The sequence below is a fragment of the Molothrus aeneus genome, chromosome 11, assembly GCF_037042795.1.
Source record: "Molothrus aeneus isolate 106 chromosome 11, BPBGC_Maene_1.0, whole genome shotgun sequence".
NCBI classification, from domain to species: domain Eukaryota; kingdom Metazoa; phylum Chordata; class Aves; order Passeriformes; family Icteridae; genus Molothrus; species Molothrus aeneus.
In genome coordinates, this window is record NC_089656.1 from 12,279,134 (window position 1) to 12,351,222 (window position 72,089).

At 37.8% G+C, this 72,089-nt stretch overlaps 2 protein-coding genes across 2 annotated transcripts; one reads left to right on the top strand and one right to left on the bottom strand.

The window, feature by feature from the left end:
* Nucleotides 1-2,907: 2,907 nt before the first annotated feature.
* On the bottom strand, nucleotides 2,908-4,250 carry LOC136561344 (leukotriene B4 receptor 1-like). The gene has a single exon (XM_066557617.1). The coding sequence runs from the start codon at nucleotides 4,150-4,152 to the stop codon at nucleotides 3,142-3,144; it is 1,011 nt and encodes a 336-aa protein (XP_066413714.1). The 5' UTR covers nucleotides 4,153-4,250; the 3' UTR covers nucleotides 2,908-3,141.
* Nucleotides 4,251-18,449: 14,199 nt separating this feature from the next.
* On the top strand, nucleotides 18,450-37,012 carry PLA2G15 (phospholipase A2 group XV). Its single transcript, XM_066557465.1, has 6 exons — nucleotides 18,450-18,645; nucleotides 26,179-26,335; nucleotides 27,723-27,841; nucleotides 29,319-29,417; nucleotides 29,834-30,058; nucleotides 32,820-37,012. Exons 1-6 carry the CDS (start codon nucleotides 18,504-18,506, stop codon nucleotides 33,329-33,331), a joined length of 1,254 nt encoding a protein of 417 aa, XP_066413562.1. The 5' UTR covers nucleotides 18,450-18,503; the 3' UTR covers nucleotides 33,332-37,012.
* Nucleotides 37,013-72,089: the final 35,077 nt, after the last annotated feature.

A 72,089-nucleotide genomic window follows, 5' to 3' on the forward strand; every position in this document is an offset into this window, starting at 1 on the left:
GCAGCCTTACCTGTCTTTAAAATGTGTCTTTTGCTCTACTTCTTCCTAGAAACTGTTCTGGAGGTTTAAACATTTTTTTTCTCTAATATAATGCAATTGCCCTGTTTCTTCTTGCAAATAAGGATCTCTGATTTCCCTTGTGCTACTCCTTAAATTGTGAGTTGCTTGTAAATATTCACAAAGCTTCATTGTTTTAATCCAAGTATAACTCTTTTACCGTGATGCTTACAGAAACATTTTGATGTCAACAGGCAACAAATAGTGTAAGGCTGATGCTTTTTCTTTATGTCCTATTCTATCCTTCTTGTATATTGGCTGCATGAGCTAAAAATTCCTCAGGCTTTCCTTCAATCCATTTAATACAACATGAATCCACTTTAAGCAGCATGATCCTACTACAGTAAATGTGAAAAAATCCTGATGCAAACCCATGGAATGTCGACAGCAAGTTTCAGGCTGGGAAATACTGAAATGTTAAGAGATAATTGTTAGAAGATGATTAATTTTTACAAATGTGAGACATTCAAAGTATCTGGTCACCTCCTAGTACTCAGTGTTCTAAGCAGTGTTGCACTGACTCCACATGATGTTCCCTCCACTTCAGGTAACTGAAGTGGCTCTCTCTTAGCTCAGCCTTCTGCCTTGCTGTGTCATGAGAAATAACTGGACACTGAAAACACACAGCAGACCTCATAAACAAGGGTAGAAGGGAAAGAAAGGAAAGAAAGGAAAGAAAGGAAAGAAAGAAAGAAAGAAAGAAAGAAAGAAAGAAAGAAAGAAAGAAAGAAAGAAAGAAAGAAAGAAAGAAAGAAAGAAAGAAAGAAAGAAAGAAAGAAAGAAAGAAAGAAAGAAAGAAAGAAAGAAAGAAAGAAAGAAAGAAAGAAAGAAAGAAAAAGAAAGAAGAGCAACTCAAATGACATGAAGCCTCTATTTTCCCAGGAGAATCTGAGTGTGTCTCAAGTTAATAGGAGGTCACTATTTTGATCTAGCTTGAGCAACAGATAGAGGTGAGAGCATGTTAGCACTGATGAAGTGCAAAGTCTGGCTGCATTGCTAGGCCTGATGTGTACCTGCTCAAGGAAGCAGCAGACGACCAAGTCATCTGCTTGTACTTTTAGGTGGACTCTTATGGTCCCAGTTACATGACTGTTGTGCTGACAAAAATATTAAATCAGTGAGGATTTTAACTGTGCATACCAACTGCAAGAATTAACTCTATCTACTCTACATAAAAATGAAATTAGTTAATGTTGCTGTTTTAATATGTTCTAATACTTCTCAAACAGCCTTCAAAAGAAACACAGTTCTTAGAGATGACTGTCTGACTGTTTACTGGACATAGAACCAAGGCCATTAATGAGAAATTAAGAGGGACAGCTCTAGCCCCTTGATGGACCTCCTGATGGACAAGGACTTCAGTACTGTGAATAAAAAGCAATGGAGAAAATGTGAAAAATTAATATTGAGGCAGAAAATTCAGGCATGGACTGATAGAAAAGAAAATATTGGTCAGGCAGCTTATAGTAAAGTTTGCCTGCGTGTTTTCTCACACTCTGAGTTGAGAAATACTTGACTCTTTGTGGCCTAGAAGTTCAGTTGCAGTGCTCATGTCCTTATCCGATAGCAAATCTCCTGGTCTGTTCTGTGTTGTTGAATAGTGAGTGATTCCTATCTCAAGAACATATTGGGAAATACAGCTTCACTTTTTTATGAGTAAATAACTGAAACTGCTGCTTTTTTGTGAGATAATGTCACATTGCTATATTGAATGCCCTATAGCAATTAAAAGCCATTAGAGGGGTGAAAAATAGTGGTAGGTAAAGGCTGGGGTCAAGTCTAAAGTGTTTCATCTGTTGTTTACTTTTTGTTGCAAACAAGATCTTGCAAAATTTTTTTTTAATTGCAGTGAAGGAGTCCTGTTGAAGGAAAACCCTCTGTGCTGTGGACTTCTATTCAGGAGAAAAAATACTTTTTGATAAGAAGCAGGAATAACAAATACATATGCAAAGTTTAGAGAAGTATTCTTCCATTAGTAGCTAAGGATTTAACCTCCCTGTGTTTATTTCAGTTTACAAGCTAAATTAATACAACTCAAATATCCTTCACTTCAAAATTCAAAATTATTCAAAATTTCAAAAATTAATGGCTGGTTAGTATTTGTAATTTCTTTGTAAAGATGAGTAATGTGGCTATTTAGCAACTGTCCAGAACAAGGAATATGAAATTACAATATGCTTCAGTAGTGATCTTGATCTTATTACAAATACTTGACTTAAAAATTTACAAAGCAAGTGTAAAAAATGTTAAGCACAACTGAAATAAATAAAACTTCAAAATCCAACACTTGATGCTGTGCAATTTTTCACAGTGAGTTTACACACATTCACAAAACTAAAGCCCTTGCAAACACTAATTTTATTGGTTTCCTATGGTAAAATTTCCAGAAGTATGCAATGTGTTTGCCATCAGATCCAGCATGCAGTCTGCAGTGATGTTTGCCATACAATACAGTTCTCATATCCACGTTTGACTTCTTCAAACCTATTACCCCAAGATAATGCAGTAAATGAGCTTGACTGTGTAAACAACCCTTATTACTTTCAAACCTAAATATAGCAATGAATAAAAAATAGCTTTCAATTTTCCATCAACCCAGAAGAGTTTTGTGTCATGAGTACAGTTTAAAACCATTCTTAGCCATATAAAGAATTTAACTTCTTAAAACTTTAGATTGTATAAGGATTTTTGAACATGTAACAACTTTTTTTTTCTGAAAAAAAACTTCATTTCATTAGTTTCAAGCTTTCAAAGTCTCTCTTTTCCACATGCAGTTCTTTTCTGTTTTCTGCACACAGACTTTCTAGAAATTAGAAATAATTTTAATGGAAAGTAACAATGCTGTATTCCTCACAATTTTAGCTTTTAGCCACCTTGTTGAGGTTCTCAGCAACAGTGAAATAGTGCTCATTTCACGACGTGAATAATAATTTATGAACTGAACAATGTTGTTAATGCCAATTCTTATAAAACACACAAGAAAAAAAACCAAAAAGCTTTTCTTTCTCTACAGCTTTCCCTGGACTGCTCAGTAAATGAGAATGAGTAGAAAGGACTGCTGAAGAAATGACACAGAGTTCCTTGTTAGAGATTTTCTGTGCCCACCAAAGGAACTTCATGTTTGGCTACAACCAGATTTCTTTTCTTGTCCTCCTCTGTCACAGTCTGACTGATCTGTTCAAACAGCTTTGAAATCTTGGCAAACCTCAGGTGGTTCTGAAACTTTCGTGCAGCAAAAGCATAAAGCAGAGGGTTAATACAGCTACTGATGAATACAAGTGCTCCAGAGATGTACGCTCCTTTGTCTACAATTTCTTCCAGTGCCAAAGACATCTCCTCATTAGAGAGCTCTATTTCAACAGAAATGACATCCAGGATGTTAAAGATGTGGTGAGGGAACCAGCACAGAATGAAAGCCACCACGACACTGGCAATGAGACATTCTGATCGCTGCTTGGATTGGTAAGTCATTCTGCTTATTCTTCTTGCAACACACACATAACAAGTGCAAATAATTAAGAAAGGGATTACAAAACCTGCAAGGGTCTCCAGCAGAAGATAGGACACTTTCTGTCTATTAGAAGAATAGTTGCGACACGTGCACAGAAGTCGACCGTTCATTTCTTCTGTCTCTTGAAATGGAATGACAGAAATGCCAAAGGCAACAGACAGGAACCAAATGAGGAACAGAATCAAAGAAATTTTTTCTTTTCTTCTGTATGTTTGAATTGTGAAAGGGTAAAACACAGCCAGTAGCCGCTCCAAGCTGAGTGCTGTAATCAGAAATATGCTGGCATACATGCTGCAGTAAATAATGAAAACCAGCATTTTGCAGAAGATGACTCCAAAAACCCATGAGTCAACAAAAGAGTAAATCCAGATTGGTAAAGTGATCAGTACAAGGACATCAGCAATGGCCAGGTTCAAGATCAGCAGGACTGAAAGAGATACTTTCTTCATTTTTGTACAAACAGTCCAGATGACAATGCAGTTCCCAGGGGTGCCAATTATAAATGACAAGGCCAGTATTATGCAGACTACTGACCTCACAATATTCCATGTTGAGTTGCCACTGCTTTCCTCAGCTTGACTCATTCTGGAAATTCTTCTGTTCTTGGTTGCTCTGTGCTCTGCTTTTATTCTGCAGGTGTTGGTGAACTACATGAACGTTCTCCTCTAACTGATGTTCTGAAAGCTAATGCAGACTATGAGCTCACATCCTCATGTTTACTCTTACAGATATCTGACCACATATGGCAGATGGCCACATATGGCAGTTCCTGTTGTTTAGGAGGATGGGTATTTTTGCATACAAAGCAAAAGTAAAAATACAATGCAGGACCTGACTTTACTGTTAGTTATACATTCATTGTGCTTCAGCAAATTTTACAGCATGTTGGTGGCCTTTCTCAAGTGTCCCTATTTAAAGAAACGTGCTAATGTTTTGATGTTACTGATCTAGCCAATGGCCGTGAGGAGAAAGAAACCCTTTTTATGCTATTCTATTCTTGCTTCTATGAACAACTTGGCACTTTATATTATAAAAACAAAAAACAGAGGGGTGGCAGGTAAACTACATATGGGCATTATATGTTTGGCATGAATTTTAAAGCACAAAAAATTGTGCTTACTACCTTCATGTCATCTTTTTTAATTCAGCAGAAAACAGTTAATCATATTTATAAATACCCTGGCATAAAGGAAATCAACTGTTTGTACTGTACTGGTACAACAAAGTGGGTAGGAGTTGTATTTCTAATTCTCTCGGAAATTGCAGTTTTTTACCAAACAATAACCATCAGAGTATTCTGTCTGGATGTAGACTTATAGGAGGAAATGCTCCATGTCAGAGAGAAAAGATATGACTACATTATTGTCCTGCTGTGCCAGCAATGGGCTATGACTTTTATGATTTTTCCTAGGGAACTTGGTAGTCAGTGTAGTACTCAAATCCTAAATGAATCATAAGTTCTTCAGAGCCTGGCCAAAGAGTGTGAAACTATTTTGTTATCCTGATTTCAAAACATTTTTTGAAGTTCATTTCTAAAATGTTAAAGGAGGAACTAGAACAGCAGAGCCAACAGAAATATTCAAGAAGTGGAACTGGAAGGGTATTTACCACTAAAAAAAGTTCACAGAAACAAAGGAGTTATTTATAGCTTTCTTAAATTTAAGAATGTGATGCAGATTATTTCCCTAATTTTACAAACCTGGCAAATGTAGTGCACAGTATTAAGTTTAAAAGTATTTTTCACCATGGAAAAAGGATTGTAACATCAGCACCCCCAAAGCAGCTTAGCTGGTTTTGCTCTTGTAAGAGTATAATGAGATCAAAAGCAAATCCAGAATAACACCACTGAAGTCAAGTATTATATCTTCAAAATACTATTTGTGTAATACAGATTTTAATTGGGATTTAATCTGATACATGATTCCAGTTCCTCTCATTTTGAACCGCATTTAATGAATATCGGGTAGGGGAAAAAACGAAAGAAGCTGTTTGTATTCTGAAGGGAATTTCTGAAAACCACATGTGAAAATTAACTAATGGGAGGAAGTGCTGGGCAGGATCTCTTCTTCCAATGAAATCACCTTTACACACATTATTTCTCCAGAAATATCTTCACAGACTATTTTAGTTTATTGCCAGTGGCATATCTAGATTGAACTAAGTTGCAGATTTTTATTGGAAAAAGACAATCAAGGAGAGATGTCCAGTACCTCTTGTCACTCAGTGCTGCAGGGATTGGCAGGTTCTTTAAGTAAAGGCAATCTAGATTATGATTGTTGTGTCATACACTGATTATCAAGACTTTAACCTGAATTGCAGAGGACTCAGGTGACTAAAAGCCTACATAACCAAAGACTTTAGATAGTAAAGAAAGCTACACTGATTACTAGAAACTCTGCTTAACTGAAAGCTGGGATAATTGCTAGAAGTCCTGTGTAGCAGTAAGATACACAAACTGCTAGAAATTGTAGATAACAATACGGTATGCTCTTAAGTAAATTTTTATGTCATAAGAAGTACTCTGAGTGTAGCTACAATCTTGTGGCCAGCCCTCAATCTACCAAGGATCCCTAAAAGGACTTGTATGTTCTGTACCATTGTGTGACACCTCTGTAGGATTTTTTTTGTATAACTTTATTTTTGGTGGAAAAGAGCACTTGTCTGAACAACCATTGGTATAAGTATAGTTCTAATCCAGTAGTGTATGGATGTGGTTGAACTTCTGAAGCATCTGGCCTTACATTTTCCAGAAACACCTTTCTCTACTTGAGTTGAAGTTTGCATGCCAAATGGCCTCTGCCTTTCACTGTGTCTTTCATTTAAGTAAGAAAACAAATTAATCTCTCAATTGCAGCCACAGTCTGGAATTTCTGTTTCAGAAAAATTCCAAAGAAGTGTTGGACTGATAAGATTTCCTTGAGTAAGACTCTGAAGCTAGGTTATTAGACTAAATATCTCAGACATTAGAATTAACATTAGCTCAGGAGCATGCTCCTGAACAGCTCTATGTGACTCCTGGATCACTAAGAAAACTTCAGATGGTAAGCTGTCTTTAATATTCTCTAAAAGTGTCTGTTATTTATCAAATTTAAATTAGTAGAACACAAACTTTATAGGCAATTTAGCAAATATTTTCATTATTAGGGGGAGCAATATAGTGTAGTCAATAACTGCTAAAAACAACAGTGGCTAAACAATTCAGTATCTTACTCACTCTAGTGGCCACATGTGGGTGGGCTTTAATGTATGAATGCATTTGGACTTTGAATCACAGAAGCTCTGGTCCACTTCATCACAGCAGTGAAATTAAGCTGCATCTGTATGTTTAAAAAACACAGTTTAAGTTTTTTGTGTACATGCATATTATAAGTAGTGCAATAAGTCAGTCATCAATCCAGGAAACTTTCTGTAAGTCTGTTACTTTTAGATGGGCAAATAACTTCTGAAAACTTTCCAAGCTCAAAAAGTCCATGCTACTGCTATGAAACAATTAAAATAGAATTTGCTTTGCCTTAAATATCAGGTGTGTGTTTCTCTCATCCTTCAAATTATTTATTTCACTCTGAATGAATGCATGAGCTTCTCTCTGGTGGATGTTCTGTAATTTACACTACCACTGAGCATTTTCAAACAGCTGTGTTTGCATCCCTACATGTAAATTGTAATCAATATTTCTACCTCTTGCAAATTTATTCTGAGAAACAGAGTTTCTCTTCAAAATGCTGAGAGACTTTGGGCTAAAAGTCTCTGCTCAAAGTGTATCCATCCTTCCATGCTGTAAGAGACTCCCTTGTAAGGACTTACAGAGTAGCTAATACATGGCAAATAGCAAATCCACAATGTGGAACTTGTATTCAGAACTCTACCAAGAGGACTTTTAAAATCAGAAGGATCCCCTGGATGTTTTTCTAGTAAGTTATTGCAGAATAATGATTATCAAGTATCATGGATCTACTGAGATGTTGCAAATTGATGTTATAACCTCATTTATTTTTAATGTGAAAAAGAAGTAATTAGCCTGAACCTCTCAGTTCTTCAGCCACTGCATCAATGTGTATTTGCAGGATTTGTACAAATGTCTTATAACAAACTCAAGTCCATGTGCTACTGAGGGCAGTGTGAAAGTGCCACCCTTTGCCTTGATCAGAGAACTATGGGCTACTTCACAGCTGATCTAATTATTGCTTTCTTGATTGCAGGAGGGGCTCCTGTGTAAGTGGGATTTCAGGGGCATGTGCAGTAACTAAAAATCTCTCTGCTCTGCAATTACTGCAAAGGGAAGTGCAGTGTAAGAAAAGACAAACACCAGATATTTCTATGGTCTTGCAGTGTTTGTGGCAGCAGCCCATGGGGCAGCAAGTACAAATAAGAACACTCCCAGGGCTGCTTCATCAGAGAGTAAATAACTTAAGGAAGAACTTGGGATCAGTTCCAGAATGTAATAAAAGATGTGTACTTTGCACTATAAAGTTTGAAATATTCTGTGCTGTGTGTACTGTTGTTAAACAGTACCCTAACATTATTAAAAATTTGTATGAGAAAAGGTTTCCTGTTTGTTCTGTTCAGTTTTTTGGCTGGCTAGAGATATGGCTGGCTAGAGAAAAGATTTCCTGCTTGTTATGTTCAGGGAAAACTGCTTTAGGATTTGTGACAGGGAAGTGCTTCCAAGGCACCTGTTGTGTGTGCATCAGACATGCTTACATATTGGCACCTTTCTTGCCCTAACAGACTGATCACTGACAATCAGAACATGTTTCCATGGTGAAAACCACAGAGAAATATTTTCCTTGTACAGACATACCAGGTGCATTAGATTAGAGGTGTTAATTAAGATAGTGGAGAATTGTATTCATAATTCTGACTACAAGCAGGAATATGAATAACAATTATGCAGAGATTATGGAAAAACTTATAGACACCTTTTCTTGACATTATGAATGTATACAGTTTTAGTGCCCTCTTACAGTACAAGCTTTTGAACAGTAAATGTATAAATTTGTTACAATTAAAGGCAAGGCTGGCCCATTCTGAATCAGCTACTACTAAGTAGCTACTTGTACACAAACTGTTGCTATCCAAAACCCTTAAGGATATAAGCATATCTGGCACCATGGTTGCTACTAAGTAAATCAAATGCGCAGTTTATATGCTCTTACTTTCGAGTAACAACTTACAGATGACAAATACTGCTTGGATGATTTGCTGCCAAACAGGATTTGATTTTTTTTTAAATTGTTTAGTCAAACCTACTGGCATTTCTACCTTGTTTACTGGGATTGCATGTAAATATTATTTTGCTATATGATCGATGTCTCTTTTTGTTATTCAGCAGCGATAAAAGAAAGTGTTTAGCAGAGCATGTCTTAGTGAAGGACCTGTGATTAAAAACCCTGCAGTGCCTGAGCAGCAGCACCAGCTCTTCTGCCCACATGGAAGGGGCTGTCCGTGCACTTCTGTGTTTGCAACACAGGGCGGCACTGGGGAACCATCCCTTGGTTTTCGGCTGAGCCTGCAGGCCGGGAGGTGCTGCCTTTCTCTGCACTGCGTGCACGGCGTTCAAGGCCACGGCTCTCCACAGAACTGATTCTTTCTCATTAGAAGGTTACGGGATTGTAACTAAAACTTCCATAAACTCACGGGGGAATATCACATTGTCTTTTTTTGTCTTGTACATCACATTATTTTCTAAATATTCATATTTCTAGCTCTCTCGGTTCTGTTTTGATACATGCCCATTTCTGTTTTAACTGATCTGGTAAGGACAACTCCCTCTGCAACTAGAAAAAACATTATTTTAATAAATAAATTTTATTTTCTATGCCTCTGAAGGAACAAAGTTTGGAAGGTTTGGTAATTATATTAACATGTGGTCCTTCAGTGTAGCTTCCATTTGTGTGTTCTCTTTGAAAAGCAGATTAAATTGTGATCTCTTGGGTTGTGAAACAACCCTGTCCAGCAGATTTGAGCACTTTTGAAGACTTGTTTAACTCCTTTATTACACATGACTTAACCTTGCTTCCAGTGTGACATGAAGTTTTGATTTTGTGGCCTTATGTCAGGAGGCTGGTTAATTGTGCTGCAATTAGCAGACTGCACTGATTTTATGGGGAACACAAAGATCTTTCTTCTGCTCTGTAGCAGCCACCACGTGTGTGTAAGGAATGCCTGTGTGCTCATCCCTCAGTAATTAGCATACCTGACATTCTGTTCTGCATAGCCAGAGAAACCAGCACCCTGTGTCAAGCTGCCCTTCAGAAGCGTCTTGTCCAAGCATTCATAATCTGAAACAAAAAGTAGTCAGGATTCATTCTGAGATGCTACACAGAGCCACACTAACAATTATTTAGCAAACACACACATAATATACTGTGTAGAAAAAGTGCAAGATATGCAAGCTTCAGGCACAGATAATGTTTTATCATTCTGTAATGTGAGCTGTTGTTTCTGTAGAATTTCTATATAATATTAGAAATGACTGTGAGTAATGATAACTTCTCCACTAAATGAAGTGTTTTCACTGGCAGAAAGTGGTAGCACCATTTTCTTAGTTAAAACATATATCTATTTATGAAATTTAATAGAATGTACAGCTAATAGACTCTAAAATAATCTGATGTCTTACTTTTCCTATATTTGACTCTCGAGCCTAATAATATGATCTGGTTTTAGGCAGACTTATTTTCTATGTTCTAGTGTTGAGTCAGATCAAAAAGTACTTTTAGCCTGGTATCTTGTCTCTGGTAGCAGCCACAAGCAGGTGTTTAGAGAAGAATGTAAAAACAAGCCATGTGTGTCTGTACTTGTCCTATACATCCTCTGGCATTCAGTCAATCACAGCTGAGGAGTTGCTTGGATCAGGGATGATTTCTGTGTGTTTAATAAAAGTTTGTGGACATTTATTCTGTAGACTTCCTATCCTTGAACTCCAGTGAACTTGTAGCACTGCAGCTTTGATCCATGCTGTGTGAAGAACCATCTCCTTTTGTTTCTTTGCTGCTCTTCTGTTGGCTCCAGCTGGCTCCCCACAGTTCATCTGTTGGAAAAACAGTGAACAGCACACCTCTGTTCATGCTTTCCACAGCCCTTCCTTGATTAAAGCCTACATCTGCCAGTCATTGCTTAGCTGCAGACTGAAGGTATGAATATACCTACAGTATATTATACTGTATAATATACTGTAGGTATGAATATACCTACACACCTTCTTATACCCCGTAAAGAAATCCTCTCATGCTTTTTATCATCCCTTCATTCTTCTCATTGTCTCTTCATTCAGGTCTTTTATGTTTCATTCAGACAGAGGAACAGACTAGTTCTGAAATTCAATAGTTCAATTAAACCACAGTGTGCTGATGAGGGAAAATTAAAGAAATCAAGACACACAGAGGTAAAAATTTCCTCATCTCCAGTCTGTTTGTCTCACCCCGCTGCAGTGTAACAGAGCTGGCCATACTGCACTCAAACATGTCCCTTTATTGTCTGATTGGAGATTAGTTTAGTTTACATTCAAAGCATAAAAATAATAATTAGCTTTTGTCTTTCTCAATGCCAGTCTGTGCTCTAAGATTTAGAAGACTTTGTTCCAAAGGTCACTGTGTCATTCTTCTTTCATTTACTCCAGATGCTTCACAATCATAGAAATCCTCATGTGATGCAATGACCTTGTAATCCTTAAACCACAGGTTATCCCCTGACTGGTAGAGCTATGTATCTCTGCTGTGTGTCCTATTCTGTGTTTAAACCACTAGAAGTCAAGTATAATCTAAAATTGCCATTATTTGGAATTATTCATTCATTGCTGTATGAAAGGCAGCTTTAATTGCACCTGTTACCTTTTCCTAGGTAGCTTTGTGTCTTGTGATGTCTGGCTGTGTGGGAAGCATTTAATCCTCTGTGGTATTGAACGGTACCTCTTTAACACCTCCTCTTTTCTGACACAGCAAATGTGTGACTTCTCTTTTGCTCATGATTGTTGTTTTCCTGTCTTTTGAGTGTGTTCACCAAGGCCTGTGGTATCTGAGCATGGTGTCACTGAAGCTCTCACTGCAGCTCTGCTGCCCCGGGTCCCCTCAGGGTTAGCTGCAGGTACCTCACGTGGTCAGCAAAGCGTTTGCTGTGTGCAATACACTCTGGTACACAGGGCTGGTTTTTGGCACATTTTGGGGTCTGTTTGTTAGTGAGTGAAAAACAGACAACATAGTACAGAAAATATGGCTAAGGCTCCTGGTAGACACTGCTGATGAGTATCCATCAATCAAATTACTAGGGATACCCCTTGGCATGACAAATCACAGACCCAGTCACAAACTTTATCCATTGATTGAGGTTTTGAACAGTGTCAGGTTCAATTTATAATTTATAAATTATACATCTCTTATTTTATAAGAGATTTGCTAGGTTGTTGTCATCATGTCCTACTAACTTCTATAAAAGTTTATACAGATATCAAGAAGACAACTGTAATGGATATAAAACCAGATTTTACCCACACATTTATAAAGAACTCATATTTTAAACACTATTAGTCTTTCTGTGTTATCTGAGAACATCTTGTGTAAACACTAGAGAAAAACATCAGTACTGTCTAGCAGATTCCCAAAATGAGGAAATATCCAATAAAACAGAATAAGAGAGCAGCTGTGAGAGGACTGCTCTCTGAAGCTAATCAATGCATCTTTGCAGCACACAAACACAGCAGAACTGTTTTCACATGTTAGAATGAGGTCCAAGTAGAAGAGCTGAAATTGCCTCACAGTGGTATAACCTTTTACAGGAACACTCATGTATTCCTTGCTTTCAGCAGAAATTTTGTTTTCATGTCACACGATAGCAGTACCCATTTTTTACTGCTTCTTTGGCTTGTAATCTGAGCAGCTTCACATCCAGCTGCCAAGCACTAATAGCCAAATTAATTTCACCATACCATGAAGAAACTCTTATGAGTGTTAGTCTATTGTCAGTGTAGCATGGCAATAATATTTACAACATCTCAAGCTGCCTTTAGCATACTAATTAAAAAAAATTATTTTCCAATAAATCCATCTTCTCAAACTACAATGCCCAGATCCAGATAGCCTTTGGCAAGCTTCCTCTTTCTAATATATCCACAATTGTCTCTAAATTGTCATTATGCAGGTTAAAACATGACAGGTCAGTTCACTGCTACCTGTTTAAAATGTCCTTTATTCAGTGTTATTACCAGGAATGTGTTAAAGGAAATGGTGGAATTTTATTAGAATTTGCACTTTATATTCACTTATCTGCCCAACAGAACTATCAAAATAATTGTCCTGATCCAAATTTGATCATAGATATGATTTGAACATGAGGATTAAAATAATGACCTTCAATAGTCCCTTCCAACCTTAATTTCTGTAACTGTATTTTTGCACTGACATGCTTGACAGAGTCTCACACGATGCTACTCATGATGCTGCTGATTCAGGCATTTCCCCATGATTAACTGTTCCCAGCTGCCTGTGTCCCTGGCTAGAAGGGAACTGTGTCCTTACAGGAATCATCAAGCAATACTTTTCAACTTAATCTGGATGGGACAGAAAGTGCCTGTGCATTCATAGCCTATCTATGCCTTACTTTAGAACATGGTACCAGCCAAACAGTAAATCAGGCAGTTCATTTTGCACTCAGTGGCAGTTAAAACCCACATCTCAACAACTAGTTTTGTTAATTTTGTTTGTTTTTAATGTTAATCAAGAAACTTTGGTAAAATGTGGGTCTGTCCTATTCAGTTCTTAAGTGTAGTCAGTTTTCCTGTTTATATCTAGTTTTTAATATGGTACTCTGGATTTAAAGGATAGAAAATAAATGTTTTGTCTACAAAGACATTACATCTTCATATCTAAGATGACATTTGCTTTACAGATGCATCGGTTAGTGGGACTGCATAAGCATTTCAGAGCCAGAGACATAACTGAAGAAAAAATCTTTACATATCCTTTAAACTCAGGTGAACTCTCATTTTTAATGCACCAGTGAAAGAGGAACTCTCAGATTTGTTTCTTACAGGCTGAAGGGAAGTCTCTCAACATATATGATTAGGGCCAGATGGTTTTCCATCCCTCAGTGTTGGAAAAATTTAGCACTGAAAATGAGTGAGTGAAACCTTGTGGAGACTAGACAAAGACCAACATCCCCTCTGATACAAGACTAAATTACTGACAGCAGTTTCAGTTCTTCTGGACACACTTGTGTTTCCAGAGATGGATTCACTTTTTCCACTAATCTGTTGGATTCAGTAGCAGCAGAATTGTGTCTCTTCAGAAGTATTCTGAGCTAGCAGATTTCCTAAGGCCTGTATTTCCCTGTGACTTCCCTGACACTGTGTCCAGCTGTTTGGGATACCAAACAGGTGTGACACTGGATGAAACACTGAAATCCTTATTAAGCTCTTGCCTTTTCATTACATGTGGGCTAGAATTCTGAAATGCTGCTGCTTGACTTGTGTCACTGTGCCCTCTCTAACCACACTCAGTCTTGAAAGATTTGTTAAGCCTTACAGTAACAGCATACCAAATTCTGCTTTTCCTCCCAATTTCTTCCTCACAGAAAAAAGTACCTTGTCTGCAGATTAGAACACCTTGTCAGCTTTCTACCTCAGAGGGCCCAAGTTTCTCTGCAGAGCAAAAGGTGTCAGGTTCTACCGCTCTCGCAATGTGCTGGGAAGTTGTTGTACTTTGTGGGAACTTGTGCAAGACATAAACTGTGCCTGAGGGTTCAACCTACTCAGTTTTCATCACAACATGGATTGTATTTTCAACACTTTTCCTCATATATTCATCCTACACAAAATTGTATCTCCCCATTTCATCTTCCCATGCCGCCTCTTATTTTTAAATTATTTTTTCAATTCCATATATTGCCTAGCTCCAGTTTCAAAATTCTTCAGTGGTCCAACCCAGAACACCAACTTTGAGTAAATCTTGAGTAAAAGTCCCACTAGTTAAGTTTGAGCATTCTTGCTAAAAATTTCTCACTCCCAGATTCTAATAAAATTCTCTCTGAGCAGGAATTCTGAAATTCTGAGTGTTAGTAATTAAATCCTCACAATTTACTATGAAGCTTTATTACATGGATGGTTTACAAGGACAAATTGATTTGCTTTAGCAAAACATGAGCCAAAGGAGTAATATGATCTCTATTATATGGATTAAAGGTTTGAAGATAGGAGATATGACAGTGACTGTTACTCTCTTAATTGTGGTTACCCCACCTTGGCTCTGAGTTTGTGGGTTGATGGTTATGTAAGCCTGCATTTTCAGTACTCCCACTATTCAAGTGCTCTCTTCCCTTTTTTCCAGTCCCTGTTTGACACTGTAACCAAATTTAGCCTGAAAGACGATGAGGAACACAGGTTTTGTTTACTGTCCTAATGCTACTGAGCAGCACCATGGGGAACAATATGGAAGTGGATGTGAAGCACTGAGGAAGCAGGAAGAAGTGAAAGGAAGAATTGTCTTTGCAGCCCTGGTTCAAATGCATGTCAGGTTGTGTCCTGGGACTGTGCTACTGCACTGAGCTGCAAGGACAGAGTAAATTTGTCACAACATTTTGGTTGTCTTCACATCTTTCTTTGAAACCAGCTGTCTTCCACTTGTGTGTGTAAGTCAGCACAATCGTGTTTGAGGGTATCTGAGCCAATACAAACACCACTTCAATGGCAAGGATCAGAGGCAAACAGAGAATTCTGTTCAATCAAATAAAAGACATTTAAGCAAACAGTAGATTTGTGAAAAGGATTGTTTCTCTTAAACAACCAGTGTGCAAACTCAAATCCAATTCATGGTCTTTGTCAAGAGTGCAAGCCCTTCAAGAGTCTTAAACAAAGATAATGCTACTGACACTGTAGTTTCTGGCATTTAATATGGTTTATTTCTATTGTGTGGGTTTTTTGGAAGAAGTAAAGAATATTTTCTTAGAAGACAGATTACGGACGTGAAAAAAAATTCTGCAGTGGTAACAAACTGGCCTCTGAAGTTTGGATACTGGTTTTTTTTCACTTCATACATAAATGAAAAGGATGCAGTCCTCCTTTTATCAGTAGTTTAACTGTAACAGCTTCATTTTCCATTTCTAGCCAACTTTGGATACCAAACATGTGAAGGAAGCAGAATATAAAATGTATTTCATAAAATAATGAGCTGGCTGGCATTTTACTGGCAGTTCAGATGTGGAGTTGGTTCTGTTATTCTTTGAATCTGCCTTGGATGATGACAGGTAGATTTCTGCATGGCTACACATGGTCACGTTCGTGAACTGCTGGTAATCTACAAATCCCTGTTGTTAAGTCATTCTCTGTGGAGAAAGAGCTGGATTGCTCTTCTAACAAAGCAGCCCTTGGAAATAGTTACACTGACTCAATTAATAGCAGGGTATCATCAGCTGGAAAGCAATGCTGTGTGTCCAGGTTCCTGGGTTTGTTGGTGTGAGTGACAATAGGACCAGGCACTCAGTGTGAAAACAGAAATTTGCTGTGCATATTTAAACCTTACAAAGGCAAAGAGCTTAATGCACTTTGTGTTTAAATGCAAATGCTCTGATCTCACAAAAGGAAGCAATAAAAGAAATAACTAAAAAATGCTACTTGATTTATCAGCTGAAAGACTGTTATCTAAAGAGCCTGGGCTTGCAGGAATAGTTATTATGTGTTTAGAAGCCTTTTCCTGGGATAGAATTAGATGGAGACTATTTTAGTGAAATGTGAGGAGGTTCCCAGCTGTCAAAAGAGCACAGAGATTTGTAAAGGAAATATTAAGATTGGTTTGAAGACATCTTGAGGAGAATCAATGAGGACATGGTTACAGAAGTGATACATATGTGATAATCACTAGGAGCACTTGCAAAGCTGACAAATGCAAAGTGTACCTGGAGCCCAAAAGGCCTGTGCCCTTAGAGGCCCACAGTCAGGCACAGAAAATCTGCCCCAAGATGATGCTCTGATGCCACCCAAGGGAACCCACAAGATGTAGAGGGCTTGACAGGTGTCATTCCTTGAACCTTGTGTCATAGCACAAGTGATCCCAGCCAGGCTATTGGGACATGTGCATTTTGGGCCTTTTGAGTATGAGAGAAAACCGAATTCAGACACAGTCATTCTTTTAAATAGTGTTTTAGCCTCCCATAAGGTCTTTTGCTATATTTTGTAACTTTTAATTCGTACATGAGGTTCCCTGTTGCAATCACTTTTAGGCAGTCACACTTGCTCACCCTGTAGTTTGCCTTAGTAGGAGGTAATTTCATGTCAACACCTGCACGGTGACTAAGCACCTGTCTTTGGGTTTGTTGGATGTAAACATACAAGGTGTGGCTGCTGCCTAGAAAAAGGCAAGTCTAGATTTAGACTTAGCCTTACTTTCCTTGAATATTTGGGTCTTTATTTTCTTATTTAAGGAGGAAGATGTACCCTTCTGTTTCCATGTTAATGCCAAGACAATACAGTTTTTTAAAGCTCTTCTCAGCAGGCTGTGTATCTGATTTACCAGATTCTGCCTTCACACACAAATATCTGACATGTCTCTCTCAAGGAATTACAGAAGTTGTTGACTACTGAATTTAGTGAGGCCAGAAATTCTACTTGTCTTTCACTCACATCTTCACTTGTGATACTGTTCATGCTCATGTATTAACCATTCAAGGTAGAAATATTTCTGAAAATTAGTAGATCCACTGGGGGATGTAGGAAGCTGTGACGTAGACAGTGCAGTGCTCCTGCTGCAAAATAACCTTGTCAGAAATAGCTCTATCCTGAGCATGAATTGCTAACATCTGGCTCAGAAAGTGTGTTTCCACAGCAGGAGCAGATATATGACTGAGTGAAGGAAATCTTGTCTAGCCCATCAGCACAATCATTACTGATCATGAGCTGTGATTACACTGGTTCCATTTTTTTCTCTATTTAATTTCTGCTTCAATGGATACCCTTCCTTGTTCCTCTCCACAGGCAGACACCCATCAAACGACCTGCACACCAATCAGAGCACGTAGCCCGTACTAACTGGTATTGCTGAAGCACAAAGGCTTATAAGACTTCTGGTTCCAAATTACTGTAATTACAGGACTGCCTGTCCTTGTTACATGTATAAAGGTCTAATGATTTTTTTTCCTCTCAGTATTGCCAAACGCCTGATCCCAGGGATCCTCTGTACCAATTAGCTCCCAGATGAGCTGGGTGTTGCCTGAAGTGCAGATATGCCCGTGAGCTCCTCTATCAGATGCCCAGTCCTTTGACCGTGTAACACTAAAATTCCCAGCTCTTCCAAGCACTTCGGCTTTCAACTATTCTGACCACGCCCCTTTTGCGCTACTTATTTTTAGACATGTTTTGCAGCAAACGCCCATTACTTCGCTGTTAAGACTTTTTCACGACCAAACAACTGTAGACATAATAATGAGAGACGTCTCTGCTCCCTTAGCACATCTCCCTCCTCAGAGTTTTCTGCCGGCCCCAACAGAACGGGGGGCAACTGTCCCTACCTGTCCGGAGCAGCAGTCTGTGACTGCGGCCGGGGCCGCCACACTGACACGGCTTTCTGAGGGGGAATGGAGCTCCCACAGCCGGGCCCGCCACACTGACAGGGAACGAACTGCCACAGCCGGGGCCGCCACACTGACAGGGAACGGGCTCCCACAGCCGGGCCCGCCACGCTGACAGGGAACGAACTGCCACAGCCGGGGCCACCACACTGCCAGGGCATTCCACAGGAGGACCGAACGCCCACAGCCGGGGCCGAGCGGCGGCTGCCCGGGCCCGCCGCGCTCGGCGGTGACGCGGGCGGGGGCGGGCCCGGCGGGGCGGGCCCGGCGGGGCGGGCGGACCCTTTTCTGGCCGTGCCGGGCGGCGGGGCCGCACTCCGGCCGGGCCGCGGCAGCCCCGGCGCAGAGGTGGCGGCTCCCGGCCCTGGGGTTATGCGCAGGGGCGATGTTCCTGCCGGCTGGCGCCAGGCTCCTCCCGCGCTCCGGACGGAGCTCCTTCCTCAGCCTCCTCCTCCTCCTGCTGCTGCTGTGTCCCGGTGGCAGGAGCGTGCCGCGCCGCCGGCCCGCAGGGCCGCCCGTGGTGCTGGGTAAGAGCCGGGGGGCGGCGGGGCGGGCGCTGCGGGGCCGGGCTGAGCTGAGCTGAGCTGAGCCCGCCGGCCCCGTTACCCACCCCCGGCGGGGCGGCGCGAGGGGCCCGGGGCGCTGCGGGCTCGGCACGGCCGCGGGGAGCGCGCCCCGCCCGCCGCTGGCAGTGCCCGGGCTCCGCGGGTACCGAGGGGTGCAGAGCCCGCACCGAGCGGCAGCTCCGCAGCTGCCCCGGCGCTGGCAGCTCGGCCCGGCCCGGTCCGGCCCGGCGGAGGGAGGTCCAGGCTGGGGCTGCCTTGGCCTGGCAGCCGGAGGGGGACAGACAAGGCTCGCTTTAATACACATCGAGCTCGTTAAGTAACACCAGAGCATCCCTGCTTAAGTCTTTCCTCTCTAGGAACCTTTCGTGAAGGATGTTGGAATCAGATGTGGAAGGAGGAGTGATTGGGTGTTCCAGCAGTTGAATTACAAAATAAAAAAAAAATAGGCATTTCATCATATGACATGAAAAACGAGTATTTGTTACTGGCCTGTCGTTTCACCTGTTAACACAAAATAGTTTGTAATGAATATACAGGTAATATTCGTATGCGAGTTAAAAAGTTATACTTGTTAGTTTCTTTTTATATCCATTAGTAATAAGATGTAAATAAATTTTAAATGTTTCAATAACTTGTCTACTGAAATTGTAGTTCTTAAGAATTACAAGAAGCAAGTGCAGTTACTGCATTACTGACAGTAATGTCAGTAGCCATTCCTGTGAATATATTCAGCCTCCTGCATGTTCTTATTATTGATTAACCTTGATGGTCACAGGGGAAGAAAAACTAAGAAGATGGGAAAAGTGGCATGTTGTTCAGTTCAGCCTCCATTTCATGATAATTTAGGCTCTGATTGTGACTTTGTTACTACTGTCACAAACTTCTGACTTAGAAGGGCAAACTCTACCAGAGCGTATTAAAAAATGTTCTTGTTATCTCAGGGTACAGTGTGTACAAATCCACAGTTCTTAGAAGGTCTCTGAACTGACTGACAGGCTGTGGTTTGGAAGTAGAAACTACAGAAGGGTGTCCTAAGAGGCAGGAGTTGAATGAAGCAGGAAGAATTCTTTGAGTTCTGTCTGAGGAGGCTAGAAACAATCTTTTATGCCATCTTTCCACTCTGTGGTGCTGGATGTAGCAATAGGCCTTGGCACTTGCTCCAGTGCAAGCTTCCTGATGACAGAGATGTTTTAGTTGCTGATTTTATTGAACTCTATCTGGAAAGGAATCAAAGATTTAAAAGCAACTGGCAGAAAGGGTTACTGACTGTAGAAGTGTGGATTTACTACTGATGGATCTTCTGTAAGTATATATATGTTCCCTAAGGATGGTTTTAAGAACTGTGGCTGACCTACATTTCCTGAAGAGACATTCTGGTAAATACTGTGTGGCTGAGCACACGCTCATCCGGAGTGCTTTACAACAGACTTTCTTGCTGTTACAGTGAATTTTCATCAAATGCTGCAGAACTTGTATCTCTCAGTGTTCTAGTCAGTCTCTGCATTTTAAAATTTCCTGGATTTTTTGTTGACCAGTTTTCCTCCTTCTTGCACGTGTGGCATGTTAAAATAAGCTTTTTAGGAATTGCTGTGATGAGGATGATGGAAGGGCTTATGAGAATCATTTAGGGAAGCATTCGAAGTGCTGGCTTAACACAGGTGTTTGGGGGAAGGGAGAAAAACCCACATCACCTGGATACACAAATGAAAAAGATTTAGAGCTGTAAGTCTGCATTATACAAGCCTATACAAGCTTGAGATGAATTTGGAGCCCATACAAGGTGGGAAGACAGTTGATCCTCCTGATTTATCAGACTGGCATCTAGACTCCTAATTTCTCATGTACGTTCAGTTTTAAAATACATTTTTATCTAATAATAAACAGGTTCTCATGATCAAAGCATTCCCTCTTGATCTGTTTGGAGGTTAACATGCCTCAGTAGAAAGGGGACTTAAATTTGGTCATACTCTGTAAGTGACAAGTTGGCCACCTGATTTAAGGAATAAAGAAAGAAGAAATGCTGTTTAAAGGAATGTTGTCAACATAGTGATCATTTCAGAAATATTTTGGACGGGGGTGGTCACAAGACCCAGTGTAGCTTGCTCTCAAACCTTTTGTGTAATGACCCCACTTTGCAGTTGCAATCTATGCTTACCCAAGTAACAGAGGGGAACTAGAGCAGAATCTTGCAAAATACGGAGTGTTGCTCACGTGTGGGTAACTTCTGTTCTGCTACCCAGGTACAGACAAACTGCTCCTTCGGGGAATCTCACATCTGAAAACAGCTGAGCTGCATGAAGACAGCCTTGTAACTCTTGGCCACAGGTGTGATGGCAGCAGCTCTCAGATTTGGGGAGCCCCCAGCTGGCTCAGGTGAAAGGTGGTTCTGTGGAACAGCTCTGCCAGTCTAGCAGCTCATTAGTGCTCACCCAGCTTTCCTTGTACCTATTTGTTGACCACTTTGTGGAGTCCTTTGTCTTGCTAAAGCATGAGGAAATAACCTGATGAGGAAGAAGTGATTAATTTTGTAGTTGAATTACTTTAATGGACGAGCTGGCACAAAGAATGCGGAGAGTGGCACCACATGGCTTGGGTTAGGTTGTTTTTAAGCTGGTCTGTGCATACTCGACGTGCCTTAGGAACAGGAGCTGCTCTGCCTGGAGCTCGTGTTCATTCATACCAAGGGAGCAGCACCAGGGACCGAGTGCCATAGGTAGTAACTGACAGCAAAATTCTGCAGTGCAATTGCTCAGTTTTCTCTGAGATTTAAATAAAAAAGCATTGATTGAAGTATATTTATATAATAGTGACGTTAGAGAAGAAGAAGCAGCAGGTGAAAGTCAAAACCTTACTTACAGAGCCTGCTTGAAGGCCTGATATAAGACCCAATTCTCATTAAAACCTAAGGTGATTGTCTCAGATTCCTTTCCCAAGTGTTTTGGGGGAAAAGAAGACTGATTATGATACTGATGTACTTTTATGCCTTTTTCAAGGCACTTTAAAAAAAGTGTTTTCTATTTAGCTAGGATGATGTAATCATACAGAAAAATCATCTTTAAGAACCAAAATAACCCACTGAATGCTTCTGTTCTACTATAAATGTATATTACGTGTATTCTGTGCAATTACTTCTGCTTATCTGCTTTATATTTAGATGAACTATAATTTTTTACACTTCTCTTATCAGTTTGGTGATGTTCAACAGGTTGTCTTTAATGCTAGTTTCAAGTAGTTTTTGTGGCTGTTCTTCATTCTCTGATACAGTCCATCAATAATCACTGCATACTATCTTGTGTCTTAGGCATTTTTAGAGCTGGTAACCCATCCTTATAAGATCAGTGTCAGATGCACTGAACTCTTTTACCTTTTAGAGCTGACTCAACACAATAACTATATCAATGTTCTGATACCTTCTGCAAACAATTTGTTAGGTACTTGGCTAAAGTTTTCTAGAAAGACACCTAAATGAAGTTTGTTAATAATTGATTTACATGCAAAGGAGCTGTGCCTGTGAATTCCTGCTGACTGCTAATTGAGCTGTGTATGTTTGGATGGTCAGCTGGCTAGATGTCAGGAGTGATTTAAATGTTTATGCCTCATGTGATCCAAGGTATCTGGAAGTATCATGTGAGACGTTGTTTGCTTTCTTGTTCCTAATTTTAAACAAGGCCTTTTCTGTGGCAGTCCATGGAGTCTATGAGCTGCTTCAAGACATTCTGAGACTTGTAGTCAGAGTTTAAAATTAATTTTCCTGGGAAGTTGCTTCATTTTGCAGGAAGACTAATTTATAGAACCAAAAAGACAACAGTAATTTGAGGAAATAATTACTGGTTAAAAAGTTACAATAGTTGATAAATACCCAAAGGCATTTGCATTTCAGATAAAAGCAATAAAAAAGTACCAACTGCTGGCCCTCTTTTTTTCTTTTTCCCCTGCATGAAAAAATATCCTGGCTCCCCATCCTGTTATTAAATAGATACCCTTTTTTTTTTTTCTAAGGATCCTCATATTTGGACATTTGTTGGATGATCTTTTTTATTTTTATCTGAGCAGTCTTAAGGCAAGTCACTTTTAGGGTGCAATTTGCTTATTGTCTCTTGGTGGGAACTGTGAATCTGTCATTAAGACTTAAGGATGGTGATAGGCAGGAGTAGGAATGTATCCTAAAGCTAATTACTGCAATTCACAGTCTGTTACCTCTCTTAAACTCTAATGATCTTTCTAAATGTGCTTTTCTTTACAGTTTAATAATATAAAAACACATCCCAGAGGGAGATCTACTAGTTTTGTCGGGCCATATGAGACCAAAAAAATATGCCAAGAATACTATAAATATTAGAAGTGAATTTTGTTTATTGATGTATTAGAGTGAGTTTTGTTGGGATTAGCATCTTTGTGAAAAAGGAGGATGTGCTAGAACTGATAGAACCCAAAATCTTATGAAAACACATTTTTCTGCTGACTAAGAAATCTAATTTTTCCAAATGTTGCAGTTCTGAAATCAACAGAGGAATTACACAGCTGCAAATTAGGGAAGCAGGGCACTGCTGAAGATCTTGTCTTGGACATCCGGTCTTAACTAGTGCTGATGTATTTTGCAGAACTTAACAAACAAGTTATTTTAGGAGTCAGTGTTCAGGCTTTAAAAAGAACTTTTAGAACTTTAAAGAACTCCCTTTTTGCTGGAGATATTAAAGATTTAGAAACTGCAGATATTGGTAGATGAGAAGAGGAGAAAAATTGCATTCAGGACACGGGATGAGAAACATGACATACTGATGTTACTACAGATTACTCTGCCTGCAGGTCCATCCTCTGTGTGGCCTGAAAGCAAAGGGAACCGTGTTTTTCTATTGCTTTCAAATTCCACCATAGAAATTTACAAAGCTACATCCTTAACCTACAGAATTCATCTTCAGTGTGATATTTTTTAACCTGTTACTTATAAAAATCCACTAAGTAGTTCTCCAGCCAAAATGTAAATCATTAACACTGTTAAACTGGTTGGGTTGAAGGCTGAAGATCTTGCATGTTTTTTTCCATAATCTCAAAATCAAAAATTTGTATTTTGTTTCCTATAGGTTCATCACGAAGCATCTTCAGTTTGCAAAGTATACTTTAGAAAATAAAAGAGCCCTAAGGTGTGAGTGATAGTGATTAGCAGCTTCACTGTTAATATGGAAATGTAAACATGACAAAAACATTTTTGTTAATCCCTGCTTTACAAACAAACACGTATCATACCTGTACATCAGAATTAATTTTTTAGCTACAGTATTTATCTTTGCACAGGTAGAACTTGTCCTTTCTCTTCTGTTTAGAATTGAAAAAATTGCCATTTTTCATCTTGTTTCTTATCATCCCTTGAGTAACATCAATATGTCACATTTCTCATCTTGTGTCCTGAATTGGACACAGGAGCAGAGCCTCTATCTTCCAGAAGCTTGAAGATAAAACATCTTAACTAAATGAAAGTTGCAGTTAATCTGAGATCATTCCATTAAGTCCAAGTGAGATTTTGTACAGTTTCCTGCTTTCTGTGCTTTGTTGATAGATGTATCTTGATTATAATCTGAAACTTCTTCAGCTGTGAGTTTTCCCTACTCTGAGCAGGAGTGCTTGTGATTGATTGAGTGCAGTTTGGAAACCTCAGCAAGTTCTCCAAACCCTAATACCCCAGGTGTTTGTCTAAGTCTTTGAAGGGTGTCTTTGCTGGAAGAACTTTATTTTTACACAGGAAGTGAGATTCTAGGCTAGAACAAAATGTCACCCTTCTTTGTTTTGCATTGAAACTGAAGACAAAATCAACCTGTTCTGTCCTTGGCAGGTCTGCTGCTGAAGCTGGCCAGTCATGAAAGATTGATATAAATAGAATTACGTTCTGTTCCCTTTCCAATTAAAAGCACTGATAGGCCAGAGGCACGAGACTGGAACAAGTTGTTGCCTTAGTTTTCTAAGCAATTCCTAAGTAGGATTTTGTGAGGTTACAAGACTGAACTTCAGTAAACTCTTTCTAAGGTGTGATGCAATGCTGAAATCTCCCTTACTATGCTTTCCAGTATATCAGAGTCCTTGAAATATGACCTAAAATAAACCATGGTCAGCTACTGGGCCTTTTAACGTTTCACTTAAGGTGACAAAAATAAAGCTCCTAAAAACCTAATGAGAAAGTAGAGGTAGTTAATAAAGAAATCCTGAGGTACATCTCATGGTGGAGCATAACCTGCTATGGTTGGAGGTTGTAAGAATGTGGTTATCTGAAGTTTTGGCCTTTTTCAGTTCTGCAATAACATTTTTTTCTAAAAGCACATCTAGTTTTCTGGTTAAATTAGGCATTCTGCTAAATGATATTTTCTCTTTCCTTAAACCATTGCTAAGTATTAGTGTATTATAGAACTCAAACTGATTTGATTGCACAGTTTACTGGGGGATAGGGGGAACAAATGTATGGGTAGACCTGCATTAAAAAACTTCAAAACTAAACATTGACAAGCACACCCTAAAAAGGGGGCTTTGAGGACCTAAAAGGAGTGGAGGGAACCCTTAAAAAGTGCCTAACTTCTAAATTTTTCTAATACAGAAAAACTTTTCAGTTACTGAAATGTTTTTCTCTCTCTGCTTCTTGAGGAAAAAATGACTAAACATAACAGAATGTAAGAAGTTTTTCTGAAGACTTGGTGCTGAAAATTGTTAGTGTTTGGTTAAGACTAATTCTAATTTGGGAAAATATTCCTATTTCCATCTAGGGTTTAAAAAATAATGAAGAATAAACCTTAGTCAAAGGAATACTGACATTTAGTATATGCCTTAAGAAGGTGCAAATAGCCAAGACCCTTTCCACCAAGTCTTACTCATGTAAGGTTTCCAAAGGAAAAAAATGTAACTGATGTTGCCAAAACCTGAATGTAAAAGAGATGAAAATGCATTTTCACACTGTTAGCCAACCATATCTTGTGTTGTAAAAGTCTGGTCTTATGTGAAAAAGGGAAGATAAGTAATATAAATCAGTCTTTTACTTTTTACATTTCTAATGTCAAATTGAAAGTTTGCAGGCAACTGTTTAAAGAGAACAAAGTTGTGTAGTTGTGATGCTCTGGAAAAAAGTTCTCTCAGAAAGATTCAGTCTGTACTTGAAAACACAGATCAGTTTGATGTCCTAGACAATCTTTTTTTTTTTCATACCTATGGCCTTACATGCTCCTTTATAGTCTGTTCTTTGAAGTTAGGAGCTGTTCATCCAGAAGCACTCTACATGTTGGTGTCTCAGGTAATGAGCTTTGAAAGTATAGAAATATTTTCAGTGGAAAATGTATATATAGTATCTTCTTATGTAGTATTTGTTCTCCAATTACAAAACCTGATGGTGTCTCTGGGTGCAGTGATAATGCACATAAGGGCTACAATATTTAGCTGTGTATACTGCAATAGAAAATCTTATATGCTTTAATTAACTATCTTCTTTTTATATGTCTCTCTCCTCTTTATATCTTTCAGTTCCAGGGGACTTAGGTAATCAGTTGGAAGCAAAGTTAGATAAGCCATCAGTGGTGCACTATCTCTGCTCTAAGAAGACAGACAGTTATTTTACTCTCTGGCTGAATCTAGAATTGCTTCTGCCTGTCATCATTGACTGCTGGATTGATAATATCAGGTAAGAGCAGGAATATTCCTCTTTACAATTACATCCTTTCCATAGGCTGATATGCAGAATGGCTGCCTTTAAATTCCTTTTCTGATTCAAGACCAGTGAGAGCAATGATTTGGAATTCTGCTGGGCAGGCTAACAGGATGGGTCTGAGGATGTAGCTCTGTTTCATCTGAAGTGGCTGTAATTGCTGATGAAGAGCAGAGGCTCTCTTAATTTCTTCCCCTTTCTCTTCTACCAGTGACTCAGTGTAGGTTTGAGCACTTGTTAGATGCCTCTATGGCCCTTATCTCAAGGAGGAGGTTTTCTGCTCTTTTTTTTTTTTTTTTTTGCCAAGCAATAGGACAAGAGGAAATGGGCAGAAACTGATGCACAAGAAGTTCCACCTGAAATATTTTTGTGTTAAAAAATTGCCTAATTTAAAACTTTCATGTTGTTTTCAATCTGTTTTATTAGTGTTCCTGTAAAAATAATATAAATATATGTATGAAAACAAGAAATAATTAGCTGATGCAAATAAAAACTATTGTGTTGGCATGTTGCTTTTTCATTAATGTACTGAGCTGTTGTAAAGCATTCTGCTTTGTCTTGCCCTGTGCCTTATGGATTAGAGAGATTTTTTTTGTTAAGAGATTTGTGCATCAGTTTAGATTCTTAGACTCCATCTAGGGGCAAAAACTTGCATTCAGAAATGCAATTGTATTGATATGGTACTAAAAACAAACCAACCCCCAACTGTAATAACAGGGATGATTAAAGAAATAAACTCCTGATTCAGTGCTCCAGATTCTTCACATCCTGAGTTATTTTGAAAAGTATTTACACAACACTCAGTACCTCAATATGTTTCCTGAGGTGCCAGTAGTCATTAATCAGGAGATAAAGTACTCCCTTATGCTGGTATGGGTGTTTCAGTTAAATAGAAATTAATTATTTTTAGGTAGGTTAATATTTTTGATGTCTGATTTAATAGGTATTTTCTGTCCTATTGCCACATTCCTATGCTCTTTATAAGTTTTTCAATTTTGTAGCTTGATGCAAAGTCAAATGATAGAACTTCTTTATATAGAACTATATAAAGTAGCTGATATTTTAAAGATGAAGTTTAGTCCCACATCCATATGCTCAGTTTTACAGAGGCAAAAAGTCCTAGATTCTGCACCATGGAGCATTGAAGTAATTCAAGTAATTGTTTGCACTGTATAATCTCTTAGCCATAAGAGTACTCCGATCGTGTCTGCTTGAGTTGGGTTTTTTTCTCCTTCTGAGTAACAGCACTTAAAGTTCTTGTACTGCACTCAGAATGTGAGACCCAGTGTAATTGAGGGTTGTCATGTGGCAATAAAACATGTTTCATGGTTTTTCTCATTGTTTTCCTTCCCCTCCTCCCCAGGCTGGTGTATAACCGAACAAGTAAGATCACAGAACCACCAGATGGAGTGGATATCAGAGTGCCCGGCTTTGGGCAGACGTTTTCTTTGGAATTTCTTGACCCAAGTAAAAGGAGTGTTGGTATGTACAAGCTGTGTCTGGAGTGCTTTGTCACTTGCAGGGTTTTTCTAGTTTGTCTTTATGCAACAAGCTTCTGAAATGTGATTTCAAATTACAGTTCTGTGAGCTCACTTGGCTTTTAAGAGTTTTCATTGCATTGTATTGTTTCGTTTGTTGCGTGGCCTGATAGATGAAACTAAGATTTGACACAATACTAATTGTGAATCTCGTCTCAATCTAAGTGGATGAAATCTGAGTAGCCATATTGAGGACAGATGCTTTCTGAAAATGAGATGGCTTGAGTAGAAAATTCTGTGACAGAAGCTTGACAAGCAAGACTGAAATAAAAGCACAAGTTCTGAGTAAGAACTTGTTACTCAGTTCTTACTCAGATGATGTTCTTTGGCCTTAGGAATGGGTTAATTGGATTGGGAGATATGGTACCACAATGGGTAGCTCCTTGTATTTTGCTGATGTCAGAATAATTATATAATTGCATTTGTGCTGCAAAAGATTTCTGCATTAATGTGTTTGCAGGGTTTTTTGTTTGGTGCTTTTGTAGAAGTCATGTTTCAGAAAACACAGAGTTTGATAGACTTTTGTGAGTTGTTCACTGTGGCTGAAGACTGGTGGACTTGAATAGTCAGTAATGGACTGAGCTTCATGTGCTGCATAGCATGGATCTGTTCCTTAAGGGCAGTGATGTGCTTAATGATCTGCACTAGGTCACTCTTACACCATGATTCAATTCTCCACTTGAGGGACAGTATGATAAACATTCAAGACTAACAAGTGAGGTTCCGCTCAAAACTTAAATATGGCTCTGATGTTCAGTAGACTGTTCTGATGCATTTAGTCGTGGTAATACTTAAATCCCACGTGTCAAACCTCGTATTAAGTCACATCTTTCAATGTGCAGTCTGCAGCTATTTCCCTTTTTGCTATTACAGCTTTATGTTCAATTACTCTTAAGTCTTAGTCCACTACCCTAGAGATAAAAAAAGTTTTGGGGTAGTTTCTGGAGTTCTGCCCTAGGGTATATAATAAGCATTTGTTTCCAAGAATAAATGTTGAAGTCCTGGCCAACTGTTACTCCCTACCTGTTGTTAATTTTAATTTGTAATCAACAAAAGCTATGACTCTGAAAACCCCTCAGAAATTATTATCTTGCAGTTCAAGGGTAAACTTTCCTCTGCTGAGTAAAATTTATCCACTTTGTGTATACTACATTTGGCTGCCAAAAGGTTTGAGACGTCAGCCATCTAGTAAGAAGTTTTAGTGGTGATATTCTCTTGATTTTTGGGGGATAGTGAGCATAACTCATTTTGTTTAATATGCATGCAGCTTTCTAGATTGTTAAAGGCAAACTGCAGGTTTAGTGTGTACATAGGGTGTAATAGATACTGCCTCTGGAATCTTGTTTTGCAGTAGTGGCCGACAGCTGCTTCTCACACTAACCTTGTTACTCTTCTGTTTCTCTCTTATCTGATATTTACAGGAAGTTACTTTTATATGTTGGTGCAGAGTTTAGTAGATTGGGGCTACAAACGTGATGAAGACGTAAGAGGAGCACCTTATGACTGGAGAAAGGCACCAAGTAAATAATATACTGTTACTTTAATAAAATTTTGACTCTCCTACCCAGCAAATAATGTATTGAATCACTTCTCCCATCCTTCACAATCTAAAAACTTAATTTTGTCTAGTTCTCAGGGCTGGGGTACTCCTGGATACAAATGCAAGCTTGGTGTTGTGGTTTCATTTTTTTTTTTTCTTCTTTAACCAACTTGCTACTTAAAACTTGCTTAAAACCAGAACAAAACAACAGAAAAAACCCATTTCAGCAAAGTACATCCACACAAAACCCCCACCCCTCCCATTCAGTATTGGAATTTCTGAGGTCTGCATTATTAATTCTGCAGACAGTTCAACACCATTATTTAAAAGCTTATTTGTTTTTAAAGCTCAGCATTCCCAATTAATAACTCTCACTGTGTAATGTGTGTATTTTAGATGAGAATGAAGACTATTTTGTGGCGCTTCGCAAGATGATCGAGTTGCTGTATGAGCAGTATGGGAGCCCTGTTGTGCTGATTGCCCACAGCATGGGGAACATGTACACCCTCTACTTCCTGAACCGCCAGCCCCAGGATTGGAAGGACAAGTACATCAAGGATTATGTGTCATTGGGTGCTCCGTGGGGGGGAGTGGCCAAAACTCTGCGTGTGCTGGCCTCAGGTAGGTAATTTGGGGCTCTGCCCTGTGCTATGTGTAGTGCACACTGCTAAGGAGGCTGTGACTGTAGGACTGAAGGATAAGAGTTGAAGGTACCATGAAGGGAAAAATACTTTTTTTGTAAGCAATAACAACTGGGTGTTTCAAGCCCTGCAACCCAACTGTTATCTTTCATATTTGTGGGGGTGGACTGAGATTTCCCACATCCTGTAACCAGGAGCTTTCTTCCTTCTTGACCTCTCCTGACCTTTTTTCAGCAGATTGTTGTGTTGTCTGCTGTTTGGCCTGATGCCTTCCCTTTCTGTCCCTTCTGCCACCAGCCTGATTTCTCTCTGTTCAGTATTGCAAAGCTACAAAGGACTCCAGAGCATTCAGCAGTTTCCTTTGACTAAAGATCACACAGCTGCTTGAGGTTAACATTAAAGGAAATTTGTAGAGATGGTGGGGACACACTGGGTGTGTCCAGTGTAAATGTCAGGTGAAAATTGTAACTCTTAATTGTAACTCATTAGGAAAATGAATCTTTGAGGTCTTGGGTTTAGCACACTGGATATGCCAGAGACTAAAAAACAAAAAAATTGAATAAAGCAGCACAATATACTTCACTAAATAACTGAAAATGACTGATGGAAAATGTTCACTTACCCATCATGTGATACCATAATTATATCATGTGCTTTGACATTTAGTTCTTGATGTTTCTGGCTTGGTTTTGTAGCTTGTTTCTGACTTGTTAGCTTTGGATATCCACTGTCTTCTTCCTAATCAAAGCCGACATCAAAAATTGGACTTCATCAAAATGCAAAACACACAGCAAGAGTCAGCCATGCATGGACAGAGCAAAGAATACTTTGCCTAGCAAAGGCATTTGATTCTGAACGGTAGTGCACTACTCCATTACTAATTAGAAAACTTGACTCAATACAAACATCCAATTTACACATTGTTAAAGCTGTTGAAATGTCACTCTAAAAATTTATTTCCCTTTTCCCACAGGCTTTGTCTGACATACTTGCTTGCTACAGAAATGGCAAGAAGTGAACAATGATATCACCCTCATAAAATTACACTATTATATTCCATCGTCCCATATCTCTGTTGGATTAAACTTTTCTGCTTCATACCTTGTCTACACTTTATAACGTATCTCAAGCAAAGGGGCTAATTCTACTAATGCATAATGAATAGCTAAATTTCTACTGTAATATAGTCAGTCATGTTTTAATCTGTGTATCTGTTGTACTAAACTTCTGTTTTGGAGCAGAAATTTAAGATTTGTGTGGGAAAGTTACATGGGCAAACATAATATCAGAATGTACAGGTTTAAGCTGTTTCTGTGTCAAATTTCCACCATGGTAAAGCACCACCATCAGCCCTTGGACTGCATTAGTCTATTTAAGAGTTTCTAAAGTTATCAGGATTAGTATGCTGAAGAACTGTTGCTTTAAAGGAAAATACTGCATTTCAGCAGGAAAGACAAGGCACTCTATGAATGCATTCTTTCTGCTCCCATTCCTGTTTATAATTTGTGATGCCAGGAGCTTCATGTCAAATCCACAGCTGTGTTATCAAAGTGGTAAACCGTACACTGGTGGAATTGTTTTCTGGAGATTTCTGTGATACTTTCAGCTACTTGTACTTGAGCTTTGCTTGATCCCACTATAGTGGGCAAAGACACAAAGCTCACAGTGGTTTGTTTCTATTTTTAACACGTTGAAAAGTTGAAATATTAGCAGTGTCTTCCTTACACCTAAGGTTTTGATGTGTCTGCTGACTTAAATGTGGTGTTGGCCATCCTGTACTTCTTCACTTATGAGAAAATAAAGGATTTGAGAAGCACTTTGTAAGAGTTCTGTAAGAGAAGGCTGGGATAGTCAGGTTCTGTGTTTGATTATTCTGCTGGAAATAAATCTTGTACACATTCCTTTCATTGTTCAGTTCAGAACTTGGGCTTTCTTTGCTGAAAACTGCCAAGCAGTGTTCAGTAACTTAGCAGTGAGAGTGCACAGTGAGGTGGTTACACCGCACAGTATCATGAAACCCATTTTTCAGGACCTTTGTGATTCTTGCTGTGCATTTGAGTTTACTTTATGTCTTTCAGACTAACAATGTCCACATACAGTCCTCCTAAAGATGGCATTACTGTGCTTTGTTTCTCCTTGCTGAAGCAATAGTGCCACCCCATGGAATTGAAATAGCACCAAAGTATATTTTTCAGGAAGAGTGGTTTCAGTTGCAGCATTTCAATTTTTATGGCATAGTTGACCTGGACCACTACATGCTGTAACCACCTGGATCTAATAATGGACACAATAAAATTCAAAGTTCAGCTGACAAAAGAATTGAAATGTGACAGCCACTGTGATAATGAAAAAAACAAGGAATATAAATTTGTGTTTTGTCTCAGGTTTTTTTTAAGTAATCACTCTGTAATTATTAAGCAGCTTTTGATTTTGTGAAGATGGAAGAACAATTGTTAAAATATGCAGAAAGGTGCATATAAATTATCCTTTAGTAATGTGTTAGTTTAAGCCATTTGTTTCAGTCATTCATCAACTCATATTTAAATCTTGGAAGTTATTAAAAGTCAGTTTGCAGAAGTTAATTTATGAGACAATCATAAATGAGGAAAAACTTTTCAAATTGCCAGTGTAAGCCAGGGGAACAAACTTATTCATGTTATCACCATGAGTGCTAGTAATTGCTGCTGATTAGGATTGATGTCTTGCTTTCTGGATAATGAAATTCCACTTTTTCCCCTAAGGCGACAACAACAGAATCCCTGTTATCAGTTCCCTCAAGATCAGAGACCAGCAGAGATCAGCAGTTTCCACAAATTGGATGCTCCCCTACAACTACACGTGGCCTCCAGACAAGGTGTTTGTGAGCACCCCCACAGCCAACTACACACTGAGGGATTACTGGAAGTTCTACAGGGACATTAACTTCGAGGATGGCTGGCTGATGAGGCAGGACACGGAGCCCCTCGTGTACGCCATGACCCCGCCCGGCGTGCGCATCCACTGCCTCTATGGCACGGGCGTGGAAACCCCCGACTCCTTCCACTACGAGAGCTTCCCTGACAGAGAGCCCAAGATCTTCTACAGTGATGGGGATGGTACAGTGAACTTACAGAGTGCCTTGCAATGTAGAAAGTGGGTGCACAGGCAGGAACAGGAAGTGGTGATGTTTGAGCTTGCAGGAAACGAGCACATTCAAATGCTGTCCAATGAAACTACTATCTCCTATGTGAAAAAGCTGCTCATTGGTTCGTGATAACCTTGTGCTGATAGTTATTTTCCTCACCTGTGATGCCTTCCCTTAAATATGGGGAAATGCCTTTTAATCCCTTGATATTTAGATATTTGAATTATTTATTTTGCTTTTTTAAAAGGTTGTTTTCAAGTTGCTTGGTATTCTAAATGATTGTTTGTCTCTGATTTGTGTTCATGATATTTCATGGTATTTTCACATTCTGAAAATTTTGTCAAATATGCATTTTGTTGCCTCTGGTGTTGTGTCCAATGGTCATACGGACTTTCATTTGGAGACTGTGCATCCCCTTGCACATACCACATGAACTCATAGATCCCAGAGTTCCTTTGTGTGGTCTTTGCAGGTTTGGAGTGGAAGGTTTGGAAGGATGGCAATTTTGGATGCCCAAGGGAATGGTATTAACAATGTGGCAAACACAGTAAGCATTTTAAAGGGTCTTGCATATTCTGATCCACAGTTCCCAGTGGATTAGTTTGTGAATGTGCATATCTACTTGGGAAAATAGGGAAGAGGTCTGCCTGGAACTGTGCTATCACTGTTGCAATCCAGACTTTTATTTATTACAGCCTGTGGGGGGAAAAAGATGTGTGAATTACTTGAAGCTTCTTTATTAGATGCCCTACTGGGTTATTTTAGAAAGAGGAAATGGTTTGCTCATCAACCTCTAGAATCCCTGATCACATACAGTCTGGAGTCTGAGGAGTTCTCAGCCTGTGCTTTATTTCTCAGTGAGGGAATGAAGCTAAACTGTGCTTGGTGCTTGTAATAACTGTAGCAGTGTGCAGTAGCACATCAATCAAAGCTAATTGAATACTGGCACTCTGTAAGGTATAGAATTGCATTTCTGGGTGGAAAACAACCCCCTGTGGTGGAAATGATAATGGATGGTGGGCAGTATTTAAAGAAAAGTGAACTTCTGAAATAGAGTGGGGAATGAAAACCAGTATGGAGTATAAAACTTGTTCTCAGTCAAATACTTTTGGTCCAGTTGTCTGACTAAACGGTGACTGGATCAACATTGCATTCCACTGAAAAGGAATTTGTTTTAGGACTAAAAGTAATTTCCCATAGATTACAAGTTTCATTTTTGCTGTTTGAAGAAGTTGGGACATGTGGTTCCTTAAATGTTTCTATAAATTGCTGAACATACAGTTCTGTAATTTCCTACAGTGTTGTTCTACTCAATGTTAAAATAGTAATTTCAACTCTGACCTCCACAGAAGTGCAGGTCTAAAGGCCATCATATCTACCACCTTGATTACAGAAATCCTGTTGGAGAAATAGTTGTACTCAAAAATTCTCGCTTGCTTGCTTTAAAACCAGTCACCCAGTTAGACAGCACTTAGTTTTCTAAAAACACAGCTTTGAATGCTTTCAAAATGCTAGATTCTCCAAGAAAAATATTTTAAGAGTTGCAGAAACTCAAACTATTAAGGATTGATTACTTAAGAAATTGAATTGTCAAAAGGCTAAAGTTTTAACTATTTTGGTAGCATGCCTAAAATGTTTTCTGCCACTGGACATTTCAATAAGATCTGTTGAACTGATGGGCTTGAACTCCTGCTACTGTAGAATGGAACCAGAAGGTAGTTGTAAGACTTTAGTTTTAATTCAGAAATCTTTTATTAATTCAAAACAATTAGAACTAGAGTCATCACCAAGCTAATTATCTTACTAGGTTTTAACTTCCTTATGTAGCTTTGTTTCCCCCTCTGCATTTTTTCCTAGTGCTTATGTTGAGGGAGTGTAGACATTTTCCTGATTTTTAAAATGGATCATTAATCTTGTCCTCACTTGTCCAGGACCCTGTAGTCCAGCAGCAATATTGCCTAGACTTTTCCAGGGTAAGTACTGACTTGTCCACAGCCTTTGCAATGTGTAACTGCTGAGATTTAAAAAAAAAACAAAAACAAAAAAACCCCACAACCAGTCAACCTAAACAATCAATCCCCACAAAAGAAGAAGCCCTACAACAAGGAGGGGGAAAAAAGCCAACTCAACCCCTCCTTCAAAAAGTCCCCACAGAAAATTGCCCTTTAGCCAAGTGATCTATTTTATGCAGGGCTTGTTAGCTGGATAAGCTTCAGGCTTGTGTTCCAAGACTGTTTGAAGATGATAAAGCTCTTCCTTGGTCTGACTCAATTTTTGAATAAATGGCTATCTGAATAAATTACAGAAAACATATAATCACAATCTGTATTTCTTGCTGAAGGAGAATGCTTGTTAATAAGCACTGGATTGAGTGGAGCTGGAGGCTGTATTGCAGGATACCAACATAGACATCAAGGGCTGAAAAATGAGAAAACAATGTAGGTAAACAATACTTAACCTGATCTGGAGAACGTTTGTAAGATTCATTTGGATCCTTACCCATTAATCAATAGCATTTTCAGTCTCCTAGCAAGAATTTAGCTGCAGGGTTTTTTGTGATTTGAAGTTCCAAAATACATTATTCAAAAAATGTTTGGGCTCTTTTCTTTAGTACTTTTTAAATACACTTTTTGTGACCCAAAAGAAGAAAAAAAGCACAACTTTTTTATTATTTTCTAATTTTGGCAACCAGTACTGTTTCTGAGATTAGTTGGCTGTGTCTTTTAAACAGAAGATTTCTATACCAGTTTTCTGTTGCTAGACAAGCCTTGTGATAGTTAATGTGGTAAAATGAAGCTGAAGGTTTTTCAAGGCTTTTATTTGTTTGTTCTGTTGTTTGTCACTATAAAGCCTTGTTGTACTGTTGTAAAGAAATGTGTGTACCTAAGTGCTGTGTGAGAGCAAGCACAGCACCTCTGGTGTTCTTTGATTACTTGTGGTGCATCTGCAGGCTGGAGTTTTATGTCTGGAAAGTGTGGGGTCATTTTTCCCCCTACCAAATGATCATCAGCCCTTTCATTTGCAGTTTCTTGTATGTTAGGATGCAGTTCTCATTGAGAAGTGAATGCATTATTCCAGTTGCTGAAGTGGAAGCCCTGCACTGTGTGTGAGGAGTGGCTGCTCTCTGAGCAGATCCTCTGCAAGGGCAGCACTGAGCACTGCTGTCAGACCTGCTGCAGCCACGGGCTCTGAGCTGTCTCCATTCCTGTGGAGGGGGAGGTCTGAAAAATATCTTTAGTGAGAATGTAGCACTTTGATAAGAGGATTAACTCAGGTGCTTTGCCACACTGCACAGCTGAAGTGTCTGAATTCACTAATGTATCTTTGTTATACCTAAAGCATTAATTATGTGTCTCTTTCCATAATTTTTACTTAGTTTTATTCTTCCAGGATATTTTCAGAAACCAAAACTAGTCTCGAGGACCAAATGTGTTTCTTATTTTTGGCAACTTGTATATACAATGCTGAAGAAGCTTTCAGCTGTCATTGTAGTACTTCTGAAGAGGTTCAGAGTCACTATGTGATTTGTATAAAAGCAGAAAGCTTCAATAACTAGCAATAATTGCAAAGGACTTGCAGACCAAAGGAAGGAATGTTTGGTATTAAGGTAATTCTTGGAGCACAGTGTGTTCAAGGCCCTCTTAAATTCAGGGAATGTTTGGCAGTGACTTTGCTGCTCTACACTAACCAGTATTTTGTACAGAACATGAGGCCTGGCATTTTATATGTTCTTGTGTATGAATGTGTTCAATAGATTTTGAATATTTTATTGTCAAATTTGATAATATAATAAAGTTGATCTAATACTGATTGTCTCCTGTTGTGAATAATGTGCTGTCTCAGTTCTTAAAGGAAATGAAAACTCGGTGTTGTTTTTCTTCCCTAAAGATGATTGGTGGCTCTCACAGTAATTCTTCCTTAATCTCCCAAATGCACCTACTGTCTTTGGTACATTTGGAGTTCACTGTTAATTGTTCTTGAATTTATGAAGATGTGGGATTGAGACTACTCAATTTCTTTTTCTTGCATCTTGCTTGTCTTGTGTTAAAAAAAGTTCTCAGGTTGCCTTATAATTCTGCTCAGGTAATTATTTTGAAATTAGTTTCTCAGTCGTGAAGTGTTTTAAATGCCTGCAGTTCCTTTATGGTGTTGGTTTTCAAACTAACCCACAAACCCATGCATGATGACCATACAGTTTCATAGTTGTATGAAACAATCTTTTTCCAATTAGAAATAGTGCATTGTGGCTCTTAAGAAACTGTCATGCTAGGCAGTGGTTCTGTGAGCATCTGTGGTTTTTCTAACATGATAATGACTGTAAGACCAGTAGAGTGTTAGTGACTGCTGCTCCTCTCTGTGCCCTAGATGCACTATTGGGACATCTTGTTCCAGAACAGATCTCATTGATGCCTGCCTCAGGTTTGTGACCCCATATGATGGCAGGAAAAAGGGGAATGTGGCCTTCTTCCAGCTCCCTGTTAATATGGAGAAGTCCTGCACTGAAGCCATGTGCCAGCTTATGCAGGAAGCTGGGGAGACTGAGAGCACAGGGAAGAGGAGGACAGGGTGATAACAGCCTTGGTAGAGTGATGCAAAGCCATGAGAGAGGCATGTGGGGTCTAATGTTGGATTATAGATGTAACACTGGAGTTAGCAGGGCTTGTGCAACCTCCAAATAACAAAGTTACAGCTGCAGATTGTCTGATGCTATTTTGCTGTGCCATCCTAAATTATTTCATTAATGATGGGATTGCAGTTTTGAGAAATGATTTTGACTTTCTCTTGCTTGACTTGTGGCTTTCCTCTAAAGGTCCAGGTTAATAGTTTGCTTTGGTTTAAGACTGATGTCCTTTGTGGTCATTCAGATCCACAGATGAGTTAAGTGGAATATTTAGCTTCAAAATCAGCATCCTTTAGGCAAAACCAGAATGTAGTTTGAACCCATGAAATGCAAGAAATTCATATGCAATGTTTTACTAAAAATAGTGATGTTAAGTTTGTTTCAATGGCTTGTGTATATATATATTTGCAGTAGAGGGCAGCAGTATATAAATTACCCAGGGTTTTTAGGTAATGTTTAATGGTATTTGTGTTAATTTCACCTGAGAGATACAGGACTGCAGGGAAATGAAGACCTAAGTTTGATATCCACAAAATGTTTCCTGCCCTGAACCAATTGTACATATGCAGGAACCTTTTTCCTATCTGATGTAAACTTCAGCTTGATTCAAAATCAAATAGAATGATCTAAGGTGTGAATTAGATATTCACTCCTGTTTTCATGCTCAGATTAAAGCTCAAATTGGACATTACAACTACATGCAGTGGATTGGTGTATAGTACTATGATGTACAAAAGAAATAATGTATTAAAAAAAAGTGCTGCATATGCTGTCAGCTCTGTTTTCTTAGTGCACTGCTGAATAATGGATAAATCTTGTACCTCAAAGTTTTCACTTTGCTTGTAACCACTGACTCACACCTAGTAACCTTTTTGGGAAGGCAGATTTATTGACCAAGCTGCAATTTCATGTATAACTAAAAATGTCACTTTATGTGAGTAAAATCAACAAGACAGATGGTAAATTTGACTGCATGAAAATACTGTGCTTACAAATCAAGTGTTTTCATCACTATTAGTATTTTTGAGATTATGTAATGTCTGAGGTAGTCAAAGAAGGATTCTAGTCCAGGTCTAAGCAGGTTAAGATTAGCCAGGACCACTGCTGTTATAGCTGTGCTAGCAGAGCCTTTCTACATGTATTGAAAACAAAAGGCAAGATTACAATGTAGGAAATCTCACTAAATGCCCTTGTGACAGGTGCAGATGAAAGATGACAGTGGAATCTATAAACAGATCTGGGAGACAACACTTGCCATGGACACAGTTCAGGTCTGGAAGGACTTTGGAAGGAGAAATTGTGTAATGAATTGTTAAAGAGATTTCAGTAGGAGTAAAATCATATAGCAAAGAATGATATAATCTCTGATATGTGTGAAATCCTCACTCTGCTCGTAACTCAGCCTTGAGCTCCTGTGGTATTTCTAGATGCAGGAAGTGCTGTTGTCCTTGTTTGACTCAGACATAGGTAAATTGTTCAAATTCTTTTAGGTGGAAGCTGATGTACCTTAAACTCCAAAGTTCTCTTGTCATTAAACCATCTTCAGTCTGCAGATCATTTGCAAGCAAGAAAGGGCAAAAGCAGCCATGCCACTCTTGGATGGAGGAAAGAATACCTGAGGAAAATGTAATGTGTGAATTAATGCATTGTCTGCATAACACATTCCTTGTTAGTAATTTCATCTTGCTGAACTAACTCAGGGTTCCAAAGCCATTTATCCCCTAGGAAGGTGCATCCTTGTATTTTCATCTGCTGGTGAGTATATGTTGCTTCACACTTTCCATGCTTCTATTATGTCCATTAGTACTTTTATGCCAGGCTATGATATGATGAAGATAAACAGAGCTAAAATAGGACATGACTTGACAAGGGAGAATGCCTTCAAACCGAAAGACAGTAGGTTTATGTTGAATATTAGTAAGAAATTCTTTACTGAGAGAGTGGTGAGGCACTGGCTCAGATTGCCAGGAAAGCTGTGGATACCCCATCCCTGGAGGTGTTCAAGGCCAGGCTGGATGGGGCTTTGAGCAGCCTGGTTTAGTGTAATGTGTTTCTGCCCATTGCAGGAGAGTTTCCCCAAGATGATCTTTAAGGCTCCTGTGAACCCAAACCTTTCTATGAACATGAAAGATTAAAAAAACCCCACCAAATATTCCATTAAAAAGTTCCTCAGTCTAGTTTTGGCTCCTAATCCAGTGACATAAGCCCTTTCCTCCTTGCCTTCAATTCAAACCTTTCCATCCAGGCTTTTGTCATTGAGCCCAAGGCTTTTTCCTTGCTTAAATGATGCTTAAACCTCAGCACCTCATGCAAGAATAAACCTTCCAAAGCCAAACACAGCATGAAAATCTTCCACCCAGACAGAAGCAAATTGTTGACAATCAAGTCTTATGTAGAGTCTCTTTTTGGAGAGAGACCAAATGCTTCAATAATGACAAATTCCCTTAAAGAAACCCCAGTTTACTTAGCAGGGATGCCTATACAAAGATAGCATTTAGCTCAGAGCTTAAAGGTGTCAGGAAATCTGAAAAGAGAACTGAAATGTCAGGCAGCAGGAACAAGTGAGAGGCTGGGCTGGTAGAATGGTGTCTGTGGAGCTATGATGTATTTGTGTTTGTTTTAAAAATCTACTTCATCAAAGCAAAAGGAAAAATCTGACTCCATGAGAGAGAAGGAAAAAACATGTAGCTAGCTGGACTGCAGTTACTGGCATCCTACATCAAAGTCTACTTAGCAAGAGCTAACTTAAGGCTCTCTGGCCAGAAGAGTGTGATGTTGGTTTGCTAAAGACTGCAGGTGTGGGAATCCTGAAGTTATCAAATATTTGCATGGGATCCATGTCTAGATGATGTGTCCTAAGAGAATGTTTCCTGTGAGAAGCAGCAAAGGATCTGGATTTACACGAAGATAGAAAACATTGTCTCCTTTTCTCTAATTCCATTTAGGTAGAAGTCATTTAGCACTGCAGGTCTCAGAGACCTCTGCTATTCATGGTGAGTGAGGTGCCCAGCTCTGGTCTCTAGGCTTCATCTGAAGATGTCTCAGTTCCCAGCTCAGTAGTTGAGACTCACCTAAGGACCACAAGTTTCACTGCATTTTGCCATTTTTCCATGTCTTCCATTTTAAGAATACAGACCAGAGTGTATTTCATCTCCCTGTTCAGACCAGCCCGTGCAATAAATTCAAGGTCATCATGTTACTGCTTTTCCAGCTGTTTTTGTTATTAACTTTCTGAGGAGGATCACTTATTTATTACCACTGAGACAAGGACATAAACACACAAAACAGTCCTATACATCTCTAAAACAGGAGTATCACCTAATTTACACAAGAATTTGTTTCTGTTGGAGCTTAACAGTAGAACAAGACAAGTTTTATTACCTAATTCATTTGTTTATGATCAGTCTAGAAGGGTTCCATTTGTAAAGTAAAATTTATACCTTTTGTGATGATAACATCTCATAGGATTTAGGTAAGGAAATAGTTTGGTCCATAGCAAATGTTAGAGAGATTTACCAAATTTATTTTTAAAAATTGCCAGATTTTGTTTAATAAATTAAATCCATTTTGTTTATGTAATAATGACCTGTTGGATGTATGCCCAAGTGTGACCAACTATTAGCAAGTATTTTTTTCAGAAGCATGAAGCAGTGAGGTGCACAAGAAGAAATACTGCTGCTATGATTCTCTGCTTGTAGCCTCTGTTAAATATTTACATTTTCAAAGTTTTATTTAGTTTTTCAGCTATATACAGTTTCTGTAATACATCACCCTATTTCTGTACAACAAAGCAGCCAGGATTTGGGATCAAATTTACATGAAAAGGTCATCTTATACTTAATGTAAGGCTGTTTTTGGGAGTAAACCTTTAGCATCAGGCCCTTAAGAAGCAAGATATATTAATGGAATAGAGTAAGATACTGTGCATTTACTCCTTTCAGAAAGGCTTTTGTAAATGTTAAGTGTATGCTCAGTCAGTGTTTTTTCCTGACTGTTTCAGGTCAATGGAGTAAACAATTTATTTTGTTATTGTTTGTTGTTTGTTTCTATTTCCTGTACTCCAATTAGTAAATTGAGAAATTAAACTGATTTGTCTGGTTTCACTAATGAATAGAAAGCAAATAGAAAGGTCAGGTTCAGACTGAGTTTTCAGAAATGTACAAACACATGATCCATAAAAATGCTTTCATTTACAAAGAGGCAGGTTGAAAACAGGAAATGCCATATTTTTCTCAGCTGAAATGAATCAAGTTGTGATAAATAATAGGAGCAGTAGGGTTTAGAGCTGACCTCACATTCCATCTGTTTTACTGCAACAGCTCTGAGTTCCAGCTGCAACCAGGAACAAACACCAAAACAGACTGGGAAGCTCAGTCTGCCTTCAGCAAATAGGAGCAGGTTCTGGCGCTTTCTATAAGACACAAAACTGACTGAAGCAGCCCAGAGCACATCTCAAAGGCTCCTGAGACGTGTCTCAAACTTTCACTGATAAGCTGTTAATTATTCCTTTCCTGTTGTCATGTCGTCCTGACTATAATTCAGTTATGAATTGGTTGCAGAGAAAGAACTCATTTTCTCCCAAGCTCTGTGTGTGTGTCATCAAGGCAAACAGTGAGTCAACATCAGAGCAAATTTGATTTCAGTGGTTTTGTGGTTTAACCCTCTGTAAGGTCCTTGTTTCAAGGTGCTGCATCTGCAGCTTTCCAGTTCCCAGCACAGGACCACCATTCTCTGCATTACCAGCTGCCCAGAGTTGGGGCACAGACTTGTAGCAAAGTAAAAATTATGAAATGTCTATTAATTCAAAATGGTTGTAATGGGTAATTTTCAACCTACTGCACTAGTAGTTTGGGACATAGCTATAAGACTCATTTACTTTTCTAAATAAGGCACCCTATTTCAAAAGGTGTGTGGGAAGCTATGCACAAATGCAGTCAGTAGGAATTTGTATGCTAAACTCCCACATCACAGTAAAATGTCCTGCACTGCAGGAGGTGGCATGTAGGAGTGGGTGGGCAAACTTCAGAACAGAAGAAGGTAGTGAATCACTTGAAAATTTCTCCTTACTCTTTATTTATGTATTCAATTACTTGTCCCAGTTTTTACCTCCTAAGCACTCTTATTTTACATGGTTATTTCAAGGCTGAATAGAAGTGCTACATTCTTGATGCAAACCTGTCTTTACTCCCACTTCCTGTTCTCTTTAAATTCGAGATGCAAAATTTTACTGAAACATGATGAGCTAATTCCCAGTGCAGGCTCCAAACCTAGCTTGCAGTTGTCAGTTATTATCCAGGATTCCCAGAGATGTACCATGATTCTGCTACACTTGAGTTTAAAGACATTTATGTTTTGTAGACAAACAAGTCCTGTTACTGTTTTACTGGTTTATGGTAACTGTGTTACAGTTTACATAAAACAGGAGAGATACCTGGCACGTATTGTAATACAAAATTTCATGGGATGCGTCATGAAATGCAACTTTTCTTTTTGGTTCATCCAGGTGTTAGAACTGCCCCAGAATTGGCAAACAGAATGTTCATTGATTCAGAAGCTCTCCTAGAAAAATAGCAGTGTTTGAATTCTAACACTGCATGGCCAGAAAAGGGACAATAGGTGGCTGTCTGCATGATTCTAGAGCAGCAAAAGCATCAGGCCCAGCTGCTTGGACAGACAATAGTTATACCCTTTACCAAAGACTGCATTTTTAAGTGGTCACAACTGATTCTAAATTTGTGTATTTATGCATTTTTCCATTTACAGAGAATTCAAACCTGAATTTATTGCATTTTAAATTCTCCTCAGATTTACCATCAATCTGCTCTCTAAGTTAGACTTGCACAGGAAAGTCAACTATGGAAGAAAGCACATCTTCTAATTTGTTACTGAATGCTCTATTTCTGGTAATTTGCAAAGCTTCTGCTTGAAAAACCTACATTTAGTCCAGAGACTTATTATATCATGCTTTAATATCAGCTTGTGACTTTTAAATCCAGTTCTAGACTGGCAGGGTTTCATTAGAGATGTTTCCAAAACTAGTAATTACCCTCTTAATGAGCCCTTGAAGATATTGTTTATATTTATAATTAGATTTACAGAGGACACTCAATCAGTTCAAACACAGCTGGGTGCATGATGCTGGCTGAGACAGTCAATCCACTGCAAAGTCCAGTCAGATACAATTTTCTTTTGACAAAGAGCACTGAGCACTGGCACCTTGCAATTTGCAAAGCTAATGAAAATACTGCTGCTTTCCATATTCCACTATAAAAATGGTGATTCTCTGCTAGAGGAAAGATTTTTTACTTTTGTTTTCTAATCAAGCTGACTCTCAGTTGTGGTCCTGAGCTCTACAGTATTTGTGGTATTTGGGGTTTGGTGGGGGCAGGGGGAAAGTGCTGTCTCATTCACTGAGATCCTTAGCCCAAGGACAAGGTGGAATGGTTTCTGACTGAAAGAGAGTAGGTTTAAATCAGATTTTAAGATGAATTTTATTTACTCCTTTAAATCAGAATTGTTAGAACAAGATATACAAGTCCAGGATCTTATGGAAACTTTCTTAACCTACATCTGACAGCCAGTCCAGAAATAATGGGGCACAGCACAGCACCAACTAACCACAAATCTGCAAACCAGACATTACAGCAATTCCCAGTGTTTAATTTCTATGTTGCTAATAATAAGCTATGTCTTTGACTCTTAAGAGAGTTAAGAGGAGATGTTAAGAAGAGAAAAGTATTTATGTTCCTATCAGGGTGATCTGATAAGTTGTAGAAGTACTTACCTATGAAGTGCTTAATGTTAATTATTCTTTACTGTGTAATTGCTTTCATCTTCCATATCTTTTTACATTGCCTTTCTGTGCTCCATTTATTTCAGTGCTTTTTCTACCCACAGTAAAGTTCTAACCTACAAACATGTCCATGAAAACTGGAGGAGCTCCATGGAAATGAAGGTATTCCTTTTCAAACTGATTAATTTTCATTACATAACTGCCAGAAGATGATCTGGCAGAGCTAATGCATTAATGAAGATTACTAGAATATGCAGGCAATAATGTATTTACAGAAACTGATGTTTGCTTTAAAAATTATTTGCTATACTTAACTGCTTCTTTTGTCTTCTGCAGCAGGAACCTAAACCAGGAAAGCTGTGTGCTCCATTTTCTCTGTTGGAATGAACATGCTCCTCAAGCACATCAGCTGCAGAACAGAAAGCAAAGTTAGAAAGTTGTTAGTAACATTCAAATTTACTCTAGAATTTTACACAGCGTTCCTAAGGCTGACTGACAAAATTTCCCCCTTAATTTTAAAATAAAAATTAATTTAAAAATTAGACTTCATCTTTGTCACCCAGCTGCAGCAGCAGCATGTTCACACTCAATAATCTCCATTGCCATAGCAACACATGCTTGTCAGATCAGGGCTGAATTGATGCAGGAACCTCCAATCTACTAACCCTTAGATATGCAACTCTAGAATTCACTGGGATTTCTTTTTACTTTTAGAAATGTAACATTGTTATACAATACAAGATAAACATCTCAACCCCTCTGATCTGTGTGACTTGCTTTCTGATAAACCAGAGTTTTGAAAGGCTTAATACAGCTAGAAACAGAAGTAGATTTTTCAGGTGGCAGGTTTTCATGCAGGAAATTGCAAATTAAAGTAGAATCATAGATTATGCTGAGTTGGAAGGGACCCACAAGGATCATCGAGTCCAACTCCTGGCCCTGCACAGGACACCCCAAAAATCCCACCCTGTGCCTGAGAGCATCATCCAGATACTCCTCGAGTTCTGCCAGGTTTGGAGCTCTGATCACTGCCCTGGGGAGCTCTAGTGCTCAAGCACGCTCTGGGTGAAGAACCTTTTCCTAATACCCAGCCTAATTCCCCCGGGGCACAACTCCAAACGTTCCCTCGGGTCCTGTCACAGCAAGAAGAGATCGGTGCTGCCCCTGCACTGCCCCTCCCGAGGAAGCTGCAGCCCACCATGAGCTCTGCCCTCAGTCTCTTCTCCAGGCGAACAAGCCAAGTGCCCTCAGCTGCTCCTCATAAAACTTTCCCTTTATTTAACATTTAAATAATAATACACAAACACTGGATATCATCCTTTTCCCTTTGGAGTCAGCAGAGAGTCCTTCCCCCTTTTATTCTTTGTAGAAAAATATTTGTTCACTTTTCCCCTACAGTCAGTCATAAGATACTCAAGTGCCATTGTCATCATGCACAGCTGGATTAAGCAAGGTTGGGGTGCAGAGAAAACTGATTTGTGCAAGTTTACACATAAAGCTGGCATGAGAAACACTGTTTTGCAGCTCTGGATGAGTTATTACTGCATTTATCATTATTACATATGCTACCATTTATATTTTCATCATTGCCTGATTCAAATAAAAAAAGCAATAATAAAATCTCTCAGCCAAAGTTGCACATTTCATCGGGCTCTGGGAATTCACCACATAGATTTCTAGGCCTGGTTTTCACTCCAGTATGCTGTGGTTTAGAGCCTTGGTACATTTTTAATCAATCAAGATCCAACTGGGTTATAATAACATTCCTAATTCAAGATGTAACATAAATACACAATTTAAATGCTAATCTTTAGAACAGACAGAAATTCAGGTTTGCAGTTAATAATCTACTTCCACAGAATATTTATTCTTTTCAAAAATATGTTTTGAGGCCTTTAAAAATATAGAGATAACTATGAACTTGATCTATAGTTTCAGGTTTTCTAACCTCAGGGTCTGTGGAATAATTGAAATCATTAAGTTCTACTATACAGTTGTATCTGGGTGAGAAAAGATCCCAACCAAGTGTCCTGGGCTCCCAAACATACCCTCTGCCATCTGAGTACCCACACAATGTGTGTGTGTGTGTGTGTGTGTGTGTGTGTGTTTATTCAGGCAAGGAGAACCATGTGTAGACATAAAATTTAAAGTTTGATTTGCTATACTTACCTAGGCTACCATGCAATAGCAATGTTGCTATGGGAACAGGTTTTCAAACAAGTAGATCACACATGACAGCCAACAGAGTTTTGGATGTTTTTTGTATGTATTATGCTAGGGTGGATAGTGAGCATATCAAAGTAAAGGCTAACTTAAAATCTTACATGCCCTGATCTACAATGAGATCCCATTGATCATTTTGCATTATATTTTTTTAAGGATTCCACAAAGCACTACTTGTTTCCAGGTGTGTAAGAATTCTTTTCCTTCATCTTTATATACTTTATATTTAATTTGTAATATCCTATCTTCCTATCAGGTCTTCCCCTTTTATTTTGTTTTTCCCTAAATATATTCATAATGCTCAGTTACTCATTCATTCCTACTGTCCATTATATACCTCTGTGACAGTGTTCACAGGGGTTCTTGGATGAGGGAAGAGACGAGAATGTTGGCTCCATGTTTCAGAAGGCTTGATTTATTATTTTATGAATATATATATTACATTACAACTACACTAAAAAGAATAGAAGGAAAAGGTTCATCTCAGAGGCTACGTAAGCTAAGAACAGAATAGAAAAGAATGAAAACGAAGGTCTGTGGCTCGAACAGAGTGAGAGCCAGCTCTGCCATGAGTGGTCACTAATTCCAAACACCCACACCAGACCAATCACAGATCCACCTGTTGCATTCCACAGCAGCAGATAACCATTGTTTACATTTTGTCTCTGAGGCCTCTCAGCTTCTCAGAAGGGAAAAATCCTAAGAAAGGATTTTCATAAGATGTCTGTGACATACCTCTTTCCTTCTTTTTTCATTCTTTCTCTCTCTGTCTCTGTATATTTTTCTCAGGATTTTGAGCCCTCTTTTGTGTATTTTGCAGTCTCCCTTTACTTAGAGTTTTAACCCCATACAAATCACTCAGCATTTGCTCTGCCACAAAGGGCAGCAGACATCCAGAGCCACTGTAACAATACTTAGAGGCATTTTTTCATTCTACAAAATGGAATATGTATTCCTTTCTTCCACCTCCTCAAAAGATAACATAAGAGGAAGAGTCAGTTCTGCTTCTTGTTTTATGCATTGAAAGAACTATGGCAAAATGACAAACTTTCATTTGTTCTTTCAAAATCTCTCAATAAATTCCTTTTTCAGAGTTTATTTCCCACCGTGCAGAGCAGCAGGTATGATGCTTTCTGTAAACTGATGATATAACCTATCTATCCTAGTAGAGACTTCCAAAAGCTTACATCCCCAAAGCTTTAAAAATAAAAGGTAACACAGGCAGCCAGCTGAAGAACAGCTAAACCCCATGCAAGTGTAGCAGTATTCCAGAAATCTGTTGCATCAATTCCTTCTTTTTAAATGCTCATGAAAATGTTATTAAATTTTTGTAGGTCTTGACATAAAAAATGGTATTTCATGTCTTAATTTGACTTAATATGCATTGAGGAACTCTCTAGACTAATAACTTGCCTGACAAGCATCCTGTCCTGGGGTATAGGAGCCATATTGTGCTTCATGTGACATTTTGAGCTGTTAGTCAGACACCAGCAGTGTCAGGAAAACGTCATCCCAAGTGGAAGGTAATATATTCAGATCAGTTCTACTTTTCCAGCTTTCTGATTTCTTCCTGTTCCATGATTATTCTTCTGCATCAACATTTGCAGGAATTTGTAATTCAAATATAGAATTTTTCAACCACCAGCAGCCCAAGTTCCATCTGGGATTTGAACAGTCAAGCTGAGCTCCTTCTGCTACAACACAATACTTACACCACCACTGCCAATAAATATTGGGAAATTCGAATTCTGCAGGCAGACTTTCTAATGAACAGAACAATTTGCTCTTTCACACTCTTACTATGATTCTAATTATGATTCCCATAATAACTAATTTTGTGAGGTAACATTTTTATATCCCAGTCAATCAAAATGTTAGTCACATAACCCTAAATTCATGTGCATACTTAATAAAGTTTTAAAATGTGAGTGTGAGTGGCATGTCTATAGGAACATGCACTGAAAGATGTATAGCACCAATTTCCTTGAGTGATAGTGAACTGTGGGGATTGTATTAATCACTTTTTTTTTTCTACTTTCTTTCACAGAAACAGAAGACTCAACATAAGCTTTTTCAAAACTTAACATGCAACAAGAGTAGTGATATAATTGGTTTTATACATACAAAACCAGAAGAGATTTCACAGTTACCCTCATTACACTTAATGTATTCAATTCATTAGAAACACCAAGATCTGCAGTTTTCTACTGTATTTCAACTGACATTAATATTCAAATAAAAGCATGTTGCATTTTTGTAAGATGTACCATTTAATCTTTTCCATTTATAGTCTACTACTTCATCTGCTAACTCATAAATACAGTGATTCTGAAGTTCACCATCATAGTAAAATTAGTCACTTTAAGCCATTTCCCTTCTTCAACTAAAATGCAGATAAAGTTGTATTTGTCTGGCAAGTACTTGAAATAGCTCCCATTTCAGATGAGATGACTACCAGACCACAAAACAAGCTGCTGCTACACTGCTTTGCCTGAAACTGTTAAAAATGAGGTTAATTTAGAAAACTGACACAATGCAGAAAATAAATATCAAAACCACAAAGAACTTGAATATAGTGAGTTTCTCCATTTCTCCCTCTTGTTTAGGTGAAAAAGAATGACATATTATTATGTGAGTTATTGTGTGAGGTGGGGAAAAAAAACCCAGGTATTAATAGCTTTGTAAAAGGTCTTTAGGCATACATAATGTACCTACTGACTGCACAAAATTCCATCTGTTTGTAGGATGGACGCAGAGTAAGTCAATATTGACCAATTAAGCTTATTAAAAGAATATATCATTGCACTACAAAACATATTGTGTGAGTAATCATTACAAAATCTCTGGGGCTATTGACAATTTTCCCTGCCCAGTTATATGGATTTAGAAACAAAGAGAAACAAATTTCTAAGGGCAATTTTATTCTTTGTAAGAATAGCATGAAGTGGGCACTCTCATACGGGATGTTACAGGTATCAACAGTTCCTTGGGCATAAACACCAAAATGCAGGACTGTAGCTGGGAAAAGAGTTTTAACAGATGTTTATCCACAGACAACAAGGGTTATTGAACAGAGCACTACATGGCAAATATTAAATTAAACAGTCAGGAAAACCAGATATAAACATTAGTTATTTACTGTTTATGCTCAGTTTATTCCTGAACACTCAACATTTCAGAAAATCCCCTAACTCTCCAAGTGTACGGTTGAGGAAGGATTTTTTTTGCAGTGTTTTCCTTCTTTTGGGGAGGGTGACACTAGGTGGCACATCACACCATGAAATGTGTAATGAAGTGTCAGCAAATGCTGCTTGCGCTAGAGCACACTACTCATTTAAAAAGCTCCTTAAATCAATACGGTAACACCTCTATATCAGACTTCTGAAAAAGGGCCTTGAAGAAATTTCATACAGAATTCATAGGTAGATGTTTAATTTACTGCTAAATTAATCTTAACAGGCTGATGCTAAAATACAATTTAATATCCACATATGAGTCATGGGTATTAAGTTATCCTTTTCTTTTAAAGCTATTTGCAAAATAATACCAGCATGGTTTAGTTTAATTAGTGGTGTGTTACTGTCCAAACCATGATTTTGATTCACATGGCTTCGAGTGGAACTGCCAAACTTGAAACTCAGAACTGATAGCAGTTCTCAGAACTCAGTGATTTTTTGCATATTAGAAATTACTAAGACTATAAAGTTTAGCTGTTGTCCTCCAAACCTCATTCTTACATAAAGTGAGGTTGTATCACAAATCACAATGGATCCTATGGTCAAAGCTGTACAGCTCAAGGTCTGAAGCTTTCCAGGCAACCAGTGTAGTTTATTCATAAGGCAAATATAAAGTGCATTTTTAGGCCTGTAAATAAATATCTATGATTCACCTAGGTATTATATTTGTGATGCATGGTTGCACAAAACCCTTTAAATTAGATCTGTATTTCACATGCCTTGTAACAGCTTGGACACATTTAAGTAGGAAACTAGCAGGCAGAGTATTCTTAAGCTGCACTGATGTTTGATGCATGAATCCTGTAACAAAATGCAAAATAATCTCCGAGTATGAATTGGCATGCATTTCTTTTAAGCTCCATGAATAAAAAAAGAGAGCTTCTCTTTTCAAAACAGAAATAAAGAAAGATCTCATAGGGAAATAATTCAGTCAGTGGAAAACAGTATTTATATTTGCCTTCACATGAAGGCAAGGAAGTGAGAACATAGAACAAAATGTAATTTTTCTGGAAAAGAAAAGTAATTTTTAGAACTCTACTTCATATAAACTGAGTCAAAAGCCTAGAATGTTTAAAATGACAATGTAATTGAAAGAAAAAGAAATTAAACGTTGCCATGGTTCCTTCCAAATGCCTTGATACGCTTTCCTGTCTTTATTTTTAATCCTAACTCTGAACGATGAAATTTTGTCTTTTACTGCATATCAGCCATTTTTCTTAAGAAGTCTATGCCACTGCTCAATACCTTTAGCTGGTAAGGCCAGACAGCTTTGGGATAGTAAATGTCCCAGTCCAACATTTCACATGTTAGAAACAAGACCGGAAAAGGATACTTCAATATCTAATTCCTCTGCTATAAAAAGATAACTGTGGTTAAACAGTTACAGCCTTTTTTTCTTTCTCAGCATGATTTTTCTTGTCTCTGGGTAGATACCCAGCCTAGAATAAGATTCTCCAGCTGTATAACATGATTTGCTCCACTTGCATAGGGAAAAAGAGCCCATGGTGCTCTAAGTACAGCCAGGCAACCAGCACAGCAACCACAGCTATTTTGATTGCAGCAGCACCTTACAAAGTGGGGTCTACTAAGATAACGTGGTCACAACTGCATCACTCAAAGAGGTTAAATTGTCAAAAATAGCTTTCCCTCAAATGCAGTAATCAGGCTTGTATTTGTAGGTTGAAATTACAGACAGTTTTCCATTGCAAACAACTTTGTGGCAAACCAAAAATACAGGGTTTTTATTTCCCCTTCCCATTACCCACATGCTGATTTATGCTGTCCATTAGGTAGAAGGAAGTTTCCTCTGTCTTCAAAATAAAGCAATCCTTTAATGAAATGAGTTTGGACTTTGAAATGACAAAATAGTAGCTGGGATAATGTAATCCAAAGACAAGCTCTCTCCTGTCATAATGCTGTGGCTAAACCATAATCCCTTGAATTCCATTATTTTTGAAGAAAGATACTGGCTTGTACTACCCATCAATGAGGCTCTGTTTCCAACAGAATTACACTCTAATTCAGACACTTTAGAGTATGCCATGTTTTCCCCTGTAACTTAAGGGGGAACTGGTCAGGTTCTTCATGAGCAACAAATGCTAACAAATTATTAATGAAAGAACTCTGTTTGCTGTTATGTCATCACAGCATGAGAGTGCTTTTAACATATTTTATATAGAAATCATGTTTTAATTGCAGCATTATGTAGCATTCCATCCTAGGATGGACAAATTAAATACAAGCAATAAACATTGGGAAGATCTGTATCTAATCTCAGCCAGCATACAGGTACATAGGGCTACATCAACTGACAATTATCAGTGGGTTGGGGAAGACTTCATTTTATTTGTGTTATTTTACTTGGTGATAGTGTTATAATTAGAAGGTGAAAATCCAAGGATGCAGAAAGATTTAGAGATAATAACACTGCCCTGAACTCATGACATACTCCTGCACTCTAAGGAGAGCAGTTTAGGCTTCAAGAACTATAACCACTAACAGTTCTAAAGCCACTGGAAGATCATGCAGGAGCACAACCATATGCACAAGCTTTAAATAGCAAAGAACAAAGAACATGAAACCAAATAACCAGATTAAAAGGCTACTCTTTCAAAAATCACTGGAACTGTGTGATTTGTACTTGACCATTTCAAGCCCAGACTTACAGCCTGGTGTTAGCAATCGAAGTCTACAATTAAAGGGAGAGATTCTTTAAAAAAGCCAGCAGTTTCCATTTAGGATAGAAATGAAAGAACTAAGTCTCCTAAACTCCTGATCAACCAGCAAGTTCCAATCAGTTCATGTATTTTTAACTTGTCACTATTGAATTTTGAGGTCTAAATATGAATTGGGTCTTGTTAAACAGGATCTTTGATGCAGTGTGGAGAAGAGGTATTTGAAAAACACTTTCCTTTAAAACATAGTTTTAAAAAACCAGAACCACACCAACCAAATTGTAATCCAGCTTCTCACTGCAGCCACAGTGTTGCAATGACTATACTGCAGTGCCACCTTATTTGCAGCAACTAAAGCCCTACAGATCTGCCATCATAAAAGCAGAGTTTTGTGGCATCCCCGCTGGGTGCATTCCTTAGATTTGCATCCTTAATAAACACTAGGTAGTTAAATATCTGATAAATTTATCCTGGCATTTCTGATTTCTTTCTTTCTTTCTTTGTAAAGGGTATATATTTTTTAACATCACAAGTCTATACATCAGCAGAAAGCAAAAATTGGAAAGTTGATCACAGAACAAAGCTGATTAAGGAGGAAATAAAAGACAGTGTACATGCTTGGATCAGGAATCTGTTTGCAGTGGTAGATAATTTGTACACATCTCTTCTATTGTATCTGAATTTATAGGACATATATCTAAGGGCAGAACACTACTATCACTCAGGATAGTAGTTCATGAGGTATAGCTCAAGAAGCTACAAAATTACTGAGTACTTTCTTTTAGTGTTTCAATTTAACTTTACAAATGGTGTTCTCCATTTTTGGCACTCATTGTAAACTACATAATTAAAAGACATCATACTCTGCCACTAAAGAATTCTTTGTTCTCATTCCTTTTCCTAAAATAAATTCAAGTTAAGGTACATTATTATTATGCATGTCTAGGAAAGTAGAACATATCTAAAGCTTTTAAGTGCTCCTTCCCTAATTCAGCTATTCACATTAAATTAAAAACTTTCACTTCAGAATGTGCAGTTGATATTGCTATGGCAACGTTAGAGGAGTGAATCCAATTTTTGGAAAGATTTGCTATCCAGATTTGTTCAGTATGACAAGCCAGTGGTTCCACTCTGGGACCCAGTGTTTCTTACCACACTCAAGAATGAGGTATTAAAAGAACTAAGCAGGACCCTCTGCTGGACACTGCAGCTGTCCACAGATTTAACAGTGGCCTAGCAAAAACCTGGAAATCAAAAGTAAAGACTACAATGACCAGACTACCAATACTTTATCCAAAAAATGTCCATAAATTCCCCCAGTATAGGACAGCAAGCAATGGCAGCAGAAGAGTAAAGTCTTCCAGTCCTTGAGATGTCACAAATTTATGGACAACAGAGTAAGTCAGGTTGGACTGCAGTTTATTGCAAATTGAATTTATTACCAGCAGTAGAGATCTGGTGTTTTCACTCTGCATAGCAATTTTTTCCAGTAACTCTCTGGAAAGGTTTAGGTAAACAGGAACAATTTGTTCCAGAAAAATGATATATCTATGACTGTTATAAATGCCCTGTGTCATCTTATCTACAGAAAATGCAAAGGAAGAAATTGAAATACCCAATACCAGAAAGAGACTGTACTTAAACATATGTCAACTGTACCGGGCTTAGCTGAATTCCATATGCCAGGGAGACATGACTTACACTCATACCCATATACAAATTATGTGACATTTTGCTTCTCTATCAAATTAATATTTTAAAGGATATTACAGAAATGGTGGAACAAAGGTAAAAATCAGATTATATAGGGAGATTAGCCTTTGGAATTCTCATTATTTAACTTTAAAAATACTTTCATATTGGTCTGTAAAATTTAAGAGTAATTCTTTAAAGAATAGAAGCCAAGATATAAGGAAAAATTAGAAATAGATTCCATTTAATAAAATGTTGCCAGATCAAAGCCACGCTAGGCTTAATTTGAAATTCATATGTTTAAAACCACAGAATGGAAACTTCCAGTTATGTTGAAAGCTATGTTCTGCATATAGCCTTTCCCTTTTGGAAACAACCACAGCCTTGCTCTTATTTACTGAACTTTCTCTGTACTTGGTCATCACTGAAGTCTGTCATTACAGACTCTCTGCAGAGTTCCAGGCCAAAAAGCAGAACTATTTATGAACCTTTGTAGCAGCAGAGGTAAAATAGGGATACTAATAGGAATTCAAGGCATGTATTAACATTCAGGATCTTGAGCAGAATTCCTTAAGCAAACAAGAAGGCAAAGGAGAACAAGCTGCAAATACTGTGTACATTAGTCCAAGATGAACATTTGCAGCAGAATAAAATGAGCTGTCATTCATCCACTTTACTTCTATTTTTTCATTTTCATTTCCAAATGAGCACCTAGTTGGAAAAGAATTCTGTTCCCTGATCTTCTCTATGATTTACCAAAACTAGAAAAGTTGCTTGAGGTGCTTTCATAAAGAGAAGTGTAGTTTATTTTTTTTTCACTTTTGTTCAGTTTTGAAGGATCAGTGAGTGAAAAACAACACATATTTGCACATCTATCAATGTGGGGAAAAAAAATGGAATATTTCTTAATGATGATGCAGCTATGCTGATGTAGGGATTACAAAACAGTGATTTCATAGTCTAAAAACTGCATGAACAAACAGAAGCTCAGAAAATTGTCACTAAAATATAAAGTCAGTCTGGTACATGCTAACTAAAATCAGATATATTTAGCTGTTAATTTTGCCTTATAAAACACAGTGATTATCTATCCTTATCACAGCTCTTTTTCAGTTTGCTTCCAATTACAAAGCACTGTTTGTTAATGTAATATTAGCATTATTACAGTAATATTTTATTGATGCATGTCTGTGTGTGTAACAGAATTTACAGTTAGCCATTGTTATGATCCTTCTTTTATGGCTTTTATGGCTTGACAAGGAATATGTACTCACAAGTGTTCGCAGCCTAACTATTTAATCTCCTTTATTCTTCTAAGGATCTTACTATTAGCTGAAGTTTGATTTGTTAATTCTAAATTTAATCGAAATTTAAAAGATTTATATAGTACTTGGATATCAATTGTAACACTAACTCTTCATTCACAAAATTCTCCTTTTGTTGCCACATGGCTTTTTTAAGGTGGTCATCTCAGATGTTTAACATAAAAATAATTGGGGAATTCTACATGGTTTAAGTAGCTTTTGTAACTATAAAAGACCCCAAGGAAGTACAAATGAACAATTCTACATGCTTTCTATGAACAAGCAAGCTAAAATAAGTGAAATAACTGTGTAACTATGAAAAAAATAATCCTATCACTGGAATTCTAAGAACAGCATAAGTAACCTACATTCCTTTTTTCTCCATTCCACACAAATTCTCTTCATAATCTTCCTTCCACCCAGAGATGAACTGTCAAGGGAGTAGAAAACATACATACATGCATATAGAAGAATTGTCAAAATCAAAATGATGAACAGTCAGAGTAACCAGACTTCTCTATTTTTGAGACTACACTTGATCTCATGAAGCCAGAAAACAGTGTCATTTTGTGCCTAAACAGAGCTTTTTATTCCATTTGTGCTGCAGAAGAGGAACTGTGTGAGGTGGATTTGAGTATTGCTCTTTTTACATGAACAAAAGCAAAGTTCTTCATTCTTCCTGTTCTATTTAAGTAGCTTCCTTGCCTGCTCAGATGACAGTCACATAATCTCCTAATTCACACATGATGTAAAATCTGCCTAATGAGTAGCAAGATTTATTTTCATACATCTGACGACGTGTATAATGTGCAATTCTAGACTAGAAATATTCAGCATCTTAACTCTTACTTAACTTTTCTTATTTGCTCAGTTGAATCCCCTTAGAAATGGAGATAATATTAGTTGAATATTTCAGACTTTGAACAGAATGCTTGCTTATCATCTAAAATTAAATTATTTGCATTTTTGAAGAAAAATGTCTGTGTTTATCACTATAATTACCCATGTAGAGAGAACCTGTTTCTAACACTGGGATGCACAATAATAAAACTGAAATTACTTAAAACATCTATATGCATTACAAAAATGGAGTTTAAATCAGCAGTCTAAACCAGGGCTTAGAAAGGGGCATTAGGATACAATATGCTATATTTTATGCTCTACAACAGAGAAAGGAAATTTATAAATGTGCTGAAGGTTTAAAACTTTTCTAAAACACATGGCCATAGACACTCTTGGAATTATGATAAAGGCTAGTAATTTATCTTAGTTTAAAAAAAATCTTATAAATTCAAGATTGCAATTAATTACTGCATGGAAAGAAAGAGCACCAAGTGACTGAACAGGATGTTTTAGCACAGAGTTACAATTAAATTCTCCTTTCTTTATCTGGTTGTCTCTGTAACACCCAAGGAAATACCACCAGGCAGGGATTAGTGTCACACTCCTGAAGCTGTAGCTAACTTAGATATTCCATAATCCTTCACTCCTAGCAGAGCTCCAAAGGGGCCCCCAGGAACATCTATATATTTAGCACATAATGAGGAGAGAGGCTTTGGGCAAGACAAGTGTGTAGGGAGAGGGAAGGTTGTGAATTATTAAATGTTTTAAGAATTACGACTGTTCCTAAATGACTGCACAGTTACACGTGCTATATCATTTGTAAAGGGAGGTGATTATGAAACAAAGCAATACTAAAACAGAATGCTGAAATCAGTTTAAAGAACTCAAGAACTGTTCTCTCTTGACAGGTTCATACCATAATATTCATAAAATATCTATAAAGATAGCTTTTTCAAAATCTAGTGAGACATTTAGCCACAGCATTCTGCTAGTAACAAACAAGCTAATTAAATAAATGCTAGCTTGGATAGGCTTAAAAATGCTGCAGTATAATAAACATATCCATGAACTAATCTCTTACAGTGTTGATACTTTGATGTGCTTCTGAGGAAGAAAGCTCAGAATACGCATCTGGTTTTCATATGGTAGTTTATGTCAGACCATGTGGCCAAACAAGTACAAAATTTTGACTTGCTAAGATCCTCATATTTTCTCTTACTCTTTATTTTTTCTAAAGCTTCCACTTAAAATTATTTGTAATAAACAGAAGAATCCTCTTCAAACAGCACTAAATTGAGTATGTCTCTACATAACAAAAGTCAAAATCAACATTCCAACTTGAATGTATGTTGTGCATCTCTTTGTTACTGGAAAAGTACATCTTACCTTTATCTTTGTGAATTATGTGCATCATCTTAAACATTATTTTCTCTGAGAATTGCTGCTCCTTGTAAAATTGCAAAAATATAGAAAAAAGAAATGGTCACATTGTACTTTCTTAAGGTCATAATATAAATTGTCACTCCTGTTACTATAGAAACAGAGTGGATTTCATCATTCTAATGCATGCGGTGATAATTGTTCTGCTTTCAGTCTATGGATAGGTAGTTAATGGTGCCAGCTTCTGTTAGCACAGACACAGACTATTGTCATCGAAGCACAAAGCTGCTGTCTCCTGTTCTGTCACTGTGAGCTTTCCTAACCATCAGCAATTCATAGGGGAACATTCAGGCAGAATGAAGAGCTGTTCACAGGCCTCGTTCTTTGGCTGAAACAGAATTCCCTGCAGGAATTATGTTCTCAAATGAAAACCAAATAAATATGACACAGCATAGGGTGCTTCTTCAGATTGTCCTGTCACGTCATTGCACAAAAACTGTTTTCTGAGCTTATAAAATTTGCATTGCATTGACAAAAGCTTCAGTTTACATCCTATCTATAGAGCAAGCTTTCACTGGTACAGCCAGATACCACGAGTTTACAACACACATCTCTGTGCAACTGCATATTTTAACCTTGAGATTATAAACAGATCAGTGGGTACTAAATAAATATAAATACTGCAGTTCTGGGAGTTCACAGCTATTCCACAGGTGCTCAAATTTAGGCTCATTTAGAACACACAATTGGAAAGCAAGGCAAAGTGAGCAATATGGGATAAGAGAACTACTGTCCAAATTTCAGCATTGTCCAGTCTCAATCCAAAACTTAGTTACATCATTTTTAAAACAGATGCACTCTAAAATGAGGAGATAATGGGTTACTAAAACTATTGTTATCACTTTTACTCAGGTTTGGCTTAAAACACAAAAGATTTATTCCCAATCAGTTATTCTCAGTTCATGTTAATTTGGTGATAATTAATGGAAGTTGTGGGGAATTATCTCCTTATAGGAGATGCAGCTAATGTGTAGTTTAAATATTAATGAGCTTATTCTTTATAAGGATAACTGCAATGCTTAATATAGATTAGTCAAGCATATAGATGCTTTTCTTAAAATTGACATGCTTCAAATCAATAGGGTTAGAGGTTACCTATAAAACACTGTTTTCTGTACCTAGCCTTCCTCACTCAACACCATGAAATACATAAATTGTACACAGGATCGTATTTCCCTCTGACATATGTCTGTGCAATTTGGTTCTGAAACTCTTTCAGAAACCAATGCTATGTGAAAAGCAATTGGCTTTTCTTGTCAATTTTCCCAGTCTAAAACTGACAAAAATGCTGTAATTAGAGCAGTGTATAATCAAAAATAGACATTTATGGAAAGTACTACCAAAACTGAATTATGACTGGAATTATACTTGGAAATGTCTGTTTAGAGGTCCCATCTGTGAACACAGAAAATTATAACAAACAAAATGTTGATAGTGGTATAATTTGTGAATACCTATAATGACATTAGCTGTTGCTGGACAGATGAAACCACCAAGCCATACAACTCCTATACAGATTTTTTATGAATTATTTCTCCTCAGATCCTAAGAATTGTAACATATGGATTCTTACTCATGAGATTTTATGCAGTGTATCCCTGCATGTCTCTGACTCCTGAGGTTTTCCCAATTCCCCTGGGAATCATCTCTCTGTTATTCATACATATGTACATACATACCCTACTTATTTTGTATTTAGGTCACATCAGCTATGTGCACACAGCAGCACCAAACAGGCCACCATATGTCCAAAATTTCCACATATATTTGTTATGTATGTGCATTCTGAAATGCGTTCAATTTACTACAGTGAGTATGTACATTTATTCAGGAAAATGCCAACCACAATTAGAAATTTGGCAGTGTATCAGCTACACAGTAAACTCAGTGTTTTGGAGAAACATCAGGGCTACTGCATGAGTGCTCCATAGTGCACATACAATTTGCCCACAAATGTCAGGCAAATATGATAGCCTTGTGTTTTCTGAAGATTTTACATTTTTGGCAGACAGCCAGGCTGAAAAGATTCTGCTGGAGCCCTATAATCCATATTTGGTAATATCTCACTTCCTGGCAAGCATATATAAAACTATGTGAGGGAAGAAACAAGGTTCTTATTCTCCCCACTTTGACAAGAGCCCAGAGGAAAGAAAACCAACAGTGTTCTCTGCCAATGTGGCTTGCTACAGAAAGCTGGAAATGGCTGTGACCATGATTCCTGCCCTTCGGGCCCTGGCACATTTGCCCACAGCCTGGCTCATTTGCTCAGGACAGGCACTGAGCTGGGACTTGGAACAGAAACAAAGTGTGACCAGTGAAGTTCTGTTGACTTTTTTTTAAACAAGTGTTTGCTTTGAGCAAGTATAGCTAAAATAAATAGACCATAATAGGAAGAGAGTAATTAGGCATATTTCAGTAGCCAGCTTGACTCCCATAATATTTTCCTACAGACAATATTACATACTTCACCTTAATTAATGATAGTGCAGTGTATCACAATATGCTGTTTTCTAACCTGAACTGAGCCAGGATGCACTGTGTGGCAAAAAGAACAATGAAAATTAAGTAAGAACAAATCACATACTGTGGTATGAAGAACAGCAGTACAATTAAAATTTGGAGAGCAATAGTCCAGCAAAAGTGGCATTATTTTCCTATTCCAAATATCAGGTAGTGAGATCAGTACCTTGTAAGCAAAACTGAAGCATGTAAAAACCTATCACATTTCAAGACAAATCTATGCAAGTGCAGCATCTTTTATGGTGAACAATGCACTCATACAAGGCTGAATGAACTCAAAGAAAAAACAGCTGGAAAAGGTTCACTGCAAAATACATCTAAAGCTCATTTGTGAGCTACTTAGATGAGATTGCATCTCTTCTTTAGGGAAAGCTGGGGAGAGAATCTGTGTCTGTGATCCAGGTCTTTTTGAAATCCAGACAGGTTTTGCACACAGAATAAAATCAGCTTGCTTTCTTACAGGTGTCCTTTGTATGCAGCTGTTAATTTTCTTGATAGATTTTGTGCTTTCATTGCATTTCCCTGTACTTGGCATGGTGGGCAACACCACAACAAACAGAAACATCCTCACATGTACCAAAATCTAGAGCTAACAGTTCGCTTAATAGAACTTTTTAGACTCTAGTATGGAACACTTCCAGGCCACACTCCCTTTACAGCTATTAGAGAGGGGATTGAGACAGGAAATTACTTATTAACAACATTTTAATGTAGACTGCCTTGTTCAGCAAAGCAAATTTGGTCTGGAAAGAAACCTTTCCCCATCAGCTCTTAAAATGATTCAGGTAATATTCTTCCTGATCAAAAGAGTAACCAATTTCCTCCTGACCACATCCTTCTCTGTTCTGACAATGAATGCCATGAAATAAAAGCCTGTAGGCACATGCTGGAGTAAAAATATTTTTAGATTTTTAATCCCCTGGCTGGATACAGCCATATTAAATATAGATTATTTTTTATGACTAGAGATAAAATGAAATGAAAATAGGAAAATTGTCACTGAATAAAAAAGAAGTGTGGCAATGAAGGTATAAGATGTACTGTAGATAATACAGTATAGAAAAAGCTAATGTATATGTTCATCATATGAGGCAGAACAATGAAGATAGTATTTCTGCTATTTATAATTTAATATTAATAATTTAGAAATATATTCTTACTCCAATTCCATGACTGAACCATTCTTGAATTTAAAGAGACTTATTTTAAAATATTCTCTATACTAAATGAGATTCAAGCCCTGCAATCTCCATTTACATAACCATGTCTTGGGACATAGAGAAAATATTACTATTTTCCATTTAAAAAATTCTAAAACCCAGTGATATTTGTACTTAATACACAAAACTTCAACTCCTTTGGCTAGTCTTGCAAAACAAAACAGTCCCATTGTGATGAAGGATTCCAAATACAACTTAGTATTATAAATAGTATGACAAGCTGATCTTTCAACTAGATTTTCACTGTACTGGAACTGTCAACAAGTTGGAATTTTCCTGTTAAAATTATAAATATGTTGGACTTCGACTGAGGTTTCAGGATATCTTCTTTTGTTATGGATAACATTTATATTTTCTAGAAATACATCTGCCTTTAATACAGAAGTACAAATCAAGCAAACCAGTCAATCCTCTCTGCAGTTGCCCACCCAAATGCCAAGAGTTAAGTGGGATAAATTGTGCAGCTGTAGTGAGCAGTAAAGTGGCTGCTGGGAAGGACTACTGGAAATTGTGGAAATTGTTTGGCTACCCACAGAAAGTTTAGCAGTAGACAGAGAGAAAAACATTAAATACTATGTTTTAAAATATTACCCCAAATTTATCCAATTTATTGCAAGATTCATAGCTAATATTTTCTGTCTGGAGCAGAGTGCACATAGGATGGACTGGGGAAAATGAAGGCATTCCAAAGAGCGGCTCATAACATTCATGTTACCTTCAATGGAAGTAGCAAGGTTTTCCTGTGAAAATGCTTCTTTGATTATTCCAGAATCCAAATTTACTGAGTTCATCTGGAAGCTTCTTTTCATTTATAGGCTTATATCCTTTTTTAGTACATCTTAATGACATATATTAAAACCCAAGGGCAAAGAAAAAGGAAAATAATCAAGTCCACATCCTTTGTGCACATTTTTCTACTCTAGTTACATAAATCAGTCATTTACAATAGGAAAAAAGGGACTAACACCTTCACTTTGAACACAGGAGGAATATCAGGGTACCTAACTAGACAGCCAGTGAGGCAGCAAAAGTCCTGCATTTAAAAAAAAAAATTTGATTTTTTTTTTCCCCCCAAATAGTATAATTTTGTGTGTGATTTGGTCTGGTTTGTTCTTTTGTTGTTTGGTGGGTATTTTTTTTTTTTCCAGAAATTTTCTTTTCCCAAAATGGCATGGCAGACATCTGAAACACTAATCAACTGAGAGACTGGAAAAGTTCTTAGTGGTCACAGCTCTGGCTAGACTTTTCACAGAATAAACACTGCCACTTAGCCGAGACTGAGTTTAAGGGCTCTGCTCCAAAAATAATGCAGAACTCCAGTTTTACCTATTGCATAGAAGGAAAAAACATTGGAGTTCAACATCTTTCTGCTAATGAAAAAGGATTATTTGGGTTGAAACTCCATAGTAAAGTGTAATGTTAAGTTTTATGAAGCAAGAATCATTAAATTACACTGAAGCATCTATTATTGCACAGTGTTTAAACATTTTGAACTCATAGTTCTATTTCTGGATACTTCTTTGTCCCTGTTTGAAATTTTGAAATTGTTCACAGCTCAAAAAGGAAACTAAAGGCAGCCTTTAAATAACTGTCTCTGCAGATGAAAGATAACTAAATTTTGAAGATCTAAAGAGTCAAGAAGAGCACAGTAGCACACAAAGCCAGTTTGATTACAGAGGGTCAGACTAGCCTATATTTCATCAAGTGTTATACATTCTATTTTAAAAAAACCTTTAAACTTGTGGAAATTTTCAATACATTGCAGTATGTAGAACTGAGAGCATAATCCTTCACCTCTGATATTGAGCTGCCTTTGCAGAATTCCTCTCTCAAAATGTCTTCTATGAAGACTTGATATTAGCTCAACCAGTCTATTCACAGAATTGTCCTCTTTTTATCACTCTCAGAAACAGGTGTCAGCACACTAAAATTACTTCTGTTTCCAATAGTCCCTGCCCAGTTCTAAGCTTGTGATCAATTTTCCAACTTCTGTTATTTTTATTTCTTCTCCTATTGGAAGATTATCTTCTACCAATGGGTGTCATTTGGGAGGGTCATTTGAAAACCTCACCAGTTATGAGAGACATTGTGCTCAGATTGGACACTGGTGCAAACCTGCAGGAGTCACTAGATGGGCACTGGCTCATTCCAGAGCTGAATTTGGTACTTTGTGTTTACATTAATTGTTTCACCATTTGAAACAAATGTTTATTTAAAGCTGATTGAGGTAAAGAGTTGACACAGTGTGCCATTTATATCATCAATGCCTTTGCCACTTCATCTCAGCAGGTTTTACTTTGAAGAAGCAAAAATAGCTTCATCAGACACTGAAAGAAAATCTTAATGTTCTGGTTAATCAGCAACAGTCTGTGAAGAAAACAGCAAAGTAATGAAATCTCCACTTCTGAATAATTGTACTTGGGAAGAAGTGAGATTCTAGCATAAATTAATTCTGAGCATCCAGCTCCGTTTTCAGCTAGAATCAATCAGTCAAGTATTGAAACTAAATTCACAGCTCTTCACAGCAACTCTTTTTGGTAGGATGCAGAAAGATTAAAAAATAAAATAAAATTAAGGCACTAAATTATTTTTTCCTACACAGGAGATCCATTATTTGTACAATAGAAATCAGTTACTGATGTAGAGAATTTTAATAACCTTATGTTCTCAATGTTCCAAATCCAAGTGATGGATACACTGGAAGGCACATTGAGGTACATGCCTCAGAATTCTAACTAAATGTGATTTACTACTGGAGAAATGTTAGCAACTCTATCCTAACACCCTGCCCCCCAATCCTCTGTTGTTTTACATCATGTGAAATTTTTGCACAAAGTTCATAAAAAACTCAACAATGAATTTTAAAGATGAGTCCACATTTAACCACGCTCCTCAGACTGAATTCCAACAACTTTAAAAAAGTATAATGAAAAGAAAGCAGCTAAAGGGCTATTTAAGATATACCATAAAACTTGGGGCCTTCACCACCTTGAGGTGACAGGGAAGGGAAGGAGCCAGCAAAAATTTTACCCACAATAGTATCTTGTACAGTGCCAAGTACCCAGTCACAGAAAATGAGAATCACATAAACAGAATGTAAGAGGGAGATGCAAAAATGACATCCCAGGTTAGAATTGGGCTGTTATGGGTGAGCTAAATGTAGCTCTAAGATCATTCTACCTTAGCTAATCAGAATTTACAACTTGCTTCAATTTAAGTCTCTGAAGTGCCTGAAAACATATTCCATCACTGCACACATCTGTCTCAAAGAAAAAGTGTCCTTAAGTCCATGAATATAACATATGTTACTCATTCCATTCCTTTGGGTACTTGACCGGTCTTCCAGAGCCCAGTGAAATTTAAAAGCCATTTAAAAAAAGAGCAGAAATTCTAGACCAATTAGAGAGCTGATAAAGGACAAAATTTCTGTGGAAAAATATCTTTCTTGTGACTGGAATTAGCTAGAAAATGTCTCCATTATTCTCCTATGCTTCAAGGCAAATGTCTAAACCTTTAACACCCCTCAAAAAGTTTTAGCAATTTAACACCTGGAATTCTGAGAAACTTTTCTGAGGAGGAAAAAATTAATTCTTGTTTTACTAAGAAACCTATAATTAATTTAAACTGTAACTTGTGTAAGTCCTAGAACCTAGCATTCTGATCACTTAAGGCACTTCTCATTGCTAGTAATCACTGCATCTCAAACAATTAATCTCCTCACCAATTACCAAATTACTGGACTAATCCTCATTTGCTTTACAGCAGTAAAACAAAGACCTTTGTAAAACTGTGTCCAATGCTGTAGAATTGGCAACCTTTACTCCACTCTCTTCTGTACTGGGTGAATTTTGTTAACTTGTGGCAGTGGGAAAATTATTTATATTTCTTCTATTGTTTACTCTAAGAAGAAAACATGCACAATCTTTTGCTCTCAGGTATTTTTTTCAGTTAGAGATTGTTTAAATGCTAAAAGATATTTTAGGCTCTATTTCAGCAAATAACTGAGCAAATTACTGAACTCCTTAATTTGCTCCTTTTCCTGTACCTGCACAAAGATGCCCTGGTGAAGGCCAAGGTGTGCCACAGGAACAAGGAGAACCATAGGACACTTAATTTAACTGTGTATCATCCAGACAGACACAAAACATACAAATAATCAATAGTAGATGAGATATATCCTTCACTGTAAGAAAAACTTCCAGGGCTGCTTCCTGAACTTCCAGTTACTGACACAAACACAGACACTGAGCACAGAAGACTAAAGGTGCCCTTCCAGGGAAAGTTACATATCACATTCCAGCCAAGCTCTCTGTAGTGCCTCTGGAAGACAGAAGGCAGACATTCTGATGTTCTAAAAGTATCTTAAGTAAATAAGGAGTTGCACACTTGGTTCTGCTAACACCACCTTCATTACCTTCTACACATGTAGCAGCCTCTGCAGAGGAAAACCTGAGTTTTGACAACAGCTCTTCTGGTTATTACAAAGGCAAAGCATAGGACCTACAACAAAACAGGGTCTTCACATGACTTTCTAACACTTTCAACTAAAAGGGAAAATAAAGAAACAAATAAATAAACTGAAATAATAATAACATGGGACCAAATCTGAAATGATCATATCAAAGAAACAGATCTGAAAATTAACAGGACATTACATAGTTGTGTTTTCTGGAAAGATAACTGGAATGACTGTCAATAAATAAGCACCTTCTTGAGACTTCTGAGAAATAAATCAATTGGGAGCTCATCAATAAATGAATGCTGCTGGAAAGACAGAACACAGGGCACATAAATCTAAATATGATGGTTTTGCATCATTGCAACAAGAGTCATAAATGCAGCCTTTCCTCCATTTGTCTCACTATTGAAAGTCCTGCTGCAAGTGTTTCCAAAGCACATTAACTTACAAGTTGACCAAGAATCAACTGAGAGTTTAATACTGAAAACAGAGTGTAGTTGCTTTATTTCTCATCACTCTCTGAAGGATGATTCCTCTTCTCCCTTGCCTCAGAAGCTGAAAGCTCTCTGTTCATTTGTTATGATATCCCAGGAGATCAAGAGAGACAGAAATTACACTGTCATGACCACAGCTCTCAGTATTTGCTTTCTGACTACAGCATCTCAGATTTCAGTTTTGTTTTTAATGCTTGCTAGTGACCCACATCAATGCAGCTCGAAGACAACATTATTATGTAAAAGTCACTACAGAGTCCAAATTAAAGATCTCATAATTGATCTGAATGATGGGTCTATCCATAGCAGAAGGCTTGAATTGCAAGGCTCACTTCTCCTTAAACTAATGGTAGACTCCTCTGTGGTCTCAGTTCCACTCTTTATTGCTTATTTTAGAAGATCAAAATACAGTGGTTAGTAAAGATGATTTGGACCACATTAATCTCTGAAATTACTCCTGCTACTTGTTAAAGTAAAAGTAAGCATTTTTGCTTTAAAAAAATCACAGGAGAACTAGTGTTTTGCTATAAGAAGAGCTAATTATTAGTATACAGACAGGCAGTAAATTTAGAAACAGAAAAATAAAGCTTAAGCAACAGCAAGAAATGAAAGATTTAAAACACTGTCTAGGTAGCTGCTGGCTGCACAGACACCACAAACAAAAAAACCCAACTGGCTTGAACTAGTGGCTGTCCACTTAATGGTCACTAGATTTCCATTTCCATGATTTGGGAAAAATTTTAAACTTGTTTTTTCATGACAAAACTCAACATAACTGCAAAGATGACAAAAATTATCATGAGCATAGGAAAAGTAAAGCAGTAAAGCTACTTTTGCATACTGCAATAAAGTTTAGTATAGAAATGTCTTCCTCAGCAGCAGTTAACCACAGGTCAGTTTGTTTCAAGTTAGGTGCAACTCAGCCACTGCAATTGCTACTCAAACTCTATCCAACATCATTGTTAAAGTGATTTTACAAGCAGGAATTATTCAATGTCATAACCAAAGCAGAACTTTGGCCCTTGTACTTTAATCAATAATGGACCACATATCACAAGAAGAAAGATGTTGGTGTATCACAGCTGCCATAAGAACAAGCAAAATCCTGGAATGAGCAAGGTTGGCAAACTGTAGCAGCCAGCCCTGTGATCCTGCCACAGCAGACAAGAACATAAACTTCTTGCTGAAATACTTGGCATTATCAAAAATATATTTAAAAATCTATTCCATCTGAACAGATCAGCTCATCAAGAAAGTGTCCCCCTAGCAAGGTTATCCATGACACTTGACTGATTTCTGACATCCTCTAGGATTTAAATTATATCTACATAAACCAATGCAGTATAATTCTAGAACATCTCATCTATCCCAGTTATTTCAAGCTAGAAATGTTTTAGGAATTCTGAAGGAGAATTCCATGGTAATGCAGCTCAACAGCTGTGAGTTACCCATGGGCTCCTGCATTCCTGCTCTCTCACTTTTGTAAGGGATATTTATTTATTTTCAGCCCCCTTCCCTTCCATCAGCACAGACATGTACAGTCAGCAGATCTGGGAGTGGAAAACTACATTTTCACCAAAGACTGATTTTCTGAAAAGCACAATCACAGCACCACATATGCACCAGTGTCAGACCAGCAGCAGGTTGGAAATTTCTTATCACAGATGGCTGGGCTTGGCTTCAGTCTCCTAGGAACTACAGCCTAAGTTCTTACTGGTTTGTGTATTTTATAGTCCACCTGTACGTCAGTAAAACTAAAACTACATTTTAAAGCCACAGAGAGCATTACATTTCTATGTAATGTTCTCCATGGTTTTAAAATGTATTAGTGTATTCCAGAGATTTTCTGGTAGGAGATCAGTGATCCTGCCAGAGGGGAAAAAAGAGAAATCTTTTAAAAGGTCATGTTTACTACATTTGAAATTGTATGCTACAGATTTGCTAAGTGGACAGATTAGGCAAAGTGCTATGAAACATAACTGAGATTTCTTTGGCTACTGAATACTTTGGAACAGTCTACAAAAATGCTTTACCATTAGCCTCAAGAAAACTGCTACTGCAGTTCATTTAATCAGAATTCTTGCTAGCACAGGTTCTTGTCTACACATACTTACATGCCAAGAAATCACTTACAACTGAGCCATTACAAAACTTCTGGAAATTACTCTCAGAATTACTCTGGCAAAGCCAAACAAAAGCCAAACCTCAATTGTGTAATGTTTAGTGTCCTCTCAGAAAGAGCCAGCACATAACGATGAAAACATTTCATATGAATGATGAAAGCAAGAATTTAATTTATGCCTTATTTTCAGCCTCTTGGTAAACAAACCTTTCATCTGTTTGTCAAGGAAGATTTCCTCCTTGGGTCTGTTCTTTGCTACCATATGCAATCCTTGTGTCAGATACTATATGGAATACACATATGTTTTCCACCAATAAATTAATCAAACTAAAAATTGCAATGGTTTTTCATTCTCACATGCAGAGACTCGTGAGTTATAGTTGGTAAAACAAATTAAATTAAAATATTCTTTTTATCTTCTGTGTTTTTTTCTAATTTCTATAATATAATAGCAGAGATAAGAATTAGTCCAAATGACTTAAAGAAAGTGATGTTAATCTCATCCAAACCCATACCAATCATGTCTAATACATTTATTTACAGGGTTCAGAACTAAAAAAAGAAATAAGATGATGCTTAGTGGCTTTCCACTAGACTTTTCTCTTTCCTTATGTTATCTTAATCTATTCAGCGTGTCTGATGTTGTAGCAACTTTTATTTTCATTTTTTAGTACTTAAATACTGCTTAACTGATATTTTATACACAGAGGATTAAGTTATCTACTTGAGCAAAGACTTCAAAATTAGTGCTTTCTGATGATATTTTTACTCTGCTGAGCAAGAAGCTAGAAAGACAAAAATTGTTATATTAGCTTGATTATGCCTATGATTAGCTCAGTCTTGTCTCCAGTGCTGGCCAATATCAGACACTGATTGCAAAAGTATAACAATTTGGAATCCACTTTGTAGGCAAACCAGGGAGTTATTTTGTTAGGCTCTGGGCTTGCTGTAGAGGTGAAAGCTTTCTAATAATTCTTAAAACCCTAGAACATTAATGCAGTAAAAATCATACTAAAGTTTACAAAAAGGCAAAATTCTGTCTGTAGTTAAAACTAGAAAAACTTAAAACCCACACTTCCTGTGTTAGCTTAGAAATTACTCTCTTCCAGAGGTTTCTAAAGTCCATCTCTCAACTATTTAGCAATTCTGCTTCTAGATGCTGGGAGCAATATTTTACAGAGCACAGGGTGGCCTGTGACCCTACTGAAGGGAGGAGGTAAAATGCCCTCTTGGATTGGTGGTGGAAGAGAACTCCATGGCAGATTTAACAGGCCTGCAGAACCCAGTCTAAATGAACACAGAAAGGTCACAGCTGCAAACTAACCTTGGGAGGTGTCAGAGAAGTGTTCACAGGAAGAACGTAGAAAAGGCAGTCCTTTCTAAACTGGAAAGTGAGGATGTAAAACACAGTCTGAGGTTCTGGGCATGATTTGGATCCTCCTTAGGCTATAAACATGGTGATTCAACAGCACCCAGTTCTCAGATCCATCTTATGTGAAAGATATCTACATTATTGTCTTGGTGAAGTCAACACTAGGAGCTTCAATAATGAACTTTTAAAAGAATTGCTCTAAGTGCTAATTTCTGTGAAGACTTTAGACCTCAGACCTTTTTTTCCATGAAGCTTGTAGATTATTCCCAGTTCCTACATAAGGATTTCCCAAACCCAAGACCTCATTTTAAGACACCAGAGAAACTCAATTTATTTCAGTTTTCTACTTTCACTTATAGTAAGAGCTAGGCCAGATTTCCCATTATATTGTATAAACTTCATTTGGATATATTTACCATGCTCTATAACTCAGTCTTTCAGCTTGATAAAACAGACAGAAGACCCAGAACTGGAGAAATGTATTAGTTTGTTATACCAAGTAAATTCAGAGTGCATATGAGCAAAGGGAGGGTAAAGAAAATCATGTCAAGGTGAATGTCTTAATTTGTGAAGGTTTCTGGTTCTACAAATAATATAACCATTTATGTATTTGAAATTAGGTGTTTCCTGTGAATTCTTGTAGCAGCTGGTAAGATCCCTGCTGCAGGTCATGCATGACAGTACAAGAAGAGTAAACAAAACCAGGCATAGCTTGTCCCAGTGAAAGGAGATGGGAACATTTTGCACAGAGATTGCATTTTTATTTGATTAAAACTTCAGCACTGCTCATGGCATTAAACCATATAATTAATTTACTGGAAGATTAGTTTCAATGCTATGCCTTTTAATAGAAGCTTAACCTGCAAGCCAGAATTTCTGAAGTGAGCAAGACAACCAGCATACTTCAAATACCAAAGTAACTCTTATTTAACAAAGGATATACATAATTCTAAAACAATCCCATAAAGATCTATTGACAGCAGGAACACTCTGTATTAGGGTAAAAAGAGGAGTTACTATCAAAAGCAAAGCTGGCAGAGTATTGTTTTTCCTATTCATCAGTGCTCTGACATGAAAAACAAATTCATTGCAGATCACAATGAAATCAAGGCTTTATATGTGCTCATGGAAGTGTAAGAGGGAACTCTTGTCTCAGGTATTCACTGTTAAATTCAGATCCAAATCCTTGGCTTAGTTAATTCAAACCTGCTGCTACCATCCAAGCTACTGCCCATCCTTCCAGACAGTAGCCTTGCCTCAGCACTGCCTTCTTGATGGGATTTCATACCTGAACTGAATAACAAAGAAACAAATACGAAGAGCTGCACCCTGAGAGAAAACCATTTAGAGATGAGAGCTCAAATGCAAACCAGCAAGTTCAGGAAAGATTCTATTTCTCAATGTGCTGTTGATAATGGCTGTTATTAATTTTTGGCTCACAGGTAGAAATTTTCAAGAAATAATGAGAATTTGTTGCATTCCAGCACAGCTCCTGCACACAGAAGCCGTGATAATACACTGTTGACAAGATTCACACAGCAAGAAGGAATGAAAAGAAGGATATTTGGCAGAAAGATATTTGTCCTCCAATTCTCAGGACAAGCTATGTGTCTCCTTCACATTCCCTTTGTTAATAAACACAAATAAAAGGACAACTGTGCAGGGCTCCTTTATATATGTGGAGAGCACATGAAAACACACGATTTTAAAATTTTCTGTCTGAAAAAATGTCCAGTACCAAATGTCAAGTCCTTGTGCTTGCTAGCTCATTCTTAAATACATTCCACACCCAATCATTTTAAAAGAGAGTGAAAGAAAAAAAGAAAATCACCAAACTTTAATGCAGTTCACTACCTGTGACTAAGAAGTGTTT

What these genes read in the sequence shown, in the direction of transcription:
- LOC136561344 (XM_066557617.1), bottom strand. Translation starts at nt 4,152, where the DNA reads ATGAGTCAAGCTGAGGAAAGCAGTGGCAACTCAACATGGAATATTGTG.
- PLA2G15 (XM_066557465.1), top strand. Translation starts at nt 18,504, where the DNA reads ATGTTCCTGCCGGCTGGCGCCAGGCTCCTCCCGCGCTCCGGACGGAGC. An exon ending in CCCAAGTAAAAGGAGTGTTG is followed by an intron (nt 27,842 to 29,318) that starts GTATGTACAAGC and finishes TGATATTTACAG; the next exon opens with GAAGTTACTTTTATATGTTG. An exon ending in TCTGCGTGTGCTGGCCTCAG is followed by an intron (nt 30,059 to 32,819) that starts GTAGGTAATTTG and finishes TTTTCCCCTAAG; the next exon opens with GCGACAACAACAGAATCCCT.